Source organism: Beta vulgaris, chromosome 5 (genome assembly GCF_026745355.1).
Source record: "Beta vulgaris subsp. vulgaris cultivar EL10 chromosome 5, EL10.2, whole genome shotgun sequence".
In the NCBI taxonomy this organism is placed as follows: domain Eukaryota; kingdom Viridiplantae; phylum Streptophyta; class Magnoliopsida; order Caryophyllales; family Amaranthaceae; genus Beta; species Beta vulgaris.
The window spans coordinates 30,165,671-30,237,759 of NC_079206.1; the positions used below are offsets into that span (position 1 = coordinate 30,165,671).

At 36.2% G+C, this 72,089-nt stretch overlaps 1 long non-coding RNA gene across 1 annotated transcript; it reads left to right on the plus strand.

The window, feature by feature from the left end:
• The first annotated feature begins 26,667 nt into the window (after nt 1-26,667).
• On the plus strand, nt 26,668-57,156 carry LOC104908144 (uncharacterized). Its single transcript, XR_008969428.1, has 8 exons — nt 26,668-49,588; nt 49,842-50,514; nt 51,217-51,300; nt 51,388-51,445; nt 51,880-52,026; nt 52,908-53,054; nt 53,915-54,061; nt 57,009-57,156. It is a non-coding gene; the product is annotated as an uncharacterized LOC104908144 (long non-coding RNA).
• The last annotated feature ends 14,933 nt before the right edge of the window (nt 57,157-72,089 follow it).

Here is a 72,089-nt window from a genome sequence, read left to right on the forward strand (position 1 = left end):
GGTTCTTCAATAATTCAGAGAAAAAGAATTCTAATCTTTAATGAATTCATTATGGTAAAACACAAAATAGAAAATAAGCTAGGAAATACTAATATTCCCTTAAGTCTTTATACCTTTCTATTTCCTCAAACAACTAGAAAAATAGAGTGTAATTCGTTAAAAGATAAAGCCTTATTCGACTAGGAAACCCGGATTAACCCGCGGCCGCGGGTTTTCGTGCTGCAAAACAGCGTCAACTTGCAAAGACCATATCTCCCAAACTAGAAGTCGTATAGGGGCGTGTAATATACCGTTGGAAATCTCTTCAAGTCTAGTTTCCAACCCCACTGGAATCACTAAATTCAGATCTCTGGATAATAAGTTATGATCAAAAGAGTGCACATGACTCAATTTCCATACTTCTTTTAACATGTTTCCGCTATGTTCGAGTTGCAATCCGACTCGAAGATGCCCTTTGGACTCCTCATTTGACTTAGCTCCTTCCTAGATGCTCCTCATGCTTAAGCTTGTCCAATAATACTCCAATTGTGTTCTCAATAACTGAAAACTATCAAAACACGAAAACACACACAAGAGTAATATCTTCTCAACTTAAGTAACTATATGCAATTATGGACTAAGAATGCAACTAAATGATCCTAAAATGCAACCTAAATGCATCATGAAATGCCTATATTAATATGACTCATCAGGGTCCAATGTATGAACTGAGGGGGATCGGGTTCGTGCTGACCTCCTATGTTGTGGTGAAGGTTCCCCCTCGGACCTTTGAGGTTGAGTAGATTGCTTGTTACGGGCGTTTTTGGATGGGGCCATAGCTGAATAACACTGGGGTTAAGTCCTGCTGAATAGCAAGTGAACTTTGCTGAGTGGTGGCGAAGTAACTTTTTGTACTATCCCCACAGACGGCGCCAAACTATTTCTGTCTAGAAATTAAGGTTAATGGTCTGTGCTGAGCAAGTCTTTTAATCCGAGCAGAGCTGGTTATCTGTTCATTGGAATCCTGCAAAACACGTAAAACTACCCCGGGGGTTGTTCCGGGATCGCCCCTCCGACGCTCAAGTCAGTTGATGATTGAGGTAGAGAGAGAGTCTAGAGTGAGAAACTCAGGTTAGTTAGGTGAGAATTCAATACCTTTGCATTGATGTGACAAGAGGTATTTATAGTTGTTATGTTCCCTATTTTGAGTTTTAAATGATGACAAACCACATTGAACTATTATATTGCATGCATGTTTTTTTTTACATGTGTAGGTGCCAAAGTACAAGTTCAATGGATAGAAAGACGAAGCTAGTGAAGCCAAATCTTGAAGAATTGCATGAAGACCAAGATCAAGTTGTAGCTTTTAGGTCTTAGATGCAATGTAAGTGGTATAAAGGTTTTAATGCACTATAAAGGTTTGAAACTAGAGAGATGAGGTAGTTGTGGATGACAAGAAACATCGGATACTTGTCATACACAACTACAAGTAAAACTTGGTTGATTGGAACAATCTGGGAACAGATCTGAACCAGTCCTCTAAGATTTACTTCATGCATTCGTATTTTAGGAAAGTTTCTTTCCGCGTAAAATTGATTTTCAAAATACACGGATGCATGGTTTGTTATGTGAGCAAGATTTCTTAAGTATGGTAAGTGTGTTATATGATATTATACTGAGTATATTTTCCTTGGAATAATCTATACTTCCGAGGAAAGTATACTCATAATATCATGTAATATTCTTACCAAAGGCTTATTTAAGAGTTTGCTAGCATTCAAACCTTAAGCTTTTGCACGATAATTTTTGAGTATTCTCTCAGCAAAAGTATTCTCTCTCAAGATTCAAACCTAGCATAAACCCTAATACCACATAGATCTAAAACTACTCTCATTCTAAGCATATTAGGTGTTTTGTCGTGAGAAAAAACTTTTGATTTGAGCATCCTGTGAGTTCAGGTTGCTGGGGAAGTTGATCAGGATCAATTCATTTGAACCATCATAGTTGGTGGTTGAGTCGAACTTCCATAGGTGGAAGTTGGGGAATCATCTTGTGCATAGGTGCATAAGTGATTGAGTGTAATTCTTTTGTTATTCTGAGTTGATTAATAAAAGAGTGAGTGAGTGGAGGACGTAGACTTATTTGAAGTCGAACCTCGTTAAATCCTTGTGTTGTTTATTCATTGTTTGTATTTCCGCTGTCAGAGAACTGTTTCTTTACTGTTCTTACATAATCGAAAAAGTTCAACATTCGGACAAACACTCAATTCACCCCCCTCTTGAGTGTCTCTTGCACTTACAATTGGTATCAGAGCCTAACTTCTTGAAAGGGTAACACCTAGAGAAGGAGGACATAATGACTACTCAAGAAATGACCAGTGGACCCGGAGGATCAAGGCTACCAAAGTTCAATGGAACTAACTATCCTTGGTGGAAGAATTGCATGAGAAATCTGATCATTGGCACAGACTATGAGTGCTGGATGATCATCAGAATGGACCAAGAAGGTGGCTAAAATTCAGATGGAACAGAGAAGAAGGAGAGTGAGTACACTACTACAGATCTGAAGACCTTCGAGAAGAATGCAAAGGCCATGTCATTACTTCAACAAGGTATTGCTGATAATGAGGTAAGTCGTATATTAGCATGCTCTACTGCTAAGGAAATATGGGAAACCTTAGAATTAGCCTATGAAGGCACTAGTGAAGTCAGGAGATCTAAAGTTGATATGCTTATGTCTAAATATGAAACTTTTGATATGAACCGAGATGAAAATATAAGAGATATGTTTACTCGTTTCATGACAATTATCAATGAACTTAAATCTCTTGGAAAAGACTTTACTAATGAAGATTTGGTGAGAAAGATCTTGAGAAGTTTGACAGGTAAATGGCTGCCCAAGGTGACTGCTATTCAGGAGGCTAAGGATCTAACGACTGTCCATGAACAACTTATTGGGTCATTAATGACTCATGAGATGTTGGTGGTAAAAGAGGAAAGCACAACAAAAAGTCGTGGGTTAGCTTTGAAGGGTGAGGAAAATGATGAAGATCTGATGATATTGGTCTCATGGCTAAGAGGTTTGAGAGGAGTCTCAGAACGCAGTTCAAGGGGAAGTCTTGGAAGAACAAGGGCAACTTGAAGAAGACCAGTTCCAGCACTGGTTGCTTCAAATGTGGAGAAACTGGACACATGATCAAGGATTGTCCAGCATGGAAGAATGATAAAGGAGGACAGAGAGAGAAGAAAATGACTAAGAGGGCTATGCTAGCCGCCTGGGGTGATTCTGATTCAGGTGGTGAAAGCGAGGAAGATGAAGCCCTAATGTGTGTCACTCTGATTGGAGACATAGACCAGAAGCAGACCAGTTTAGGAAAGAAAGGACACATGTGCTCATGGCAGGAAGCAGCTCTTCTAATGAAGAACAAGTAACTATCTCTAATATGCAAGAACAAATGAGATATTGTGATAGAGATGAGTTACTAGTTTTTATTGATTCTGCTATTGAACAAAATGTTAAAGGAATGCTGCTTATAAAGCTAACAAAAAGAAGTTGAGAGAAGTAACTCGAAACTTAGACCTAAGTAAAACCGTTCTGCTGAACTTGAACTTATTTGTACAGAACTGAAAGAAAAAATTTCAGAGCTTGAAATAAGTTTGGATCAGAAGAACATTGAGCTTGAGATGCTAAGACCTCAATCAGATTTTTCAAAAACTGATTTTATCAAAATATGATAGAGGATTTAGTAAACTCAAGGAGGCTGAAGTTGAAGGTATAAATTTCGAGTTACTCAAACAGAAAAGCTCTACTTTAGAACATTCTGATTTAATTTGGCTCATAATATCTATTGATGATGTGGAAGAATTGTTCAATGAGTATGTGGATTTGAAAGCTTCTTTTGCTAGCACAAGTGGTCCTAGTGTTAATGTCGAAGACTTATGTTTGGAATATGAGGGTAAGATCTGTGATCTTCAATCCGAATTATATGAACTAAGAAAAGGCAAGAACATTGCGACCACTTCTGAACCAGATCCAGAACTGGTTTCAAAACTTAAGGATGAGCTTCATAAGGCAAAGTTGGATCTTGCCATTGCTGCAGAATTTAATGAAGCTCAACTTAAGAAACTTGAAACCAAGGAACAGGATTTGAGTGACTGCTTGAGACAAATGAACAGGTTGCTCGATGCTCAGAGTACTTTAAACATTCTGACTCACAACCTGGTAATCCTCAGAGGTTTGGATTAGGGTATTCTGGAACCAGTTCCCAACAGCCACCAAAGTTGGGAAGAGATGAGACTTGGATTTCTGAATTCAAGAGAGGTAAGTACGTGTTTGCAAAGGACATGCACGTAGTACCTACTGTGGTAAGAATGGTCATGTTATTAATACTTGTTGGACTAAGCAAAAACATGATAAAAGAAACAGTCTCATGTTCACAATGTCCTTACAAGAAGGGTCACACACAATTGGTCTAACAATGGAAAGCATGATAAAACTAAGAAGACCAATGTAAAACAAATATGGGTTAGAAAGGACAGAGTCAAACCATTTTCCAAAGACAAGGAACCCAAGAAAACATTGATTTGTTTGTGCAGGTTAGAGTGAGAGCAAAACCATACTGGTATTTGGACAGTGGTTGCTCAAGACACATGTCAGGAGATAAAAGTCAATTTCTCTCACTCGTAGCCTATGAAGGAGGAAGTGTCACCTTTGGAGACAATAGCAAAGGTTTGATTAAAGGTATAGGTAAAGTTGGTAAGACACTTTCTCAAGCGATTAATGATGTTTACTATGTAGAAGGTTTGAAACATAACCTCTTGAGCATTTCTCAACTATGTGACAAAGGAAACCATGTTGAATTTGAAACCAATCTTTGTCATATAGTCAACACTGAAACAAGGGAACTGGTCTGCAAGGGATTTCGACATAACAATGTTTACATAACATTTTTAAGTCAGATTCCAAAGACCAGTGCCACTTGTCTTAGTGTTATAAAGGATGATCATTGGCTGTGGCATAAGAGACTTGGACATGTGATTTTTCTTTACTAAATAAACTGAGATCTCAAGACTTGGTGACAGGTTTACCTAACATCAAGTTTGCTGCAGATCATATTTGTCATGAATGTGCTAAATGTAAACATGTCAAGTCCTCTTTTCAGCCAAAGAAGTTTGTAAGCACAACTAGACCTTTCGAACTTGTACACATGGACTTGTGTGGGCCCATGCGGTGCAAAGTCGAAATGGTCATAGTTATGTGTTTGTGTTAGTTGATGATTATTCTCGTTTCACTTGGACAATCTTTTTGAAGTTTAAAAATGAAACTTTTGAAGAATTTGAAATTCTGGTAAAACAAGTCCAAAACAAGATTAGTCATCCGGTCTGATCATGGTTCTGAATTTGACAATGTCAGCTTCGTAACCTACTGTAATGATCATGGTGTATCTCACAATTTTTCAGCTCCTAGAACTCCACAACAAAATGGAGTGGTTGAAAGGAAAAATCGCACTCTAGAAGAAATGGCAAGAACAATGCTTCTAGAGAGTGGTCTTCCTCGAAACTTCTGGGCTGAGGCTGTGAGTACTGCGTGTTATATTTTGAAGAAGAGTAATGTTTAGACCTTTACTGAATAAAACACCTTATGAGCTCCTTAGGGGAAGAAAACAATTTACGTATTTTTGGGTGCAAATGTTTTGTACACAACAATGGTAAATCAAGTTTGGACAAGTTTGACCCTAGGAGTGATGAGGCTGTTTTCGTTGGATACTCTTCACACAGCAAGGCATACAAAGTTTTCAATAAAAGAACCTTGTGTGTTGAAGAAAGTATCCATGTCTTGTTTGATGAGACTAACATGTTCAGCAAGCATGTGCATGGAAGATTGATGAGTTCGAAATTGGTATGCTGAACTTTACAGGGGCTAAGGATGAAGAGGTGTGAACCAGGCTCACCACACAACTCTCATAGAGAGGAAGAGTCTGGTCCAGCACAGAATCAGGTAGCTCAAGAGGTAAGGGAAGGAGATAGTGACTCAGATGCTCATCCACATGAAGATGATGCAAATGAGACCACTATGGAAACTGGTTCACCTGCTCAAAACAACAATGAGACAGGGGGAACCAGTACAGGAACAGGTTCAACATTAGAAGGCACAAATGAAACTTGATATGAACAAATCTTTTAAGTACAAGTCCTCTCACCCCACTGATCTAATCATTAGTGAATTAACAAGGGGGTGCAGACAAGGAATTCTTACTTTGCAAAACTTTTGTGCATTCTATTCCTTCTTATCAAGTGTTGAACCTACTGACTATAAGGTTGCTTTAACGGATCCAGATTGGGTTCTAGCCATGCAAGATGAACTCAATCAGTTTGAGAGAAATCAAGTATGGCATCTTGAACCCAGGACGGAGAACATGTCTGTTATTGGAACTAAATGGGTGTTCAGGAACAAATTGGACGATTCAGGAATTATAGTCAGAAACAAAGCTAGGCTAGTGGTTCAAGGGTTTAATCAACAAGGAGGAATTGATTATGATGAAACCTTTGCTCCAGTAGCCAGGCTTGAAGCTATCAGGATATTAATTGCTTTGCTGCTCAAATGAATTTAAACTCTTTCAAATGGACGTTAAGACAGCCTTTCTTAATGGCTTATTTGAAAGAAGATGTTTATGTAAAGCAGCCCCCTGGCTTTGAGGATAGTGATTTGCCAAATCATGTTTTTAAACTCGATAAAGCTCTCTATGGTCTCAAACAAGCTCCCAGAGCTTGGTATGAGAGACTTTCCAGTTTTCTTTTAGAAAATGGTTATAAGAGAGGATCAGTTGACAAGACACTATTCTTGAAAGAAAGGGGAACTGATCTGTTAGTGGTCCAAATATATGTTGATGATATTTTTTTGGAGCTACTAATCCTGATTTGTGTAAAGAGTTTGCAGATTTGATGAAGAGCGAATTTGAGATGAGTATGATGGGAGAGCTTGGATTCTTCCTTGGTCTTCAAATCAAGCAAACCAAAGATGGAATCATGATCCATCAACAGAAATACCTCAAGGAGCTGTAGAAGAGGTATGGTCTGTAAGATAGCAAGTCCTATGAAACACCTATTCCAACTTCTACAAAATTGAGCCTTGATGAGAAGGGAAAGGATGTTGAGGGCACGATATAGAGGTATGATTGGCTCATTGCTTTACTTAACAGCCAGTAGGCCAGATATAGTGTTTTCAGTAGGGTTGTGTGCGAGATTTCAAAGCAACCCTAAAGAATCTCACCTAAAGGCTGTTAAAAGGATTCTTAGATATCTCAATGGTACTGATGATTTGTGTTTGTGGTATCCAAAGGGCAGCAGCATGAGCCTCATTGGATACACAGATGCTGACTTTGCTGGTTTTATTGTGGACAGGAAAAGTACTTCTGGAATGGCCCACTTCTTAGGTTCTTGTCTCATTTCATGGGGATCTAAGAAACAAAATTCTGTAGCATTATCCACAGCTGAGTCTGAGTACATTGCTGTGCTTTGTGTGTGCTCAACTCTTGTGGATAAAGTCACAACTAAAGGATTTTGGGGTCTGTTTCGGAAGTGTTCCGATTTTATGTGATAACACAAGTGCAATCAATATTTCAAAAATCCTGTCCAGCATTCTAAAACCAAGCATATTGAGATAAGGCATCATTTTCTAAGGGACAATGTTGAAAAAGGTAATGTTGAGTTGGAGTTTTGCAGGTCAGAAGATCAATTAGCTGACATATTTACAAAACCTTTGAGCAGAGAAGTGTTCATCAAGCTTCGTACCTTGTTGGGTATGATTAAGATTAGACAATGAGCTCTTAGGTCTTGACTTGTCCCTTTGGCTGTCAAATGATGTCAATTTGTGTATATATATTTTTTTTGTACATTTTTCTTTGCTTTTTAGGGCTTACAAAGTTCTTATGCGATGCTGAACTGATCATCTTAGTACTTGGTACTTAAGCATAAGTCTTAAAAAGGTAAGTTGGCACAGACCAGTTGCAGACCACTTGGGAACCAGATTCTTGAGGCGGTTATTCTCTGAATACTTGGTTTATTTTTCAAATTTCAAATTAGGAAAATAAATGAAGTGACGGTTGTAATTAAGGCAACTGCAGTTTGCGAAGAACGGATATATCCGTTTGTTTTTTTTTTTTCTTTCGTACCATCTTATATATATTCTTGCATGTGATCATACTTTCCTTATTTCTCTCTCATTATCTTTGATCACATATTTTCCTGATTTTTTTTTCTTAGTTGCGTACTTTCTTTCGATCAAACCCTACTTTCTTCTACTCTTTCTTTCTCGAATTCTTGAAACACAAATTGTTCAAGTTTTCCTTTCTTGTTCTCAAGTGCTCGAAACATAGTGAATTCAGTCTCATCATGTCAAAAATAAGGAGTTCAAGGTTGGTCGAAAAGGAGGTTGAAGAATCTCCTGAAATTGAAACAAGCAAGCAAAGGAAGTGGTTGATCCGTTGTGAGGAAGAGGTTGAAGAAAGAAGAAGTCCTTCGATACGGAGGTCTTCAAAGAAGCCAGCCACTGCAAAATCCACCACTACAAAATCAACACACCAAATCACCACAAAATCCACCACCACAAAAGCGGTTACTTCAAAATCAACCGCCAAAAACACCAAAACCACCACTCCCAAAAATCCTATCACATCAAAATCAATGCCTCTCTCACCAAAACCGGTTGAGGAGTCTAAGCCAGAGGAGTCGGAAAAGTTGGAAGAGTCAGAATCTGACAAGGAGTCGGAGCCGGTGGATGTGTCTGAACCGGAGAATCAGGAGATGGAGGAAGAAGAAGTTGAGAAGGAGGAGGCTGTAATCGTTGAAAAGGCAAAGAAGGTTGTTGCCCAGAAACCGTCATCCAAAGCGGTTAAGTCTGTTGAGAAACCGGTTTCCAAACCCATTCCTACAAAACCATCAATCGAAACCACCAAGACCAAAACTTCTACCCCTACAATTGCACCCCAACCAGTGGAGAAATCAAAGAAGAAAGCAGATGCTGATGTTGAGGGGGAAGTTTCTAAAAAGGAGACTGTTAAGACTGGTGCTAGCAAGGGCCCTAGGATAAAGACGGTTGCTAGGAAAGGTGCTGAATCTTCCAAAGGCAAGGAGATCATGGAGCAGGAACCAGAATCAGACAGGTTCCCTGCTAACAAAAAGAGGAAGGTTTCTGCTACTGCTGCTGCCGAGGGTTCTAAACCCAAGAAAAGTAAGTCTATTACTCCTGCGCCTTTGTATGATTTGAGGGATAGGTCTATACTGGTTGGTTTTTCTGTTGCAAAGAGTTGGGTTAATCAGAAATTCTTGCATGAGGTTAAGGAAGCCCTAGATTTTCAGAAATGGTCTGTGTTGTTTGTCAAAGAACTTGATGTGTTTATGCCTTTGGTTGAGGAATTTTATGAACACCTGCATACTAAGGACGATGGGTCCTACTTTGCTTTTGTTAAGGGCACTCCCATTAATTTATCTGAGAAGAGTTTGGCTGAAATTCTCAAAGTCCCACACAAGGGACTGATGAGTACTCAAGGGAGAACTGGCCCACAGTTAAAGGCCTCACAGCAGAACAGATCCAGACCAGGTTGTTCACTGGTCCTCCTGACCCTAAGCAGGGGTACACCATTGGCCATCTAAGGGAGCCAATCATGAGGATCTTTCATACCATAGCCTCAAAGATTGTGTTTCCCAGAGCACAAGGGCGCATGAGTGTTCGGTTGATGGATAGTGTTCTTATTTACTGTCTCATGGAACATATTCCAGTCAATCTCCCTGCTATGATTTGGGTCACATGATCTGCTGTGTGGAAAAGGCCAAGCATGCACTGCCCTATGGAGGATGGCTGACCTTAGTGTTCACTCATTGGAAAATTCGTATGGTGGGAGACTATGGCACCATGTCTCACCTTACGAATCAGATTATAGGTCAGAAGGGCATGTCATATGCAGGTGGTGTTCTGAAAATGAAAAGTGCAGCAAAGGGTGCTGCTATTGGTGAAGGGACCAGTACGGAATCAGTTCAGGCTACTTATGCCTTGGTGAAGCAGTTGAGTGACCAGAATCAGATGATGCAGAATAGTGTTACTCAGCTTTGCACTGCTCTTCAGGAATCCTACAAGAGAGTTGAGGTTCGCCTTGACAAGGCTGGTATTCAGGGTAGAGAGGATTCTGAGGAAAAGGATGAGTCATCCCATGCTGCTGGTGATGAAGATGATGAAGAGGAGGAGGCAGAAGAGGAGGAGGAAGAGCAAGAAAAGAGGAGGAGGAAGAACATGAAGAAGATGCTTCAGAGAACCTTGAGGAGGAAGAAGATGATGGGACTGAAAATGACTCTGGAGCTGATTGATTTATTTTCTCTTTCTTCTTACTATCTTTTGCTGCTAACCCCTCTTTTCTTAACTTTCTATCTGGTTACCCCCCTTCCCAAATTACAAAAAAATTGATCTTCTGTAATTTGGTCTACTACTGGTCTGTAATAACTCTTAATTAGGACAAGTAGCTTTTGGTACTCTGCAGGAACTTTGGTAGCATCAGCATCCCTAGAATGCTGTTTGAGCTGCCTATTTGGCTTGAATTAGTAGTTATTATGTTATTTTATGTTCCTTTGATTGTACCCTTGATTTATTTTGATGATGCCAAAAGGGGGAAGCAGGTGTGAAGTTTGTGATCTTTTCCACCTAATCTTAGGGGGAAGTAGATCTGGTGCTATAACTTGTTGTGTTGCAGCAACTAGAACAAGGCTGAGTGCCTTGTTAGTGGTGACAGACCAGAAGTGGTTTGGATTTGAGTGTATTCAAAGCACTTTACTTCTTTTCACCCTAATGACTTAGAAATAAGTCTGAACACTACTGATGTTCTTCTTGCGGATGCATGTTTAAGTCTAAGAGCTCTGAGTCTAATCAGTATTTCCTATGGTACTTAGAAACTCTTTCTTAAACTGCTGTCAGTTAGTTGTGAACTGGTGTACTTGTAAATGATGCTTAATCTGCAGGAACAGTACGAGACCAGTGCTTTAGTTCTTATCTTAAGAATTCAATTTGTTTGAAAAAGTTCCCAAAACTAATGATATTATTTGCAGGGGTTGGTTTGTCATCATCAAAAAGGGCGAATTTGTTATGTTCCCTATTTTTGAGTTTTGAATGATGACAAACCACATTGAACTATTATATTGCATGCATGTTTTGTTTACATGTGTAGGTGCCAAAGTACGAGTTCAATGGATAGAAAGACGAAGCTAGTGAAGCCAAGTCTTGAAGAATTGCATGAAGACCAAGATCAAGTTGTAGCTTTTAGGTCTTAGATGCAATGTAAGTGGTATAAAGGTTTTAATGCACTATAAAGGTTTGAAACTAGAGAGATGAGTAGTTGTGGATGACAAGAAACATCATATACTTGTCATACAAACTAAGTAAAACTTGGTATTGGGAACAGATCTGAACATCCTATCTAAGATTTACTTCATGCATTCGTATTTTAGGAAAGTTTCTTTCCGAGTAAAATTGATTTTCAAAATACACGGATGCATGGTTTGTTATGTGAGCAAGATTTCTTAATATGGTAAGTGTGTTTATATGATATTATATGAGTATATTTTCCTTGGAATAATTTTATACTTCCAGGAAAGTATACTCACATAATATCATGTAATATTTACTTACCAAAGGCTTATTTAAGGTGTTTTGCGAATATACAAACATTAAGCTTTTGCACGATAATTTTTGAGTATTCTCTCAGCAAAAAGTATTCTCTCTCAAGTGTTCCAACCTAGCATAAACCGTAATACCACATAGATCTAAAACTACTCTCATTCTAAGCATATTAGGTTGTTTTGCTCGTTAGAGAAAAACTTGTTGTATTTGAGCATCCTGTGAGTTCAGGTTGCTGGGGAAGTTGATCAGGGATCAATTTCATTTGAACCATCATAGTTGGTGGTTGAGTCCAACTCCATAGGTGAAAGTTGGGGAATCATCTTGTGCATAGGTGCATAAGTGATTGAGTGTAATTCTTTTGTTATTCTGAGTTGATTAATAAAAGAGTGAGTGAGTGGAGGACGTAGACTTATTTGAAGTCGAACCTCGTTAAATCCTTGTGTTATTTATTAATTGTTTTTATTTCCGCTGCTAGAGAACTCTTTCTTTACTGTTCTTACAATAATCGAAAAAGTTGCAACATTCGGACAAACACTCAATTCACCCCCCCCCCCCCCCCTCTTGAGTGTCTCTTGCACTTACAATAGTGGTGAGGACCCCTAGGAAATGGTGTGCTGGATGGGACAGCTCACCTAGGGATTGGAGATACCTTTTCAAGAATGATTTCTGTGGGACCCTTAAATCCCCCAATGCTTGCTAGCCATGCTGTAGCGGGTGGAACCCACAGAGCTTAGGTGGCGGTGCCACATGGCATAGGACTCTTGAGGGGATTTAATGGACCCAAACAGACTTCTACCTCTCTTCTTGATCTCCCTTAATGGGAGAACAACGTCTCTCCCCACCCCCTATCCATTCAATATCCTAGTTGCTTGGGAGCACAACCCCTCTCCCCACCCCCCCATCCATTCACTATCCTAAATGCTTGGGAGCTACCTCTCACCAACTTCCTTAAACTTGATTTTAATGGTTTGTTCAAATATTTGTCAACAACAGCGGGTATTATCATTGATAATCACCTTGAGGACCTCATGCAACCCAAAGCATTCAAGCTTAGTTCTACCTCAACTTTTGTGCCAAAGCAACAACTCTTCACCAAGGTCTAGTCCTCGCGAAACAGCTTAAAAATCTCATCACGGAAGATGACAATCTTCTAGTCTCAAATAAAATAAAAAGGTATTATGTGAAGCTAACCGAGTGGTTGCCTGGATAGCCAGCGTTTGTGAATACATCAACTTCCATCTCCTGAGTTCGATAGCTGGCAGCTGAACTATATTTTCCGTCAAGGTAACCGAGCGGCCGAATAGATATCAAACGTTGGTCCCTTCGTCACTTCATCTTATAATCTAACTCCTTGTAATAATTCCTCACTTTGTTCTGTCCTTGTAACAGATGTATTAAGAATTCTTCTTGAGCGAACGATTTCCTAATGCTATTTTTCTTATTATTAAAAAAATGTAAGAAAAAGGTAGTACCTAGAAAAGGATGGAGGGAGTAGTTGTCAAATTGTAAGTTTGATTAAGATTTCATGATTGATACTTGTTAATACTATTAGATTAAAATTGATTAGTGTGTGCTCTCCTTTTCTTTTTTTTCTTTTTTTTTTTTTTTTTTTTTTTGCTTTTATTTGTGGCACTATAAGACTCTACAAAGTACTCTTTCTATCTCTTTCTTTTTTGTCAAATGCTTCAGTTAATGTATCAAACTCTTTCTACCTTATGAAGGATATAGTCAATTATTTCTTACCGTTATTAAGGCCCTCTTGGGACCAATTGTATAACTTTATATCTCGCACATGGATGATTAAGGTTCAAATCGAGGTGGAAGCAATTTCATTGATGATGGAGGGAGGGGGAGGGGGCGATTGAGACTTGTTGAGCGTGTGAATATGTGTTTGTATAACCTTGTGTGAGTGCAGCCCAAAAATTATACTTACTAAGGCGTTTCCAAATGGTGTACAAAAAAAGTTATTGCTTGCGAAATATATTTGAATTTTTTGTACCAAAATGCGGCCATTATAAGTTATTAGCCAACTACTGCCTAATACGGGCTGTAGACATATACTTCCTCTACAGAGTAGACTACAATTATTTTTAAGTAACAAATGGGGCAGTGATAATTATCAGTTTGGAAGTCCAGGCATGATTATAACGCATATTTTAATTACCGACAACTTTGATTCTCTCAGTGCCAACAATATGTACATAGAGGAGGCTGAAAGAGGACAAAGAGAAAAATACAAGGGAAATTATTAAACATTATATAGGTAAAGAATTAAGACTATAGCAACTTGTAATAATCATTCTCATCTACCAGTTAATAAAAGTGAACATATTCATGCATAGTTTAGTAAAATGATCTAATCAGCAGTTTCTGCCAGATTGCTTGCATTGACTTCTAGCCTTTTATCTAGTAGTAACTGAGAGCAAGTATATTTTTACATGATTAAGTTTTAAGACAGTGATAAAGTAAAGCTTAGGATAAACAATTCTTATACCGAGATTAAGAAAGGAACAAGTTCAATTATTTAGAAAGAGAAAATCTCATATGAATATTATTATAATGTATTATTGTATTACAATATTACGCTTCTTTCTATATATTTTACAAGGGTTTATAATTTGATGCTTTTTCTTAACAAATACAAATAAGTTCTACACAATGTTTCAATGTTTGCCTGTTTGTTTTTTATTTATTACAATTACTGTTAAAGAAAAAGAAAAAGGATTTACTAATTATGTTTGTGGAGGAATAATTAAGTTTTGTAATACGTGGATATTAATTAGTTTAATAACTTTTTTATAATAATTTATTGGAAAAATTGGCAAGAATAAGTTAACCTTTGCGTTGACCACTTTTAACAAGTCAACCTTCATTTATTCTAGTAGCAAGTAAAGCTTGTACATGAATTAGCTTTTAACAAGTTTTTTTAAATGGTAACCTGCAATAGTAGGTTCCAACAGGTAATTAAAGATCCGTTAGGTTTATTGCAACTAATCTTTAAATTTTTTTCCACCTATTATAAAACCCAACACCAACTGCTTCTTCTTCCCTCTTTGATACTCTGCTTCTTCTTCCCTTCTTCCTCCTTTTCGTCTTTTTTTCCTCCCTCTTAAACATGTCATCGCAAAGACAAAGCTCGTGTGGGTTTGGAAATTCTTCAAATTCAGCTAGGGTTTTGTACGCAAAAGTGAAGTGCAAGTGTGGAAATGATGTCGTGGTTAGAACCGTGAAGAAGGGATCCAACCCCGGTGCTAAATTTTATGGATGCCCACTTTTGCCCGTAAGTTAATTAGATTCTTAAAAAAATTTTACTTTGCTAAACAAGGAAAGTTAATTTTTATCAATTTTGATTTGTAGAACACTAAGTTGAGACATGTTTAAGTTGGTGGATGATGTTGAAGAGTTGCAATTTCGGTTGCTCGAGAAGGATACTACAATAGCAGAATTGGAGATGTTGCAAAAGTTCAGTGAAGATAAGATAAAGGAATTGAAGAAGAAGAGTGGGAAACTAGAATAAGCAGAGGTGAAGCAATTAAAGAAAGAGGGTTTAGAGTTAAAAATGTGTGCTATGAAGTATAGTTTGACAGTATTGAACATTTTCCTATTTTTTGCAATTTTCATTTTTTTGGTCTTTTTGATTCTTAAGTAAAAGTAGTATTTAGTTGAATGTATTTAGGTTATTAAGTTATGTATTAATTGGCTAGGTTATCAAAATGTATGGTTTAAACTTTGATGAGTGAAATCTGACATCATTTTGATCAGTTTGAACTTTGAGCCATAATATGTTCCACATAAATTGTATATAGCTAATAGTAGCTTCATTTTCCAAAAGTGGCTTCAAATGTACACCTAAAATGATAAGTACATCAAATTTTCACCAAAATATACTAGCTTCATTGATAATCATCGAAATATTCGTACTTTCCAAAAGCTAAGCAAAAATGTTTTAACATTCGAATATCCATACTTTGTAGTACACCAACTAAAATACTAGATTATCTATTACAAATTTTGTTGTTTTGTAAAGATAAATTTACTAGTACACCAACTAAAATAATTGTAGTAATGCAGCATCCTCCTACTATGCCGGGTTAAAAACAGTTGAAGCTTGGCTTGATTGAGTGTCTATGTAAACCCAACACCAACTGGTACCTACACAAACACTAACACAAATCAGTTTTCAGTTGAATAAGTTATGCAAGTGTAAAAACACAACAAAAACCAACTGTAAATTACATTTGTACCTTATTTCCTCTTCTACCCCTGCCTCTTGTATTCCCTCTGCCACCAGGTTCTCCAGGTCTCTCTCTGCCAGTGGCTTCTCCAGTCCTCCCTCTGCCACCAGATTGTCCAGTCCTCCCTCTGCCTCTTGCATTGGAGCCTCCTCTTGCACCTACTCCACCCAAAATCATTCTATATACCTCCCCTTCCAAGTTGGGTTGGCTGAGCAGTAGTAGAGTGATGATTGGCAGAAGGTTGTGGTTGTGGAGGTGGTTCAGTAGTTGCTTCTTGTTTCTTTGGCCCCCCTCTTGGCTTTTTGGTTGGAGGCTGTTGTTGCACAGCAGAATCATTCCTAGGACAGCCCCTCTTGTTATGACCCTTCTCATTACAGTTGGTGCAAGTCATTTGCATACCATGCCTTGTTAGAACACCAGGCATCTTTGGATCTTCATATGGATCTCTTATCCTGGTTTTTCTTGGCCTCCCTGGACCAACTTTTATTTTTGGAGGATCTAGATCACACTCCACTCTTGGCCAGAACCTTTCACCCTCACAAGGTGGTATAGAGCCCCCATAAGCTGTCAAATATGCTTCTCTCCTATAAGCTTCATCTACGTAATCCTCTGCATCCTTATTCAAAAAGAATATATATACATGCAACTGCATGACAACAAGGCACTCCAAGCAGATGCCATTTTCTACATGTACAAGTCCTAGAATCTAAGTTTACAATGAGCTGATCAAGATAATATTTGACATTAAAAATATGCTCTGTGGAGGGCATCACATCACAATTAGCAGCCTTATCCTTCTCTTTATCAAGCATAGCTTAGATCCTAGGACATATCTTGACACTTAACTTCTCCATTGACTGCCTCTTATTACATAATCTTTGCATAAGTGCCACCCTAATATCTTGCATCATTTAAATCAAATGCTTGGTTCTAGAATTGATTATAAAACCATTAAAGGTCTCAGCCATGTTATTAGTGATGGTACCAGATTTAATCCTAGGATTCATGAATGCTCTACAAAAAATAGGTGGCTTGTAAGCCCTAAAAGCAGCAGTAACATATGCATTTTCTTTTTCCAATTCACTCAAAGCATCTTTAAAATCAGTCATGTTGTATGCCTTAGAAATCTTCCAGAATATTAGTTTCATCTCATCTCCTTTATATGTTTTGTGCCAATTAGCATAGACATGTCTAGCACAATGTCTATGCTCTGCCTTAGGTAGTACCCTAGCAACAACACTCAAAATGCCCTTCAGAATAGTAGTAAATCCAACTAGAACTTTAGGTTTAGTGGATATGCAAACTAAGTTAACTGATTTACAATTGTTTATTCTTCTTCATATTTCTGTGACACCTATGCTCATTCACCACTTTTTTCAGAATGAAACTGGCTTTGTTTGGGTGCCAAGAGGAATACAGATAAGAGGGACGCCCTAACACACACTTCACTCCACACTCTTGCATTCTGTTTTTGCTACTTAAAACCACACTCACATTCCTACCTTGGAAAATGGCATACCTAGCCACTACCTGTTTAAAGCACTCCTTGTTTGCAAATCTCTGTCCTGCTTTCCACACAAAGGTGGAGAAGTCAGTACTTTTTCCTACCAACAAAGCTCTCCTCTTTCTTCTTTCCTGTTCACCCTCATCACCACTCACTGGTGGTGTATCAATGTCTTCCCCACTCTAATAATAATCAGATTCATTATCATTTTCTTGGGGGACATATTCTGTAGGTGGTTGTTGTTGTTGTTGTGCATTCAATTTCCCTTCAGCAGCCTCCCTCTATAATTGCTTAGCAATTACAAGTAACCTAGAAGAGCAACTTCTAACTCTCTCCCTAGCAACAACATATTCCTCAACACTATTATCTGATTCATCTTCAGCTTCAAGTTGCTCATCCCCACTCTCATTAAGCAAAACACCCTCCTCATCACTTATGAAGTCCAAATCATCTAACCCACTACCTTCAGCCTCTCCCCCAATGTTTTCAGGCTCATAAATTGGATCATCTTCATCATCACTAGACTCACCAATTAATTCTCTCAGTGTTAGTGGACTGTCTGGCCTATCATCTTCTAATGGATCTAGTGTTTTTGAATAGATGGCAGGAGATGGTTGTGTAGCTGCTTCAGTAGATTTGGGAGGAGAAACAGGTTTAGAAGCAGCTTTTTCTGTGGATAATGGATGAACTGGTGAAGTGTTTGAAGTTGGAGGTTGCTGTTGTTTTGTGAGAGAAAGTGGTTTTGAAGTAGGATGCATTCTGCTAAAAAGGTTGCATAGTCCAACAATATAACATCATCTATTCCCTTTAACCTAAATCTAGTTCTGGGGGGGAATATTTGTAACAGGTGGTGGGCCCCTTTTTGGTGTAAGCTTTTGGGGATTGGTTGGTTTTTGATTTTTTAATTGTGTTTCAGGTTGTTGAGAAGGAGTTATTGTCTTACTAGGAGATTTAGAGGGAGATTTATGTGGGAAAGTGGGGTAAGCCTGCTGATGCAACACATACAAGCCCACACTTTTCTCTTTCTTTGCTATATCACAAAGTGCAAGAACACCCTTGTCATCTTTTACCTTTATTAACTCATCTAACAACCCCATCCCAGGAAGTAAATAGAAAACTGCCTCAACTGTGCTATAATCCCCACACTTCTTAGCCAAATCCATAATTTTCCAAAAATATAACTCATCAGGACCAACACCAATTCTCTTCCCTTATCCCCCTGTATATATTAACTCCCTTGTACTAGCTTCTTTAAACCTCACACCATGCCAATACCTTAAGGTAACAGTATCCCAAACACTACTAGCCATTACCACCTAAAAAATCCAATATATTTCTCAATATAAGTTCCAACCCAGTTTAAATTCATTTAACAAACATACAAAACACATAACAAAAAAAGAGGATGGAAACCCTAAACTAAGTAACTAATTCATCATCAACAACCATAATTCAACCCAAAATTGCAACCCTAATTGTTTACAGTCAACATCAAACCATTTCAAAGCAACTAATTAACTATTACGAATAAATCAATCAAACACCACACACATGCATTCAGCCAAGAGTTTCGAATAATAAAATGGAAAAGTTCGAGAAAATTCTGGAGTGAAAAACGAAATAAAAGAAAATACGAACTAACCTTTGCTGCAAAGATTCGAACTTTGACTTGCTTGAGCTTCAATGCCTGACTTGGAGATGAAGAACAGGAAAGAGAGTGTGGGTGTTATACGAACAGTTAGGGGAAACGAAATGTGGAGGGAATTTTTTTTTGCCAGAGTCAATAAGTCAAAGGGAATGGTAAGTTTAAATTGAAAGTTTACAGGTTGTTCAGGTCATAAGTAAAAAAACTTGTTAAAACCTAATTCATGTACAAGCTTTACTTGCTACTGTAATAAATGAAGGTTGACTTGTTAAAAGCGGTTAACGCAAAGGTTGACTTATTGTTGACAATTTTTCCTAATATATCTCTATTATATAAGGGAAGGGGGGAGCAATGGTGTCCTCTTTTGAAACGCCTATTTTACCCCCCTTCCCTTTCTAAATTACAAAAGGAATATCAAAATCAAAATCGGCATTCAAAGAAAACTATCGAAAATTAATTTACAACACTCATTCACAAATCACTTAAAAGAAGAAACTTTACAAATCACTCATACAATTGAGAAAATCACGTTATAAAAATCATTCAAATCACTCAAGTAACCAGGAAACTTTATTAAAACTTAAAATTAACATATAAACTAAAACTAATAACCTAGAATGTCAATACATACACAAACATTTACAAATATTTACTTACAAATCACTTTTCTCAAGAACCATTCACAATTAATGGTGGGTCGTGATAAAAAATAGAGGTGTATTTGTAGTGAAATCAGAATTTAGAAGTTAGACAGAAAAAAAATTTATTTACTTTTTTATAGTGTTTCCTATATATAATGAAACTCTTACATAATATTTGGACCTATCTTTTTTTATTATATAATAGCGATTAATTATCAAGGTAAAAAGGTTTATGATTCAAGAATTAAAGTACAACATATCTCTATTATATAAGGGAAGGGGAGCTATGGTGTCCCCGAATGAAGAGACTATCCCCTTCCCATTCTCAATTACAAATTCACTTACAAATCAAAGGGGACTTCAAACAAAAATACCAAAAATATAATTATAACAATCACTCTCATAAGTCAGCTAAAATCATAAAATTGCATAATTTACATTATGCAAATCACTCAAATGAAGAATTTTACAAAAATTTGAAAATTCACTTACAAACTACAACGACCTGTGAAAAAATGGACTTGAAATCAAAGTGTCCACTTCCTTTACAATTTATGAAGTACTGTACTTAATTCAAAAATCAACTAAAAAATTATAATATTAGAAATCATAAATAAATTCAATAAAATTTCTATTTTGTTCATAGAATTTAACTTTGAAAAGTAAAAAAAAAAAAAAAACACAAAAAAGAATGGTGAGAGACTTAAGTGACAGAAACTAAACCAATCAAATTTTACAACTAAAAACAATTATACTTTGTATGTCTAATGTTCAAATTTTGACTCTTATGTCGAAGAAAATTGAGTTTCTGTTTTGAAAAAAATTCAAGCACGCATCGCGTGCAAAAAATTCTAGTTTAGTTTCTAAACACACAGGTGATGTGTTAAAGAGAGACACATTCATTAGGAAACCTATTGCATATGTGCAACACCTTTAAAATCACTTTCATAAAAGGGAAGCGGGAGGTACTACCACCGCTATGAAACAAAAATTGGTAGATTAGATGCTCATTGAATCTAAATAGACTTTATAAAGTTAATTGTACATTGAATAAAAGAAAGGGTACTAAATAGTCAAAATTAATTTATCTAGTTCTATTATAAATACGCAGTGGAAAACTTTAAAAGGTTAACTTAAATGTTAATACAAAGTCAAAGCATCATGCCCCCACAACAAGAATCTAAAATCCAAAGAGTTAAAATCCCTAACCAAATAATAAGAAGTTTTGCTGAAAGTATCCTGCTACGAATCAACCTCATGGATGAATGATGATTACCTGAAGGAATTGTTTAGTCACCATTCAACATAAGGTTGGAATGGATCGTTGTAGGGTTAAAGTACATTGACCAATGACAACAACAACATACACGTCAACAAAAGCACATTATGTATATAAGGGAAAATAGGAATTGTAAACGTAGACGTGACACTATATAAATGTGCAAGAAAGAAAATACTCAACTTTAACTCTATTCAAATTACTTTACAATAAGATTGATATTGAATTAGCATCCTCGTCTGATAGAATCATACGAGCTACAACCTATTACGTGAAGGTGGTTCGAACCTCCCTTGGAACGTCCTCTCAATTAATTGTGCTACGTCAGTATTATCATACCACGATATTGTATCACCAAGAAATTTTGCACCCACTTTTTCACGTTATCTTCCCTTAATTATTAGTTTATGTTAAAACTAGAATATTTTATTCTTTAAAATTTTCTATCACAGAAATATATATGTTTCGTCCACTTTATAATATATCATCTCTATATAATTTATTTTATTAGAATTATATATTTTCTAGCACTTATATTTCATGTTCAGTATGCGTATTTTAATTTAACGTTCAAATAACGCGTTTTGCACTGCTTTTGCAACACTACATGGCCTGGTTTTTTACATCTTTGCTGGCTTTTCACAGGGTTTTGTAACCTAAAATTAGCGCCTCATGATTCCCTTTGATTTACCCTTTAATGCCTTAATCAAAATCCCCAATTTTTTGCTATTGTAACCACTGTCTGTATGGTTTTTCTTAACCTGCTTTGGATATCATTTGGTGGCCACAAGAATGCTAGGAGAAGACGCTGAAGGTTTTCAATGTACTCAAGAGGCAAGGTGAACTGAGTAATTAGATGTACTTGCAAATTCAATTTTTTTCGATTTTAGGGGGAACTAGTTGAGGTGGTTCATAACAACGAAAATAATAGAACTTGAAAGCATTAAAGAACACACAAAATTTAACGAGGTTAAGCCAAACAAGGGCCTATGTCCTCCTCCATTGGTCTTCTTATTAATCAACTCTAGAAAACAAAAATATGTACTCTCGAATTCTCCTGTTTCCCTTACACCAACGAAACAACACATCTCACACTAACTCTAGTTTGCTACTTCGCACTTGAAGTCACAAGCACTCGTGAATGAACTTACAAACGTTACCCAATTTCTAACCCCGTTGTTAGATATTAAATACAATTTTTCTCTTAAAACACGCATTTTCACAAAGCAAACAAAGAGTATCGTAAAGCTCTATGAGATGTGTGCTTTATTTTAGGATATTTTCCAGTTGTTATCGTTGCAAAAGCTCTCAATATACTCAACTAGCCTTGTGCAAGAGTCGTTGTCAAATTTAATTAATTGCATAAATTTAAGGTTTGATGCATAATTTAGAATTTCTTTTTTACATAATATAAGGTTTTATGTCCTTCTTATGCAATTTATTATGATAACATATCTAATACTCTTACTTACGTCTAATACTTTATCATAGTTTTTTACAGTCCGTTTTTTGTGCAACAAGCCACACGAATTCCAAAGCGTGCGACACACATTATTGAGATGAGTTCTAGTGTACAGTTTCAATTCAACATCTTCCTTCACGAAATTCCTCTTCTCCTCTCTCTCAAACACCCCAATTTCCACTTCTTTTCTCTCTCCTTGGCTTCCATGGCTAACCTTCCACTTCTTTTCTTCATCATTGATTTCTCTCTCACTCGCTGGAGATTCGGTACTCTTCGGCTTCTTCTCCTTTACCGGCGCAACCTTAGCTTCTTCGCCGGAGATTTCGCGACCTTTACAACAACTTTCACAACGATCTTCAGCTTCTTCACAGTAAGGGTAAAATTTTAGAGGAAATAAGAGCATAGAGAAAATAGGAATAAAATGGGGGAAATAAGAGGAGAGAGAAGATGAAGAAATGGGAGGAGAGAGAAAATGAGGCCAAAATGGGGAAAATGAGAGGAGAGAGAAGATGAGGACAAATGAGGGAGAGAAAGGAAAAACTCTGCCATTTTCTCTCTCATTGTGTGGTTTATGTAAAAGTAACCCTAATTTCAGTAAAAGTAACTCCTTAACATTACAAAAGTAATCCCTGGTTTCACTAAAAGTAACTCCTTAGCATTCGAAAAAAGTAACTCTTAATTTCACTAAAAGTAACCCCTTAGCATTAGAAAAGTAATCCCTAATTTCAGTAAAATTAACCCCTTAACATTTGAAAAAGTAACCCCTAGTTTCGTTAAGACCTTAGCATTAGAAAAAAAATCTAAATTCAACAAAAGTAACCCTTATTGTGAAAAGTAACCCCTCTGAAAACGATTTAACAAAAGTAACATTATCTATTAGAAAAGTAATCCCTGTTGCAAAAACTAACCCCTCTGAAAACAGATTCACACTTGTGATTCATTATTATAAGGCCTAGCATGGACCTTTTTATTAGCTGGCCACACCATTTGTTCAAGGTGTGGCCTGTCTTATACAAAAGGTTTTGAATTTTTTATACATTTTATAAGGATAGAACTTGTTCAGTTAATTTGATACATTTTATGAGTAGAACTTGTTTAGTATCTCATTTCTTAGCTTTAAAACAACCTCTCACTCCTTTGAATCTCTACTTTTTCTAAACCCTTTTCCCTTTTCTCTCTTCCTTCCTCCACCACAACAACCACCTTCCACCATTGTCCAGCTTGTCGGCACTTTACTAACACCGCCCTATCCAACGCCACCATTGTACGCTCGCAACGCCACCACTCTGTCCAATGCCACAGCCACCGTTGACCACCATTTGTGGCATCGACGCTCCTCCTCACTCTTATCTGAAATCTCATCGCCCTCAAACTACCCCCACTTCACCGTTGAACCACCACTTAACCGGTTCGGTTTTTTTTAGTTTGCCACTTTGTTTGATATTTTTTTAATAAAGGAAAGAAAAAGAAAGGAAGAGAAAGGAATAGAAAGAAAAAGAAGAGAAAAGAAGGTAGTTGAAGTTTCTAATGTTTGGTATAATTAGTGGATTTGAGAGGAATCACATGATTGATTGTCATTAGCAAAGGAAATGAAATAAGGAAAGAAATATACAAAACATAGTTAAAAGTTTTTTAGCTTTCTTTCCAATCAAATTCCTCCGATTTTGGGAGGAAAGCAAAGCAATGATTTAAGAGTATTATTTTCCTTCCACTTCCTCTCCTTTCCAATCAAACCCCTATTATTTTCTTTACCAAACATGACAAAGTTTGTTTTTACCTTTCCTTTCCTTTCTTTTCCATCCAAATCCTTCCCAGCAAACAAAGCCTGCATGTGAAATATTTTCGGGGTATTTTTTCTTAATTTAATTCTGTTGGTTCTGCTTGATTTGTTGTGAAGAAGCAAGAGATAAGTGTCGGCTTAATTTGTTGGAAAAAGCGGGGGATAAAGTAGTGTTTTTTGTACAAAATGAATTTTGAAAATCATAACACATAAGTAGAGTGATTATCATAGTTGGAGTTTTTTATTTAGAGATTCATTATAGTTAGAGATTATTCATTTAGATATTCATACAGTAAGTAGCGATAAATACTTAGTTTAAAATTTCTACATTGAAGGTAAATTCTTTCATCTAGCAACTCAATTTTTTGAGGGACTCTTCACAATCTTACTTTTGAATTTTATTTAAATTTGCTTTGAGTGCTTGAATTTTCTGATTATCTCCTAACCCCCCCCCCCCCAATGAAAAAACGCTTTTCAAATGGGGGTAATTAGGAAATACCTCTTCACTAGTTTGTGGTTCACCGCAAGTGCCTTTTTTGATGTTATTTGTTTTTGACTAAATTTGGTCGTTTACTTTCTCTCTGATTTTGTCTTGTATAAAATACACACAAAAATCACTATTAATTCATATCATTTATTTGTTGTATAATAAAGATTTGTGTCTTAATGTGTTATTTGTTTCTTGTGAGAGAGAAATAAAAAATGCCTGTTATTCTGTTGTTGTGCTCATTCAACAATGTTTTGCTTGTATTGGCATGTGAAAAGTACCCTGTATAAAATGAATGATGTATTTATAAGATATAATTCTATAAGGATTAATTATGAACAAATCTCTATAATTACCTGATCTTGGTGAAAGTACGTCATAGTGATTTGTGTTTTGGTTATTTTATTGTGTTTTTTTTGTAGAGAATTGCAAGGTAGAAGTTAGAGAATAGGAAGGAGAAGTGGAAGAACTGAAGATGTAGAGAAATTGTCATGTTTAGTTGCAGTTATTTTCCCCCTTAATTAGGGATTTCATTGGGTCGTTACTTTTTTTTTGGGATCACTAATAGGGTGAATTTGTTTCTTTTTCTTAAAATAGAGGAGTTAGTTTTTTTTTTTATGTAATTTTGAATATTTTGAGGGTAAAATAGGGTGTTTTTATTATTTTGGTGTCCTCCCTTTCTTCCCATATAGAATAGAAATTTAACAATGGACTACATGGTAGAAAAAAACAACCGTGTGTACATAAAAAAGAAACAAATAATAAAAAGGAATTTGGGTACATTGAAAAGGATATGGAGGGGGTATAATTCAGATTGCCTTCAATTGTCCAAGTTGTTCTAATAATGTAGGGTTTTGAATTTACATTTATCTTGATAAAATTATTACATTGTCGATAAAATTATTTTGGAGCCCTACCCATCTTCACATATATAATAGAGATATATAATTACGCATTTAAAATAGTTTCGCATGCATAACATGCATATAAAGCTAGTATGAGTTTAAATGAACTTACCCAAAACTTGTTAGACCTTATTAGATCTCATCTAAAACTATTAGACTGTCGAGAAAATAAGCAAGATTATATTGTTTTATACTAGTGTAATTATATTATTGATACATTAGAACACCTTTTAAAATAAGTACGAATTTTGATCAATATGGTAAATAAATATAATTGCTTATGGCCCTGTTTGGTACTAAGCTTTTTCATCATCTTTTAGAGGTTTTGAACCCATTTTAGAGTTTTGAGCGGTCAAAACTCTATTATGGGTGTTTGGTAAGAAGAGGTTTGCAATAGTTTTGGGGTCAAAACTCTCAAAACAAAAACGCTGCAAAATGCAACGTTTTGTTTAGAGTTCTGCAAAACAAAAATTTTGAAGACAATTTTGCCCACCAATTAGCATTATTAACTCAATGCAAAATCACCAACAATTCCACCACAATGTCTAATTCCACCACCAACTATTCCATGAAAATCAACCACCGTAAACACCACTACCAAGATCCACTGAAAAAACCACCACAAGGCAAAAAAAATCACCACCGCTGATGAAGAATCGAAGATGGTGATGCTGTCTAATGGTGATGATGAATGGTGATGATGATTTAGGTTGCCTTATGTTCGTTGATGATGATCATTCTTCTTTTTTTCTTTTTACGGGGATTAGATATTCTTGATGATTCTTTATGATTATGATTCTTGATGATTTTTGATGACGATGATGATTCTTGATGAGCGATTGATGATGATGATGAGATGATGAGATGATTTTGCACAGATTAGTCTTAGGATTTTTTTTAACAGTTTGTTTGGTAGAAGGAATTTGGAAGGAAAAGAAAGGAAGTGGAAGGAAATTTATTACTTTCCAATGTTTGGTTCATTAAAACAAATTAAGTGAAAGGAAATGGAAGGAATTGGAAAGAAAGACTCTTTAATAAAATTTCACTTTCCTTTATACTTACTCAACCAACCTAAACTTAGTCAAACATATTTAGCATACATACCTTATATAACATACCAATAATACTAGGAAAGACTTACTAATGAAAAGGAGCAACCATAAACACAAAAGACATGACGCACCGATTCGCAAAAGAAAAAACTCGTCAGGGAAACTGACGGATGGGAGCTGGCGCTCCCTTGTGGAGCTGGCACTCTAGTGAGGAGTGAGCGCTCTAGACAGGAGCCGGCGCTCCTTGCTGGCAGCGAGTGCTCGTAATCTTCGAGCTAGGCTCGTACGTGATCCAATGACCAACTCAATCCACACCAAACATCATCAACCAACACCCTTAACATGAGACACATCACTCAACCATCAAATACTCCAATCTCCAATAAACAAACCAAGTTACACCAAATCATTTGAACAACAAAACATGAAATTTGACAAACTAACTAGCAAGAACCAACGAGATGATCATAAAAACATGTTCACTACATGAAAAGTAACATAAGAACAACCATACTTAACATGATAATACGTTAAACTACAATCATACAATCATCTAAGTTCCACCTAGCATGAGACTAAGTTCTCTAACGCAATTCTAACAACCTAAGTTCATCATCTATTCCCTATCGAACTAGAATAACGCTAGTTACCTTTTTCTTGAAGAGGTAAGTAGTAGAACACTTCGATCATAGTCTAATTGCCTTGTGAGTAATCACCACCTTCGTCTCTTACGAACACAATCACAACGAACTCAACACGTGCTTGAAAACCGGTGCAAAAATAGCTTGAAACCATGAAATGTGGACTGGTTTTTGTGTGAGAAAATGTGAAGGAAGAACAAAACTTTTCCTACTCTCCCTTTTTCTTGTATTAGGCGTGTAAAATGAAGGTGACAATGGAGGTATTTTTATGATTTTATTTTCAGAAAATGAAGGTGAAGAGTTTGTGTTTTAAGAGGTTAAGAAAGGTAAATGAAGATGGCTCTTCGTTAACTTAACGCTATAAGAGCTTAATAAGGCTGTCCAACAACCGTTCATACACCACCAATAAAATCAGAAATTTGGACTTCCTAAAACAAATAATACAATGTACAAAAGCACTAGTACAATGTACATTTTGGGCACCAAGTAAAACGTTGAAAATAATATGTATAAGTAAATATTTTTATAATTAAAAATTATAATTATTAACGTAATACAAATACATACTTACCACACTATCACATTTTAGACTTTGCACAGACACGAGCACTACATTTTCCGGTTCATATAACTAACGCAGATACAAGTATTATACGTCTATCAAACAATGCCACACATAAAACACATTATAAACACATTAAAACACTATTGATCAAAATAATGTAGGTGTAAAAGTATATAAATATATTTATACTTTTCGAAAATATATTAGTAAAATATAATTTAACACTCAAATAATAAAAATTAACGCGCGAAAATTTCAGAGAAATTTTGGGGTGTTACAATCTCCCCTCCTGAAAAGAAGTTTCGTCCTCGAAACTTAAAATAACAAGGAAATACCAGGGACAAAAAGCTCGGGATACTTAAGCCTCATTGACTCTTCCGTTCCCTAAGTGGCTTCCTCGTACTTTTGGCTTCTCCAAAGTACCTTAACGAAGGGTATCACCTTTCTTCTCAGGGCACGATTTTGACGGTTGAAGATCTGGACATGTCGTTCATCGAAAATCATATTCGGCTCAATAGAGACTGACTCTATAGGAATGACATGAGACGGATCACTACGATATCTTCGCAACCGCGACACATGGAACACATCGTGCACCCTCGATAACTCGGGTGGCATAGCCAATCTGTAAGCTACCTCCCCAATCCTCTCGAGAATCTCATAGGGACCAACATACTTCCGGCTTAACTTGCCTTTTTGAGCAAATCTCGCCACACCCTTCATCGGAGATACTTTCAGCAGCACCCTATCTCCAATGGCCTAAGAAATAAGCTTCTGACGCAAATCTGCATAAGACTTTTGCCTATCCTAAGCAGCCTTCATTCTAGCCTGAATAACCTTTACTTGCTCAACGGTATCTTGGATCAAATCTGGTCCCAACACCAAAAAGTCACTTATGTCGCTCCAACAAGTAGGACTACGACACTTTCGCCCATACAAGGCTTCATAAGGAGCCATCTGAATGCTAGCATGGTAACTGTTATTGTAAGAAAACTCGACCAAATTCAACGACTTCAACCAGGACTCTTGAAATTCCAAAGCACAAGCACGGAGCATACCCTCCAGAGTCTAAATAGTTTCTCAGTTTGCCCATCTGTAGCAGCATGTAAAGCGGTACTCAGCTTAAACTTAGTACCAAAAGCTTCTTGCAGAGCAACCCAAAATTGAGACAAAAACCTAGGGTCACGATCAGAGACTATATCCTTCGGAACACCATGCAATCGAATGATCTCATTAGCTTAAGCTTCCGCTAACTCTTCAATAGACCAAGTATTCTTCACCGGAATAAACCGGGCCACCTTAGTCAACCGGTCTACGATCACCCATACGGCATTCTTACCACCAGCAGCTCTCGGAAGACCCATAACAATGTCCATCGAGATAGAATCAAACTTCCATGCAGGAATAGGTAATGGTTGTAGCAATCCACCTGGTGTTTGATGCTCAATCTTGACCTTATGACACACCAGACACCTAGCCACAAATTCGACCACTTACCTCTTCATACAAGGCCACCAGAAATTAGCCTTGGGATCCTTGTAAAGCTTATCACCCCCAGGATGAACAGAGTAGGGAGTGCAATGAGCTTCTTCGAGAATCTTCTTCTTAAGCTCTAGGTCATTAGGTACACACCAACGACCCATAAATTTCAGTCCTCCCTCAGAATCTAGTTCAAAATTTTCAGCTCGACCGTGAACCTTAGCTTCACGGATTTTCTCCAACTTAGGATCACTCTTCTGCTTCTCTCGTAATTCCTGGAACAAGACAGGCTCGACACTCATAGCACAATAAGTTTCTACTGAACCCTGAGGTACAACCTCGATTTCAAGCTTCCAAAATTCATCACACAAGTCCCTCGGCGGGGTTCTAACCGCATTAAGAGAATGCTTCAACTTACGACTTAGGGCATCTGCAACCACATTAGCTTTACCCTCATGGTAATCGAGTTGCAAATCGTAATCCTTGATCAATTCCAACCATCTTCTCTACCTCAGATTCAAATCTCGCTGTGTGAAGATATATTAAGGCTCTTGTGGTTGGTAAAAACTCTACATGAAACTCCATACAAATAGTGTCGCCAAATTTTAAGGGCAAACGCCACAGCAACCAATTCTAGATCATGAGTAGGGTAGTTCCTTTCATGCACCTTCAATTGTCTAGAGGCATACGCCACCACCTTTCCTTGTTGCGTAAGGACACAACCCAAACCGTGCTTTGATGCGTCACTATAAACTTCAAACCCAACCCCTTCGGTAGGCAAGTTCAGAACAGGAGCAGTAGTGAGGCACTTCTTCAATTCTTGGAATGCCTTTTCACACTCTTCGGACCACAAAAATTTTCTCTCCTTTCTCATCAATTTGGTCAACGGCTGAGATATCTTTGAGAAATCCTTAACAAACCTCCGATAGTAACTAGCAAGACCTAGGAAACTTCGGATCTCAGAAATATTACTAGGACTCTCCCAATCCACCAACAGCTCTAATCTTGGGAGGGTCTACCATAACACCATCCTTGTTGATGACGTGGCCTAGAAACGACACTTCCTTAAGCCAAAATTCACACTTGGAGAACTTCTCAAACCACTTATGTTGCCTCAAAATACCCAAGATCAACCTCAGATGCTTCTCAAGCTCTTCTTCATTCTTAGAGTACACCAAGATATCGTCAATGGAACTCATGGAAAGAGCGGTTCACCTGGTCCATGAATACAACAAAGCATTTGTAAGACCAAAGGGCATAACCACGAACTCATAATGCCCATATCTTGTACGGAAGGCGGTCTTAGGAATATCCTCCTTCTTCACTGGAATCTGATGATATCCTGACCTCAAATCTATCTTAGAAAACACTCCAGCACCCTTTAGCTGGTCAAACAGATCCTCAATGCGGGGCAAAGGATACCTATTCTTGATAGTCACCTTGTTCAATTCATGATAGTCGATGCAAAGCCGCATACTCCATCCTTCTTCCTGACAAACAGGAGAGGAGCACCCGACGGTGAAACACTCGGCCTAATGAATCCCTTATCAATCAGTTCTTGCAACTGAGTCTTCAATTCTTGCAATTCAGCAGGCGCCATTCTATACGGGGCCTTAGATAGAGGGGTAGTACTAGGAGCGAGGTCAATGCTAAACTCGACCTCTCTTTCGGGAGGGATGCCCGGGAACTCGTCAGGGAAGACGTTCGAATACTCACGAACAACCGGGATGTCCTCTAACTTCACCTCTTGATTCAGATCTTTAACCATGTAGAGGAACACTTGCTTTTGCATTTTTAGAGAAGACACGATCTTTACTCCTTTCTTCAACACCACTCCACTATAGGAGATACGGTTGCCACACGGACTACGAAGAGTCACCTTTTGATCGCGGCAATGAGTCTGGGCACGATACTTAAACAACCAATCCATACCCAGGATAACATCAAACTCAATCATGGAGAATTCCTTGAGATCAACCGAAAGATTGGTACCCAACATGGAAATAGGCACATCACGATACTCGGCAAAACAAGGGTAGTTCTCATCAGAAGGCAAAGATATAAGAGTTCGAAGAGGAGAACTCGAATACAGGTTTGCTTTCTTGGCAAAAGATGTAGACACACATGACACGAAAGCACCTTAATCAAACAACACAAAAGCAGGGACTGAAGTAACAAGAAAGGTACCAGAGATGACGTCGGGATGAACATCGGCATCAGAATAAGTCATGTTGTAAACTCGATTCTTCGGCGGAGCAGAATGACTAGGAGTAGCAGGAGGTTTAGCTGTAGCCCTCGGATTCTTAGGACACTCATAACTCTTGTGATCCGCTTCCCTATAGTAGAATCAAACAATAGCAGATCCATCACAATCCTTCCCCAGATGATTAGGCTTCTCACACCTCCGACACTTGGATGGATCAAAACCCGGCCTAGATTGGAACCTTGATATCCACCGCGGAAATTCGGTTCAAACCCTGGCTTCTGAGCAGGACCATGAGCAAAAGATGGGACAGGCTTCCTCACAGACGCAACCTTAGCAGTTTCTTCTTCCTTTATTGGCGCATGGACACTCAGGGTCATCTCATAAGCAGCTTGAAAAGTAGTAACTCCCGAACACAACACAAGAGTCCTTACCCTAGGATCCATCTTCTTTATGTATCTCTTAACCCTCTCAGCTTCAGTGGGAATGAAAGTACCAGCAAACTTAGACAACTCGGTGAAGCGGTCGTTGTACTTTTGAATATCCATATTCCCCTGAGTTAGAGATAGAAACTCGTCCTGCTTTTGCCAGCGCAACTCATCAGGGTGAACCTCTCCTTCAGGTTGGCAGAGAACTGAGTCCACCCATATCCTGCAGTAGCCATACATGCAGCCCTCACCGTACTCCACCAATTATCAGCCTCTCTCTTCAAGTAGTACGTCCTAATAGGTACCATTTCAGCAACAGGGTAGTTTGTTGCCGTGAAGAGCTTCTCCATTTCCCTTAACCAATTCTCCAAAGCCACAAGGTCAGCAGCACCATCATAAGTAGGAGCCCTATGACGGTCAAATCGGTCGAAAGCAGACTGCCCCTCAGCAGGAGTAGTAGCTCTGTTAGCCAAGGATATGAAAGCATTTTCTAGGCTTACACGGCGACGACGAGCGGCTTCTTTTCTAGCAGGCAATTGTTATCGTGGAGGCATTCTACAAAATAAAAGCTTTCAATTTAGTCAACTAAATTCACATAACAAAGCATTAAATCGATAAATACGGTAAACGAAATTGATTCCCGAGGTTTACTTTCCTACCCAAGTAACTCTTAAAAAGCGCTAGACTTGAAACCTAAGACACTAGTAATCCTAGTACAAGTCTACTCATTCTCTGGAAATATATAGCAACTCAAAGAGAGCTTGTGGAACGTTTTACTCTGATACCAACTGTAACATCCCGTCCAATGCAAAGAATAGTAGAGGCTAAAATAAAAGAAATAGTGCAAATAGCGGCAGCGGAAATACCAGTAAGATGGAGATGCTACTCTAAGGAGTAGAATATGAATCTATAATAAGTAAAATCCTTCAAAGACAATATTCAATCTCCAAAGTCATATATATAAAAAGAGAAAATGAGGTCCCATACCATCACTCCAACAAGTCTCAAAACATCATATGATTTCCAAAAGAAACCTCAAAATAGAGAATATCCAAACCAAAAGACAACTAAAATTCGTAGTTCGAAACATGTGACAACACGAAAGGGATAGCTACTTAAGACCAACTAAGTAACTAGTCCTAATTCCTGCCTCAAAATGCTCGTCCACTATGACTAGCACCACTTTCTTGCTCACATGGTTATAACGCACAACCCCGGTCCAAACCGTGACGATCCTAAACAGCATCACCATCTGCATAATAAATCAACAACTTCCACAATCAGTGGGGAGTAACTAGCAGTTCTCCCAGCTCAAATAGAAACAGATAATGAACTTAAAAGTAATTAGAAGCAACATCAAAGAACACATTAACGAGTTACCAATCTCACCAAGAGGTACAAATAATCACAAGTAACCAATAAGGGAAATTCAACATCACACCAAGTCCCGATCAGCCATGCAACAAATGCGGTCAACAAGCTCAAACATAACAGACCATACCGTATGTGAGTAGACTCATTGGACCATGCCGCCCAAGGCTTAAGTTGCATATTCGAGGAACTATATTGCCCTTTTCGAATAGCTATAATCTACGGATCATACCACCTGTAAGTGAACCAATGGACCATACCGCCCAAGGTTAAGTCACCAAGTTCCTAGGACCATACCGCCCTTAGGATACTCAAACTCAGGTTCCTAGGACCATACCGCCCTTAGGATCATCAAACCCAAATTCCTAGAACCATACCGTTCATATGTTCAATCCAACTCTTCAAAAACAATGTATACACGACAAGGTATACACACAATCCGACTAAACCAACTTTCATAGGTATACACAACATGGTATACAAGCAAATCAAATCCAGCTAACCAATAAGGTTCAATCGTGAGAATACACAACCACAACACAAGCATTCAACACACTTCAAGGCAAACAACCGTAAGATACCCAACAAAATTGGGCACATACCCTTAATATACTTACTCAACAAACCCAAACTTACTCAAACATATTTAGCATACATACCTTATATAACATCCCTATAATACTAGGAAATACTTAATAATGAAAAGGAGCAACCATAAACACAAAAGACATGCACCAATTCGCAAAAGAAAAACCTCGTCAGGGAAACTGACGGATGGGAGCTGGCGCTCCCTTGTGGAGCTGGCGCTTTAGTGAGAAGCAAGCGCTCCAGACAGGAGCCAATGCTCCTTGCTGACAGCGAGTGCTCGTAATCTTCGAGCTAGGCTCGTACGTGATCCAATGACCAACTCAATCCACACCAAACATCATCAACCAATACACTTAACATGAGACACATCACTCAACAATCAAATACTCCATTCTCCAATAAACAAACCAAGTTACACCAAATCATTTGAAAAACAAAACATGAAATTTGACAAACTAACTAGCAAGAACCAACAAGATGATCATAACAACATGTTCATTACATGAAAAGTAACACAAGAACAACCATACTTAACATGATAATACGTTAAACTACAATCATACAATCATCTAAGTTCCACCTAGCATGATTCTAAGTTCTGTAACGCAATTCTAACAACCTAAGTTCGTCATCTATTCCCTATCGAGCTAGAATAACGCTAGTTACCTTTTTCTTGAAGAGGTAAGTAGTAGAACACTTCGATCGAAGTCTAATTTCCTTGTGAGTAATCACCACCTTCATCTCCTACGAACACAATCACAACCAACTCAACATGTACTTGAAAACCAGTGCAAAAATAGCTTGAAACCAAGAAGTGTGGACTGGTTTTTGTGTGATAAAATGTGAAGGAAGAACAAAACTTTTCCTCTCCCTTTTTCTTGTATTAGGCGTGTAAAATGAAGGTGACAAGGGAGGTATTTTTATGATTTTATTTTCAGAAAATGAAGGTGAAGAGTTTGTGTTTTAAGAGGTGTATTAAGAAAGGTAAATGAAGAGATGACTCTTGGTTAACTTAACGTTACAAGAGCTTAATAAGGTTGTCCAACAACCATTCATATACCACCAAAAAAATCAGAAATTTGGACTTCCTAAAACAAATAATACAATGTACAAAAGCACTAGTACAATGTACATATCAGGCACCAAGTAAAACGTTGAAAATAATATATATAAGTAAATATTTTTATAATTACAAATTATAATTATTAATGTAATACAAATACGTACTTACCACACTATCACATTTTACACTTTGCACAGACACGAGCACTACATTGTCCAGTTCATATAACTAACGCAGATACAAGTATTATACGTCTATCAAACAATGCCACACATAAAACACATTAAAACAATATTGATCAAAATAATGTAGGTGTAAAGTATATATATATATTTATACTTTCCGAAAATATATTAGTAAAAATATAATTTAACACTCAAATAATAATAATTAACGCGTGAAAATTTCAGAGAAATTTTGGGGTGTTACAGAAACAATTATCTATTTCAACTGTTTCTTATGAGTTTTTTTTTTTAAAAAAAAAATAAAACTATGTTCGTACGGACTAAATCTATATACTAGGCTTAGGCTCATCAACTTCAACTAATTTCCCCCTTTTGGCATCATTTAGAAGTACACAATCAAAAAAAATCATTGCATATAAGTTATCCCCCAATAGTTCAAAAATAGTAGCATCAACAACTATTCAGATCAGCATGCTGCGAAATCAAGTTAGGCATGCAACTCACAGTTCATAACCAAACACAAATTATTCAAATGCAAACAAGCATAGTCAAACAACATTAATTACATACAAAAAAATATTTTGTAATAAGGGAGGGAAAACGGTAATGCAAAAATAGTTATTAGAATGGGGTAGGGGAAACAGCTGGAAAAAGTAATCACTCATAATATTCTAATCAGAGACATCATCCTCATCATTTTTGGAAGAGGAGTGTAAGGATCCAGCACCAGCTTCATATTCCTCATCATCATCTTGATCCTTTTCCATAGAACAACAGGTTTGCAGGGATCAACAGGAAGAGGAGGATCTGAAGAACCAGTAGGACCCTGAGAGCTAGAAAGTGAAGCTTTAATCTCTAGTAGGGTTAGAACCAACAACTTAGTCGCGAACAACTTCCTCTCAAGCTTAGTGACCTTCGACTTCTCCTGGTTGTCCAACCTTTCAATCAGAGCACGATCAGATTAGGTTCCCTGTATCTTTATCTTCTTCTCCTACGGCTTTTCTTTCTCAGCCGGTATTCCTAACTCCTTGAACCTAAACATATGTGAGGAAACATCCAAACCTTTTGCCCCAATATCTACTTAGTAAACACTTGAATTTGAACTACTTTCCCATTAAGAGGCATCTTTTGCTTCTGGAACAGGAGGTTGATGATTGAACTATAGGCTAGGGTATGGTGAGAGGATGAGAAATAGTTTATTCTATGATCAATGATGAGGGCGGGGAGATTAATCTTGATCTTGTCATCGTTAAATAAACCAAGACCATCTTTATGATTCGAACTATTCACCTGGCATGAGCCATAGAATTAACACTTTATTGCAAATTGAGTGTCGGATCAACATAATGGGCTCACACAAATTGGCAGATTGAAAACTAGCAATTCTTATAATAGGGCTCAACAAATAAAAACTTTGAAATTTTCCGTATCGATTACCCTAACCATAGTAGGCCAACCATCCCTTGGTGTATTAAGTAGATAAGCCACAAAAGACACTAACATAGAGATTTCACTTCCAAACTTAGGAGAACTCAAATATATGTCGAGCAATTATATTTTTTCATAAAAATAAAATAATTTACAATTAAAACTACTTTTAACTTGTATAATTATTTAGTTGTGCTATGTCTTGTTGGGATCATTAATTTAAATTGTGTAGTGTTATTTAGTTATTTTTGTTATAAGTTATAATTATTTATGCGCGTTTAGTATTGCGAATTGTTTAATGCTACTTTATATATTTTGGACCGACAACATAACGGAATTTAAGTCCATCACTTAAGATAGAGGGTCGAATTTAGTGTGTTCTAGAGTCTTATAGTGCATTCTAGTTTATCTTACTAATGGTTTTGTAATGTTAAATCAACCCCAAGGTTACCTCTTCATTTACCACCATCAAACCACCTTAATGCACCCTTAAAATTTTGCGTAATGGGGTGAATAATCATATCAGCTGTTTCACTTTAACCCCCTCCATAATGATGAAAACAACTCAGGAAATTCCTGCATAACAACTCCTTCTTTTGCGAAGGACCCTCATCCCGACTTTGGTATCAGATCTTGGACGAAGACCACTCGCCGAAGGAAGCTGTCTAAGGATATCTTTCTTCTTCTATGGAGGATCTCCGTCCATAATCCAATATATTACGGACGACCAACATCTAAAACCAGGCATTTTTCTTCCACGAACAACCCTTGTCCGAGGTCATGACGACGTCTAAGCTACAAAAAAAATTTATAAATTTTACTAGAGTATCAACCCTTTTCTCGGCTCCAGTCCTGGAATACTCTTTACAAAGATTGTCGGTGAACTTAGACATACTGATGTTGCCCATCCAAGACTTTCATAATTATGCTCTAGTCACCTCTGTAAACATAACCAAAGGGTTAGTGAGATATATGTGTTAGCTAGCTTGGTTTACTAGAGAGTTTTTGAAGTATAACTCTTACCTCGGCAATCGCAAGCCCGTGACGACCAAATTATCATAAAACACCATCTTTTTAAACGGAATCCAGTTAGCTCGTCCTCTAAAGGTCGTATGGTTTGGCTGGGACTATTCCTTCAATTTGAAATATTCCCCATTATCCTCGTCATATTTGTCTTCTAACTCCAAAAATTACGGCCTCCGACCAATATTCGTCGATGTACGGCTACGGACGAGGTAATCCTCGACCATGTATTTATTAGTGGCTCGTAAGAAGATAAAATCAGCTTTACAGTCATGCATCTTCGAAGGCTTATCCCAAGGTGAGAAATCCAGTACGGTTACAAACACTAAACCAAGCGCCGTCGGAGTAAAGACCGGTAGAGAAAGGGCCAGGCCGCACCACTCGCAGACGACTATAAAGGATGTTTTGTCGGGCATTCGACACCAGTTAATTATGGCCGATGCTGTAAAACCTTAGGATTTGCTCTATGAAATCATGGCGGGGGAAATCTCAACCCTTATCCAGTGCTAGCTTATACACGGCATAGTGGTTCTTGGGAGGACTTAAAATAGTAGCCTCCCTGTAAGGAATGACAAAGAAGTAGCCTGACATGGGCATGACAGAAGATAAGAAAATGGGGTTAGAGCCAATTTTTTATAACCACCTACGGTTGCCAAAAAAACTCGGGTTAGATAGAGGACCTAGACGTCTTCTAATTTTAGACGAAGTAGAGGAGGGGTCATCCGATTCCTCAGCAATGATGGAATCGCCCTCATGATCGCTTTCGACGTTCTCCTCCATCTCGACCTCCCTACCAGACAGACTGGGATTGGGGCGTGCGTTGAAGTTTCCTTCTCTGATATGGAAAGGAGAAGAAGGCCCGGTAAAGGGCTGAGCACTATGAGTTTCTCTCGTCTCTTCTGGAACTCGTCCAATAGATTCCTCCATTTTATAGCTATAAGAAGGGAGAATTATTCTTCGTCTGAGATGGGTTGTTTGCTTGACACGTGCTAGATTACTCTACACAGGTAAAGACTGGGTCATCTGACTTTGTCGGCCAAAACCATAAAAATATACATAACCTGCAAGAATAGGCCCAACCCTAGAATATGCCGAAGAATATATGCTATCGATTCTAGTGTGAAGACAAGCTCTTGGACGACTGGAATTATTTGACGAAGAAGAGGAATCCATGTTGTATTATTATTTTTTAAGAAAAAAAAAAAGAATGCAGAGCAAAGAAGAAAGAAGGAATACATGACGAGCGCTTGGACGTTCGATGAAGAAAGTGAAACTTGGACGAACTCGGTATTTGTCTAGAAAACTAGGAAAAATGCATTATCTCGCTCTCTAAAAAAATTCACTCCATATGTAAATAGATTTCAGTAAGGACAAAAGAACATATATATAGGGGGTGAAAAACCTCCAAAACTAGTTAAGAAAGACTGGTGATTCCTAAGTTGGTTAAAGATAACCGTTAAAACCCCAAGAAATGGTGTGTCTTTGCCTCTTTTTAAAAATGAGGCAACTTCTTCAGTTATAAGGGTATTAACCATATAGGGGCTGATGGTAACTTCTTCAGATAAAAGGGGAAAATGTTGTAGCCTAAATAAATCAACGACTCTCCAGAAGACATGTGGAACCATAAGGAGCATCCATGTGTCCCCTCCAAAGGAGTAAAAAAGAGGTTTCAACTTTGAGTTTTACTAAGAAAAGAATTAAAGCCCACCTTTTCGTCTGAAAGAATATTAAGGCCCAAATCGCAAAAAAAACGACTGCATGTGATTGGCTGGTGTTCACCATCCAATTATTGCCTTCCCCGTGTAGATGTCTGATTTTCTGACCAATCAAGTGCCCCTTTTTTACTGTGACCTCAAATGCCAGCATTCAAGACCCCAACACTTAAAATTGCCCTAAAAATCAGGAGAAAGGTAACTTTTGGAAGAGTGTGCCCATACTCTACATAAATTCTCTCTCTACTTTTCCTTTACACTCCAGATAGCTGACTTAAGATTCGGAGGAGGAACCACCACCTGAATCTCCCAGGTGGGACCCTTCTTTTGTGGGTTTGGGAACAGAGCTCAGGTTTGGGTAGCAAGATTCGGACATCGTTGCACAAGTCTCCATTGAAGAACATTGTGAAGAAGGAGCTTACTTGTCGGACAAGTTGCCCAAAACAAAAAACATATTTTTATTCCGTAACATCCAATCTCCGAATTTTAAGGATAGGAAATTATCTTTAAAAACGCGCTTAATAAAAAAAGGCTGGCAATGAGCTGGACGTAGAGGTTGCGCCTAGCGTGCCACGTCCGTCCAGCACATTGGCCAAGCTGTGTTAAGCGCGCTACTGTGCCCCTGACACGTGGAATTTTGACTCTCACAGAGTCCTGTCTTTTTAAATACTCATATACATGTGTACAACTTTGATTGGGCAGCCTACATCAGGCGTGCCAATGTGCGCTTGACACGTAGATCTTCGCCTCACCCGTCAGCCTGTGCTTGGCGCAGGGGGAGCGTAAAGCGCAAATTCTTGTTGCATATAAATACGTGCGCACGTTTTCCTGAATCACATACGATTTTTCAAATATTATTTCGCGAGCACAAAAACTTCCAAATACTTTTGAAATATACTTCGAACATCTAAACACTCAAACACTTTCCATACTTCAAATCCTTTTCCAGTTCCTGATCATACTACATTATTGGTTCCACGATTGTTCCGCCTGAAGGTCGTTAAGCTCTTCGAACTAAGCCACATAGGAATAATTTCTGAGGATTGTTGAATAATTCAATTTTGTTTATTACATTGAAGTTACTAACAGTTTTTATATAATGTAGATATTAATTGATAATCGTGATTATTGTTTATTAATTATAATCCCTTTTACTATTATTTTGTATATAATATTCATATGGTTTATTTGTCCTATGCATGATTTTTATCACATACATGTTATAGTTGCTAAACAAGACCTAAAGAATTATTCTAACTAATTCAGATAATTTGGACAACCTGCTAGGTACCTTGTAATATTATTACTTAATAACTTGTCAATACAAATTAGTATTTTATGTGTTTTCGAAACCAGCTAAGACTAAATATTATTTGATCATTCTTTGCCATAAAATCTGTTATGAATCGATATTTAGTAGAGGCCGGTAATGACTAACATAGTTCTTGATTGTGTTATACCCTCACCCCCGAATGCAACTTCTGGTTTCGGACCATGTAGGAAGTACATATAGGTAAATCTACATTGGATAAGTCTCTAATATGTCCCTACATTTTTAATATCCAATTAGGTTTATGAGTATTCCTTTCGTTGGCGACTTCAAATCGAATTTCAAATAAAAATTAACAATGAGGAAGTCAAATAAACGCGCTCAACCAGTGGTAAGCGATAAGTAAAAATCCACGCCTACACAATTATATAATTATTATAATGCAAAAAAAAAAAAAAGACATGTTTGGTATTAAGTAGAGGCTAGCAATGGGCGACACGGTTCATGACCATGTTCATACCCTTACCCCCGAACACAATTTATGGTTTATTGATCATCTATGGAGTCTAGACGTGGAAATCTATATTGGATAAGTCCTTTATTAGTCCCTACTAATTTTCAATATCTAATTAGGTTTATGAGTCTTCCCTTAAAAACTTGTTGGCGAGATAAAAAGTATTCAATAAAACCTTAAGAATGGAGTAGTCAAATACACTCTCAGACCGTATAGGTGAAATAAAAACACGCCTACAATAACCTTGTCTAATGGTGTACCAAAAGGCAAGCTATTGTTTCTTAGTCCAGTGTTGAGGTCGAGTATCGTAGTGTTGCCAATGTTATAGCCAAAACAAGTTCGATACCGGACCTCCTCCTTGAGCTTCATCTTCATATCCGCATTGCCACTATGGTTATCTATGATAATATTTCAACTGTCTATCTCTTTGGCAACCCCGTACAACATCAACGAACTAAATATGTTGAAGTTGACATTCATTTTGTTTGCGAAAAAATTCAAGTTGGTCATATTCGTGTTTTGCATGTTCCTTCTAAGCATCAGTATGCTGACATATTCACCAAAGGACTGTCACGACATCTTTTCACTCGTTTTAGATCCATCATGATCGTATGTCATCCTCCTGCGCTAGTTGTGGGGTGTATTAGATTGTACTCATGTAGTTATGTTAGGATATTATTTGTTATATTATTGACTTGTGCAACGTAGGTTATTTCCTAGCTTGTATTCCTCTTTATTGCGAATGAGAACCTTAATCCTAATTAGTGGATTCACCATCTTTAATGTTGAATCAAAAATAGCTTCACAGTTTGACCAACCAAATCATTTATGATGCCTAAAATACCTTCTATGATTAGTATAAAGGGAGAAAACCATATGGCTGCAGAAAAGTTAGTAAAATGTTAGCAAAAAAATATAATAGATCGATATAGAGAAAGAGAGAGAGGGGAAAGAGAAACAAGATAAAGGGGCGAGGAAGCATGCTAGTTGAAAGATATAGGCACTCACACCAAGGAAAATGGAAAATAACATGGAGAAACCCATAAGATGATCGCAAATTAGATGGTAAACACGAGTCTACCATCCAAATGGTGATGAACAAAACAACATTCTTAATGAACAAAATAACATCCTCAATGAACAAACTAAGCAAAAGAACAACACATAAGACTCAATGAACATCTAAATCAGCAATGAACAACAAGAAAAAAAGATGAATTAAGAGAAAATATCTGATGAATAACCACTCAGCTTAATGAACAGACAAAGAAAACACGATGAACAAATAAACATCTGCAATAAACAAACTAAGATACATAAATATAAAGGTTAACAAAGGAGAATCGTCGAGATCGATGTTCATTAGAAAACAATTGACGTACATTAGTTTCACATGTTCATTGGAGAACCGCTGATGTACATTAGTTTCATGCGTTTTATGTTTTTTGAGCTGCATTTGGCCCATGTCTACCATTTTAATGGTAGACACTAATCCAACATCTACGAATTGATAAGATGATAGTCTGGAAGTAAAGCACTCAGTACTACATATTGGTTCTTAAACCTACGGAAGGAAAGAACCCATGTCATAAGAAAATATTAACAATTTCACGACAGCAATAACTACTTTATCAATAGATGGACGAATATCAAATAGAAAAAATACTAGCAAGATTGGTTTAAATGTAACCAATAGCTAAACAGATTAACCATCTCAGCATACAAAATCATAGAAAGGCTTTTAGAGAGTATGGTTATATTAAAAGCTTAAGTGTCATTGATTTATTTAATTTCTGTAACTTATACTATAATTTTCTTAGGATAAATGTATACTGCTCTCGCACAGTTGAAGGTATTTCAACCAATCATCGACTTAAGTAAGTGTCATACTTCATACAAACTTAGCGTGTTTGAACTAAATTGTCTTTGTCCTTTTAGACTTATGCAATTATTATCTAGACTATCTTACGGCTTATATTATATAAATCTTGTATATTACGACTAATGTTAAAATTTCAAATTATTTGCATCTCGTATGGCTTAAATATCGGTGATATGAAATGGTGTTGTAGTATTTCATTAATGTGGAACAAATCAATGAAATAATAAGAACAAAAAAAGCAATAAAAAAATAAAGAAGAGAACACAAGGATTTACGTGGTTCTGTCAAAATACACCTACGTCCACATGTGAGGAAATCAAGAGCTTCTTCACTATGATGAAGAAAATCAAATAGAATAATTACAAGGAAACCTCGAATACTAGAGGTTAAAAATGTGTGTGTGTATAACGAACACCAATTAGGTCCTTTTATTACATAAGGAACCGCGCACAAAACCCTAAAAGAGAATACAATTCGGAAATCACCAAGCCACGTCAAAATCCCAGCCGCCCGATCTGGTCCAGCGACATTTGCCCGATCGGGCGGTCAATTTCATCAAATCGGCAGATGTCTCAGGCACGATCAGGCGCTGTTCGCTCTATCGTGATTCGTGAAGGATACCCAACCTGATCGGGGGCCTTACCTTAAGAGCCTGCTGAAGACGAGTGACCCCATCCGTTCGGGCGAACCTGCCCGACATGACCAGGAGGGCCTGCGAAAAACTCTGTTTGACGAGATTCAAGGCATCAAACAAACAATTCTCAACCTTAACTTAAAATCGATCAAACAAAATAACTCCACCTTGAACCAAGAAGAGATGGTCATCCAAAAAACTGTAAAACCTCCACTACCTTAAACAAAATTGCATAAGCCTACTCAGTTTAGGCAATCCGAAAAACCTATATCTTCTATAATTGTGTACATATGCGTCTACGAACACAACTCCGTATACGAAACCATCACATGGTCTAGTTTGAGAGTACAATGTCACGAACGCCAAGCATGCTTATTTAAATTCACCAAACTCTCTTCAAACACTTCTTCACCTCAACAACAAACTCAAGCAATTCTAGAAAATTAAATGACAACAATAATGTCTAAATTGCAATTGTACTTAATAAAACACAAAAGTACCACATTGAGATAAGAAATAGCATGAGTAGATTAAAATCTAATGCATACTTATTACAAACTCGAAAGCAATCTATCATAGACTCCATAGTAAAATCCACACGGTTTCTCGTTTCACCAAGTGATCTCAAAGACCACCAATCATAAAGAGATCATAGAAACCACAACCCTAAATCATGTAACGCTAAGTGCAACACCATCATGAAAGACATTGTTGGCAATATTTGCGGATTGGTCCTCATTGGACTTTTCCTCATTCTTCTTCTTTAATTTCTAACAATCGGCTTTGACATGACCCTTCACGTGACAGTAGTTACAGATTTTATTTTTGCCAAAATTCTTTCCACCATTAGAAACCAAAACATTAGTTTGAGAAGCATTATTAGATTTATTAACCAACTTATTTTCGGGCTTCCTTAACACCCTAGAAACTCAAATCGTATCTACCATACAATAGAGTATCTCAAAAGTGCTTATACGAAGGCGGCAAAGAACACAACAACCTATTAAATATATCCTCATTGTCGATCTCAACATCGAAGTTTTCTAAATCCACGATAATAGAGAAGAATTCATCTAAATGAGACTCAAGCGGTTTACCTTCTTCTAGACTGAGATCATGATGTCTAGATTTGAGTAGTAGATGGTTGGTCACGCTCTTTGTCATATAAAGTGACTCTAACTTCAACCACAAACCCGCAGTTTTCGTCTCCTTGGTAACCTCTCTCAAAACTTCCTTATAGAGACATAAATGAATTGTTGTGAGAGCCTTCAAATCGATCTATTCCCACTTGTCCTCCGTCATACCTGAAGGCTTTTTGGACGCACCTTCAAGAGCCTTGTGATAGCCACTTTGAACCAAGATGACTTCATCTTCAATTGCCAAGGCCAAAATTTACTTGCCTAACAAATTTCTCAATATCGAATTTCATTGACATAATTTAATCAAACTCATTTTATAAACACCTAAGACCTAAAACCTTGCTCTTGATACCAATTTATTAGAAAAGGGTCTTGTAGTGTTTGATTAATGCGGAACAAATCAATGAATAAGAACGAGAAAAGTAATGAAAAGAGATAACCAAGAGAACACAAGGATTCACGTAGCTCGATCAAAATAGACCTATGTCCGCAGGTGGGGGAATTAGAGCTTTTTCACTATGACGGAACAAAACATAGAGAATAATTACAAGGAGTCTTATAATACTAGAGGCTAAAAGTGTGTGTGTATAATGAACACCAAGTCGGTCGCTTTATAACATAAGGAACCCCGCAAAAAACTCTAAAGAGAATTCAATTCGAAAATCACCAAGCTGCATCAAAATCCTAGCCGCCCGATCAGGTCGGGCTACATTTACCCGATCGGGCGATCAATTTCTTGAACCTTGTTGATGTATCGAGCACGATCGGGCATTGTTCGTCCGATCGTGAATCGCGAAAGATGATCGATTGCGTGTACCCGCCCCGGCTTGATCAAGTGTCTTGCCTCAAGAGGTTGCTGAAGATGAGCGAACCTGCCTGGTCAAGCGAACCTGCCCGACTTGACCGAGCGGGCCTGCGAAAAACTCCATATGAAGAGATTCAAGGCATCAAACTAACAAATCTCCACCTTGACTTGAAAGTGATCAAACAAGATAACTCAATACCTTGATCCAAGAAGTGATGATCACCCAAAAAACAATAAAACCTCCACTACCTTAAACAAAATTCCATAAAGACTACTCATTTTAGACAATCCAGAAAACGAACATCTTCTAAAATTGTGTACCGATGCATTTTCGAACACAAAACTCCGTATACGAAACTATCACATGGCCTAGATTGAGAGTACAATGTCACCACGCCAAGTATGCTTATTCAAATTCACCAAATCTTTTTAAACACTTATTCAACTCAACAACAAACTCAAGTAATTCTAGAAAATTAAATGATAACAATAATGTCTGGATTGTAATTGTACTTAACAAAGCACAAAAGTACCAAATTGAGATAAGAAATAGCATAACTTGAACAAAATACAATCATAAAGAGAGTTTGGTGCAACATCCACACGATTTCTTGTTTCACTAAAAGATTTCTGATTTATTAAAAACTCAAAAGCAATCTATCATAGACTTCATAGCAAAATCCACACGATTTCTCGTTTCACCAAGAGATCTCAAAGGGCACCAATCATAAAGAGATCGTAGAAACCGCGACCCTAAATCATGTAACCCTAAAGTGCAACACCATCAGCAAATACATCGTTGCCAATATTTGCGGATTGGTCCTCATTGGACTTTTCCCCATTTTGCTTCTTTAATTTCCAACAATCGGCTTTGACATGAACCTTCACGTGACAATACACTACTACATTTTTTAACAAAGGCAATTACTTGAAAAAATCTAATGCAACAATCTAATTTATGTCGTTGCAATACAAGTGTATAATGCAATGACTCATGTCAATATGGATTAATCTGATTTGCTATGGCAATGACTAAGTAAGATAGTTGAGCTAGATTGATCTATGGCTACAGTACTGGTTTCGTCGTTGCAACATGTCCATTACCTTATTGATATATTGAAACGGAATCTCAAATTTCATGAATTACATGCATATAATTATTTTAGTTTCCCTCCAATTCTATCTTTAAATTTCAAACTCTAACTTTCAAACCCTTATCGATCAGTTTCCATAGAGCTCTCTACCTCTCTTCGTGCCTCCCATCACCTTAGCTTTTCGTAGAGGTTGAATTGAAGCTTTTGTATGGGGAATTTTCAATTGAATAATAAGGGATTCAAATTTAACTTTAAGGGTTACATATATGTCATTTGAAGCTTTCTGCCACGGCAGTCAGTGGCATCAACCACCCTTTTCTATCTCTTTACACGGCGGCCAGTTGCATCAACCACTTCACCGATCTTTATGATGCTTTTAGGAGGACTCAAATCATGTAACTTTGACTTCAGAACCAACTTTTAATTTCAGTTCTGAAGAATTATTTTTCTTTACCAAGATTAAAGCTTTTGTTAGAGAATGATTTTCATCACGGTACCTTATCAATTATTTTCTTTATCTTTCTCTTGTATCTTTCTACAATTAACAGGCAAAATTCTGCTAATTTTGAGTTAATTTGAAAAATTGAGATTATTACGCCGACGGTTATCTTGTAATCTCTCTCCTCCTCTATCTCCTTTACTTATTCTCACTTTTATTTTCTTATTAATATTAATTGTTTTAAATTCTTTTTCGCTTTCATTTTCAAATTTGTATCAGCTTCTTTCTTCATAATTTCAGGAAACAATTTGATTTTTCATGAAATTGGTGTTGTATGATGTCATAATCAGAATAATTTATTTAATTGGATCCGTATTATTGGTCATCACATTTCTAAATCACTCATCAGGTTCATATGGTTGCTAATAGTTTTGCACTGGATTGGATGTGTGCTTCTGATATCGTTTTGGAGATAACTAGTATAGAATAATGGACCGAAAAGTAATCAAAAGTAGAAAGAATAGTTGGCAATTTATTTTCTCCAGAACATAGGCAATGAGGAAAACTAGGTCGTCACTAGTCTCCTAAATTCAAACAAAACCTAACTAGATCACTAAACTAAGTAAAGTGACAAGCAAGGGTACGGTCATTCTTCCACAAGGACTAAGGAGTACCAATATGTGTTAATTTAACAATAAGCTGGACAGAAGAAATCTCTAAGTTTTGGTTAAACTAAGAGTATAAACTATTGAAATCAAAATAGGAAAAGCACTAGGAATGGGAAAGTACCACAATCATAAGTTCACATCCAACAACCAAGAGAAAATAAGGGGGTTGACATGCATTGGGGATATGCAAACGGAATAAATAAACCTAAACACCTCTAAAATCGTTGTTAGGGATTTTAGAGTTCTAATTACGGCAACAAAACCTATATTTTGAGGTTTTATAACGTAACTACGCCAAGTTAGAAATTGAAATCAAACACAAGTTAATAACAACCATCAAGTGATGTATATCAACTAATCAATCAATCATGAAGGTCAACTACATAAAAGTAACCATTAAATGGACAACAAAAGGATCAAAAGGTGATAAAGCTCACATCAACTAAGTCGCCAATCAACATCAATGATTGAAATTGCATAAATCTTAAACATAACCAACCTAATAAACTCTACTCGTGAAATATGATAGAAACAATGATTGGGTTACTCCCAATCCTAGTTAATGAACTACTCACTACCCATTATACTACCAAACATCCTAAACATGGAAAAATTAGCAATAGATCACCAATCCAAAAATACCAAAAAAAAACCTAAATCAAGACTTTCAAGCAAAAACAAAACAAAATCTAGTGAACAAACAAGAAGAAAATAGAAAAAGATGAAAAACTTTAAGGAAAAATTATCATAAATAAGTCAACCTTTGGCCCATCCGCTAAAACTAAGTCAAGATTTTGATTATCCTGAAATAAGCTAAACTTTAATAGCTATCCGTTTTTAACAAGTCATAACTTATTTTAACCTTTTTAACAGGTTAAAAATCCACATGTTACTTTATCATTCATTGATTTATTATTGTTAAAATAATGATATTTTAACAGAAAAAACAAGTTCTCCTCCATTCCCCCCCCCCCTTCTTACCCACCATCACCACCCAACCTCTCTTTCTTCCTCTTCCCTAACACCAACCAACCTCCCAAAGCCACCCAACCACCACCACCATATTACTGTTAATCCCACAGGTTCCCACCACTGCCAAGACCAGCAATCTCTCTCTGATTCATCTCTGTTTGACAAAAATTCAATTTTGACAAAAAGTACTACGATATGTTTAAGATTATAAATACTTCATTAACGATGCTAACAAAATTGTACCCAAAAGGTCACACAATGACAGTAAACCAATAACTTGCACTAATTAACCAATTTGTACATGCCATTAAGGGGGTATGGAGTCCCAAATTAAGGACCTTTATAGAGGCCCCCCAAAATTCAGGATTCCACCAAGTGACGTTTATTACCCCTAAAGCATATTATTAATGCATGCATTGTTGGATTTCCTTAATTGGACTTCAATTCGAGTTTTTCCATCAATTACGGTTTCTTCCATTTCACCACCCCTCGTTTTAGTGCTCTTCTTGTCAGCCCCTTCTATTCTTCATGTATCTATTCCACAATTTTTCTGTGCAACTTTTGAAGCTCAGCTTATTTCCGATGAACCGACAGCTTTAGTGGCAACAACACATAAAACAACGAATATTGAGGGCCGACCTTGATTTCACGCGTGCCTTTAACAGGCCACGCAGGCGTAAGGTGAGGTTGAGGGTGTCTGTGTTGGTATCGAGTTTGTTGGTGTTGGTGGTGGTTCTGGGTGTTGGTTAGTTGTGGGCGGGGTTGTGGTGGTTGTCGGTGGTAGAGGACTTAGGGGGTGGTAGTAGACTAGCTAGTAGTGGTGGTGGTGGTCTTATAGAGGTGGGGAACAGAGGGGTCCGGATCCTCTAGAGTTTTATGAAAACTCTACAAAATAGAGTTGAATCCTCACCATATATTATAAAATCAAGGGCTCATGATTAGTGGAAAAGGAAAAGATATGGGCAGGATATTCCGGGGGAAAATAGGGGGGATTTTTAGGAAAAAAAAATACAAGCCTTTGATTTCTTAATCAACGACTGATATTTAACGAACTCTACCCTGTAGAGTTATTTTGAAACTCTAGAGGATCTCAACACGGAAGAGAGAGTAAAAGAATGTTTTTAAAAAAAATTATGAAATAACGATTTACCCATCAAACCATTTGCTGGTCACTTGACTTGTTTAAAACAAATGGGTATTGAAGTTAGACTCATTCAAAAATAATCAAAAGAATGACTTATTTATAGCAGATGGTCTAAAAGTTGACTTATTTTTAACAATTTTTCCAAACTTTAATCTAGATTAACTATTAAACATGAAAGTTAAACAATGCTAACAATTAAAATAACACAAACATTTATATGTGGCTGGCCACACCTATAACTAATGGTGTGGCCAACTAATATAAAAGCCCAATTCGCTTAGTGATATAACAGAGCCAGTCCGTTTGGTTTTCATTTGAGAAATTTGAAGGAGCCCAACGCAAGAAATGAGAAATTTGAGCCCATTTCTCTCTCTCCTTTTGTTCTCTTCCAGTTGAGCTCATTTCTCTATGTTTTCTTCTTCTTTTTTCTGGCATTTCGTATGTAACCTCCATTTCTAAACAATCATCATCAAGGGTTTGGTTTTCATTTTCGTTCTTGACTATTATGCTGTTCGAATTATTTGCGGAATTATGGCTAGAGAAAAGACTACATCTCGTCGTCGTCCAAGTCATGGTGGTCGCAGTGATGGTGGTCGCAGCGTTTGTGGTCCTAGTGATGGTGGTCGTGGTTCAAAAGGTAATTTTGCGTTTTTAAATTGTTTTTTTTCATTGTTTTCATTGCGGAATTATGGTTATTTTGTTGATTATGATTGTTTTTTCTTCTTTTTTTTTTCTATTTTTTAAGTTTTTGAGTTTCAATTTATAGTTGATTGTTGGTGGACTTGCAGTTTTAGTTGAATTTTAGTTGATTCTTTTGGTTTTGAGTTAAATTGATGATAGTTATTTTTTTTGTTTTGGGTAATTTATTTGTAACCTTTGTTTAATTTGTTAGTAACCCTAGGTTTGAAGTCTTGTAACCTTTCTCTCTCCTTCTCTTTCAAACCTCCAAAATTTCCCCTCTGATTTTTCATAAACTTGATCATCTTAATTTCCATGGCGGAAAATTGCTGAATTTCACACCGTGCGTGTTTATCTACTTCCATTGCTACCTTATCTCCAGTAAATTTTATATCCTCACTTTAAACCTACATTTTTATTTATTTATTTTTTATTTTTCCCGCGAAATTCTTTGATTTCTTCAATTCTAACTGCATTTTCGATCGCATTATGTGAAATTTCCATATTCGAATTTTGAAATTCTCTCGAGTTCGTTCAATTTGATTTTCTATTATGTTTATTTTAGGTATGATTTAGTTTCCAGCATATTCTGACAATTTACAGCGAGTAATTTTATGTATATAGATTTTGAAACGCGTTTAATTTGATCTAATTTGTTCAGATGAGTCTCTTGGGAAAGATATTCCTAACCATGAAGGTAATACAGGAGATGAGTCTGTTGGGAAAGATGTTCCTAATCGTGAAGGTAATACAGGAGATGAGTCTGTTGGTGATTATATAGCTGATTTTGTAATAAGGCGTCCAACTAGGAGTAAGAATAATACTCTTGCAGGAAGGGATAAATAAGGTCCATTGAGGACATGTAACAGTACTCCTTCGAAGCCAGCTGGGTATGTGTTTTTTTTTCTGTTCACTATGTTTTATTATAAATTACTTTTCTGTTAAAGGGGTTACTATTCTTACATGTTGTAGTTACTTTACTAATTTATGAGAGTTATGATTTTTTTGTGTTATTAGAGTCTTCTTGAAGAGGGGTTTAAAGTCTTTTACGTTGTTGTAGTTACTTTACTTATTTATGAGAGTTATGGTTTTTTTGTGTTGTTAGAGTCTTCTTGAAGAGGGGTTTAAAGCCTTTTACGCTATTAAGACTTTAAAGATTGCAAATAAAAACTGACCTATATCACAAATGAATGCAATGCCTTTCTAATTGTTATTTATTTTGAAATGCTAATATAAGTGTTAGTTTTGTTTTTTCTGATATGTATGTTTAGGAAGTGTTATTGTTTTTGTTAGTTATTCTAACTAAAATATTTATTGATTTTAGGAAAAAGAAGACTAATCGTGAAGGTAATACAGAACATGAGTTTGTTGGGAAAGATGTTCCTACGATCCTTGAGGAGGAAGCTGAAGAGGAGTATAATCCTCATAAAAGATGTCGGGTTTCTAAAAGTACTCCTTCGAAGCCAGCTGGGTATGTGTTTTTTCCATGTGCACTATTGTTTATTACAAATTAGTTTTCTGTTAAAGGGGTTACTATTTTTACATGTTGTAGTTACTTTACTAATTTATGAGAGTATGATTTTTGTGTGCTGTTAGAGTCTTCTTGAAGAGGGTTTTAAAGTGAAGCACATCATAACGGTCCTAATAGTATCTCTTTAAATTTAGGTTTCTGTATACCCTTTGGCTTGAGAAGTTGGCTTACTACTATGAGTCCCCTACATAAGTATAAAGTAATCCCTTGTATAAACTCTAAAGTAAGCCATCAATTAATATAAAGTAACTCCTGTAAAACTATAAAGTAACCAATGCATGAGTGTAAAGTGAGTCCTTACACAAAGCCTAAAGTAATCTCTAGATAGATATCAAGTAACCACATTATAAATTTAAATGTAACCCCTAGCACAAGATATGAAATAGGTAACCTTTTATATAAAATGTAAAGTAACCCCATCAAAACTATAGTGTAACCCCTATATAAGAGTAAAGTAACCCCTTCCTAAGTGTAAAGTAACCCCTTCCTAAGTGTAATAAATCAAGCCTTACATGATGTAGTTACTTTACTTATTTATGAGAGTTATGGTTTTTTTGTGTTGTTAGAGTCTTCTTGAAGAGGGGTTTAAAGTCTTTTACGCTGTTAAGACTTTAAAGATTGCAAATAAAAACTGACCTCTATCACAAATGAATGCAATGCCTTTCTACTTTATTAAATTTGGTGGTTACTTCATTGAATGTAGATTGTTATTTATTTTGAAATGCTAATATAAGTGTTAGTTTTGTTTTTTCTGATATGTATGTTTAGGAAGTGTTATTGTTTTTGTTAGTTATTCTAACTAAAATGTCTATTGATTTTAGGAAAAAAAAGACTAATCGTGAAGGTAATACAGAAGATGAGTTTGTTGAGAAAGATGTTCCTATGATCCTTGAGGAGGAAGCTGAAGAGGAGTAAAATCCTCATAAAAGATGTCGGGTTTCTAAAAGTACTCCTTCGAAGCCAGCTGGGTATGTGTTTTTTCCATGTGCACTATTGTTTATTAAAAATTACTTTTCTGTTAAAGGGGTTACCATTTGTACATGTTGTAGTTACTTTACTGATTTATGAGAGTTATGATTTTTGTGTGCTGTTAGAGTCTTCTTGAAGAGGGTTTTAAAGTGAAGCACATCATAACGGTCCTAATAATATCTCTTTAGAATTAGGTTTCTGTATACCCTTTGGCTTGGGAAGTTGGCTTACTACTATGAGTCCCCTACATAAGTATAAAGTAATCCCTTGTATAAACTCTAAATTAAGCCATCAATTAATATAAAGTAACTCCTGTATAACTATAAAGTAACCAATGCATGAGTGTAAAGTGAGTCCTTACACAAAGCCTAAAGTAATCTCTAGATAGATATCAAGTAACCACATTATAAATCTAAATGTAACCCCTAGCACAAGATATGAAATAGGTAACCTTTTATATAAAATGTAACGTAACCCCATCAAAACTATAGTGTAACCCCTACATAAGTGTAAAGTAACCCCTTCCTAAGTGTAATAAATCAAGCCTTACATGCTGTAGTTACTTTACTTATTTATGAGAGTTATGGTTTTTTTTGTGTTGTTAGAGTCTTCTTGAAGAGGGGTTTAAAGTCTTTTACGCTGTTAAGACTTTAAAGATTGCAAATAAAAACTGACCTCTATCACAAATGAATGCAATACCTTTCTACTTTATTAATTTGGTGGTTACTTCATTGAATGTAGATTGTTATTTATTTTGAAATGCTAATATAAGTGTTAGTTTTGTTTTTTCTGATATGTATGTTTAGGAAGTGTTATTGTTTTTGTTAGTTATTCTAACTAAAATGTCTATTGATTTTAGGAAAAAGAAGATTAATCGTGAAGGTAATACAGAAGATGAGTTTGTTGGGAAAGATGTTCCTATAATTCTTGAGGAGGAAGCTGAAGAGGAGTACAATCCTCATAAAAGATGTCGGGTTTCTAAAAGTACTCCTTCGAAGCCAGCTGGGTATGTTTTTTTTCCATGTGCACTATTGTTTATTAAAAATTACTTTTCTGTTAAAGGGGTTACTATTTTTACATGTTGTAGTTACTTTACTGATTTATGAGAGTTATGATTTTTGTGTGCTGTTAGAGTCTTCTTGAAGAGGGTTTTAAAGTGAAGCACATCATAACGGTCCTAATAATATCTCTTTAGATTTAGGTTTCTGTATACCCTTTGGCTTGGGAAGTTGGCTTACTACTATGAGTCCCCTACATAAGTATAAAGTAATCCCTTGTATAAACTCTAAAGTAAGCCATCAATTAATATAAAGTAACTCCTGTATAACTGTTAAGTAACCAATGCATGGCTGTAAAGTGAGTCCTTACACAAAGCCTAAAGTAATCTCTAGATAGATATCAAGTAACCACATTATAAATCTAAATGTAACCCCTAGCACAAGATATGAAATAGGTAACCTTTTACATAAAATATAAAGTAACCCCATCAAAACTATAGTGTAACCCCTACATAAGTGTAAAGTAACCCCTTCCTAAGTGTAAAGTAACCCCTTCCTAAGTGTAATAAATCAAGCCTTACATGTTGTAGTTACTTTACTTATTTATGAGAGTTATGGTTTTTTTGTGTTGTTAGAGTCTCTTTGAAGAGGGGTTTAAAGTCTTTTACGCTGTTAAGACTTTGAAGATTGCAAATAAAAACTGACTATATCACAAATGAATGCAATGCCTTTCTACTTTACTAGCAAGAGCTTGTAAAGTACCTGCGAGGAAAGGCATTCTTTATAGAGCTTGTACTAGGGACCAAATGGTGATTTAGTAGTTAAAGCACGGAGCAAAGGGCAAGGGGTCTCTCATATGACTTTGATTATAGGTGTATTATGATTCAACACCCTTTGAAATTGGTTTTTTGGGTTTGCAAATTTGTGCATAGAAAGTATTCTGCATATTCAAGAAATTAGAAGAAAATTAATTCCTCAGACAGTCATTAATCCTTATAGCTTGTCTATTAGGTATACAGTGGTTCGTCGAGTATGGGTTAGCTTTAGGCTTTAGCTCATAGTAGACAATCTAATTGTTTATAATTCTGTGACTTTGTCCTGCTTATATAATTTTCTTGTTGTGCCTATTTTAGCCAATAAATTGCATACAAATTGATTTTGTGTCACAAACATCATTCTACTTGAACTGAGCTCATTGGAAGCAAAATTTAGTGGCATAATAATCAGGTTTTCTCGAAGTGCTTTCCTTTTCGATTGATTACTTTATAAGCTTCGGTTCTTCTTGGGATTTGATAAAGTGGAAAGTAACTGAAAGCATCTAATATGATTACTTCTTCAATTGAGAAGTGCAGTAGATATCTTCCCAGTTGTAGGCTTGCTCTAGAAAAGCAAAGAAAGTACAATAGCTATTAACTACAAGCTAAATAGACTATCAAATGATCAGTATATGTTATACACCAAAAGTTATTTGCAGTCGTGCTACTTCTTTAGTTCAAAATACCATGCTTATTTGTATACACTCATGATGTAGTTGTATTTTAATGTATAACTTTCTTAGTATATTTACTCTGATTTGAAGATATCCGGTGTTCTTTTTGGTGTATATAAAGGTACAAAGGGAAATGATGTAGATATGATTTGGAACCTAGTTTTGAATACCACCCTGAAGATTTACCAACTAACTACTTAGCATCCACAAATCAATGTGTTTTATCATTAAATAGGTTAAGAAGTTTTTGAATTATTTGTTGTCGTAAAACCGGAGGAAGAACCTATCATTGAGCATGTAGCAGTTGGGGAATTGATTAATGATGAGAATAAGAATTGATTTTTTGTAGACTTATTGGTTCAAAGTTTAAGCTATAGTCTGATTTGCAATACTTCAAATTTCATCTAATATGTCATGCTCAATGTAGAAATTGCAAATTATGAATTTAGAACATAGAAAAGAGAAAATATATATGTGCATGACTAATTGGCTGATGTATCCGTTTATCTAATTTGCTTGATTTGTGATGTTGTAAGCTCAGTCGCACAAATGCAATATGATTCCTACATAGCTTAGCTATTCAAAAGAAAAGAACTAATATCTCATGATAAGTTTGTAACTCCTGTATAACTGTAAAGTAACCAATGCATGAGTGTAAAGTGAGTCCTTACACAAAGCCTAAAGTAATCTCTAGATAGATATCAAGTAACCACATTATAAATCTAAATGTAACCCCTAGCACAAGATATGAAATAGGTAACCTTTTATATAAAATGTAAAGTAACCCCATCAAAACTAAAGTAAGCCCTTGTACAAATTCGAAACTAAGCCTTTGATTTATATAAAGTTACCCCATCATAAGTGTAAATGTAACCCCTTGCATCAAATATATAAAGTAACTCCTAGCAAATAACAATAATAACCCTTGCATAAGTGCAAAGTAACCCCTTCCTAAGTGTAAAGTAACCCCTTCCTAAGTGTAATAAATCAAGCCTTACATGTTGTAGTTACTTTACTGATTTATGAGAGTTATGGTTTTTTTGTGTTGTTAGAGTCTCCTTGAAGAGGGGTTTATAGTCTTTTATGCTGTTAAGACTTTGAAGATTGCAAATAAAAACTGACTATATTACAAATGAATGCAATGCCTTTCTACTTTATTAAATTTTGGTGGTTACTTCATTGAATGTAGATTGTTATTTATTTTCAAATGCTAATATAAGTGTTAGTTTTGTTTTTCTGATATGTATGTTTAGGAAGTGTTATTGTTTTTGTTAGTTATTCAAACTAAAATGTTTATTGATTTTAGGAAATACTTTATTAAATTTTGGTGGTTACTTCATTGAATGTAGATTGTTATTTATTTTCAAATGCTAATATAAGTGTTAGTTTTGTTTTTCTGATATGTATGTTTAGGAAGTGTTATTATTTTTGTTAGTTATTCTAACTAAAATGTTTATTGATTTTAGGAAAAAGAAGACTAATCGTGAAGGTAATACAGAAGATGAGTTTGTTGGAAAAGATGTTCCTACGATCCTTGAGGAGGAAGCTGAAGAGGAGTACAATCCTCATAAAAGATGTCGGGTTTCTAAATGTACTCCTTCGAAGCCAGCTGGGTATGTATTTTTTCCATGTTCACTATTGTTTATTATAAATTACTTTTATGTTAAAGGGGTTACTATTCTTACATGCTGTAGTTACTTTAGTGATTTATGAGAGTTATGATTTTTTGTGTTGTTAGAGTATTTTTGAAGAGGGTTTTAAAGTGAAGCACATCATAACGGTCCTAATAATATCTCTTTACATTTAGGTTTCTGTATACCCTTTGGCTTGGGAAGTTGGCTTACTACTATGAGTCCCCTACATAAGTATAAAGTAATCCCTTGTATAAACTCTAAAGTAAGCCATCAATTAATATAAAGTAACTTCTGTATAACTGTAAAGTAACCAATGCATGAGCCACCATTTTTTCACCACTACTAGAAAAATCTTCGTAAATCATACTACTAGAAAAATCTACACTTCTATTACTGGATTAGAGTACTGAAGTAATTCCAACTCTTGGCCTTCAAGAGCCACCATTTTCTCACCACTCCTTTCCGACAGAGCCAGCTAAATGAAGATGCACCTAGGTATTGAGCAGATCCAACTAACGAGAAGATTATTCAATCCCTTGTTATTCCCTTCAAAAAAAAAAATTAGTCCCTTGTTATACAGTCCATGTAAGCAGAGCAGAACATGGCTGCTTGGTTGACAAGAATTGTAAAAATGAATGCAATTTATAGAAATGCCTTTCTAATTTTATTGAATTTTGGTGGTTACTCTATTGAATGTAAGTGTTATTTATTTTCAAATGCTAATATAGGTGTTAGTTTTGTGTTTCTGATATGTATGTTTAGGAAGTGTTGTTGTTCTTCTTAGTTATTCGAACTAAAAATTTTATTGATTTTAGGAAAAAGGAGACTATTGTGAGATGTCGGCCGGTAGCGCTTATTAATCTTTTTAAGAAACTTTCGACTAAACAAAAGGAGGCCGCATGCAGTATTGGTTTTGGTAGTTTGTTTGAACTGAAGCTAGAGGAATTTCCTAGGGATATGATACGTGTGTTGTGCCGTAATTTCTGTCCGAAGGATAAGGTTTTGATGATAGATAATCATCGAGTTCAGTTGAAACCTGCCGATGTTGCTGATGTCTTTGGAATTCCAATGGGGAAATTTAAAATTCCAATATCTAAAAGAGATGATGATACAAAATTGAAGAATTTTTGGGTTGAAAACTATGCTCATTCATCTGGGATTGTTACTCCAGCATCAATGAGGATGCTAATGGAAATGGATGATGATTTTCTTAGTGAAAATGATGATTTTAAGCGGTGTTTTGTAATGTTTGCAATTGTTACATTGCTAGCACCTTCATTAAACACTCAGGCACATTTTAAAATCGTGCGTGCATTAATTGATGTTGGTAGAATTAAGGAGTATGATTGGTGTTCATATGTGTTGGATGACTTAGCAACACGTATGCAGAAGTATGAAGACAGCAAGACATATATTGGTGGTTGTGTACTGTTGCTTCAGATTTGTTATGTACAAAGATTGAAATTTCAAGGTCTTCCTTCTCCTAAATCTTTACCTTTGATTCAACACTGGACTACTAAGAAACTGAAGGAGAGAATTACCCTCGAAGCGGGTATATATGGTATTGGGTTGTTGGAAAATGGTTATCCTATAAACCTTGACACAAGGATTGAAGTTCTCGAAGATGACGGAGAGGGTGAGCATGAGCATCAGCATGAGGATGGGGATGGGGATAAGGGTGAGGATGAGCATGAGCATGAGCATGAGAATGAAGATGGGGAAAATGACGAGAACGGGATCAAGAATATGGATGGTCAAGTGGATGATAATGCCATTCATGGTCGTCGGCGCTGTGAAACTTTTGATTTGCCTGATGGAGTTTTTTCTAATCAAGACATTAAAGCAATGGCAAGAAATGTAAGTTTATGATAGATTACTTTTGATTTTGGGTTACTTTTGATTGTTTTTTGAAAAAATATTGTTCAAGAGTTGCTTTTTGGTCTCAAAGGGGTTATTTGGGTTACATGATGGCTTACTACTACGAGTCCCGCAAAATAAGTATAAAGTAATCCTTTATATAAACTCGAAAGTAAGCCATCGTTTAATATAAAGTAAACCCGTCAAAAAAAAAAAAATATAAAGTAACCCCATCAAAAATCTAATGTAACCCCTACGTAACTGTAAAGTAATCTCATCATAAGTGTAAATGTAACCCCTCGCATAAAATATATATAAAGTAACTCCTAGCAGATAACAATAATAACCCCTGCCTAAGTGTAAAGTAACCCCTGCCTAAGTGTAAAGTAACCCCTTCCTAAGTGTAAAGTAACCCAGTCATAAGTGTAAAAATAACCCCCCCGTATATAACACAATGTGAGCACATAACACAATGTGAGCACTTGCAGAAAATATAAACTCCCAACACATAACAATAGTAACCACTGCATAAGTGTAAAGTAACCTCTTGTTTAAAGTAACTTCTTGCACAATGTCTAAAATAATCTCAGATCAATATCAAGTAGCCACATAATGTGAATTAATACTTTTGAAACGTGACTTTGTTTTTGTATGTAAGCTAGTGTGAATTAATATATGCATAATTATCACTTATTAGTGAATTTTATACAATGTCGTGGGTCGTGGAAGGAGATGATGGAGTAAGTTATGCATGTAATAATACTGTTTAGAAGGGTAGTTAGTACAGAGATGAGATTTTTATCAGAATCAAATGTGTATCTAATTAGGTGCGAGTAATATAATGTGATTATACTTTTGCTATAAAAATTGTGGCAAGAGATAAGTGTTTGCACAATGATTTTTTTTTTGGACTAAACTGTTTTATTTTTAATTTTTATTATTTTAGGATGATGAAAAGGATTTGTTGTTGCTGAAGAGAAACGCGAAGTCGTTTGCACATCTTTGTAAACAAAATATCAATCGTTTGAATCATTCAGGACGATCCTTTTCTCTGAATAGTTATCCAGGGTTGTCGGATTGTATACAACAAGTTAGGAATATAGTTGCAAATTTGCAATTACATCCTACGACTCATGGTGCTTGATCTTCTGAAGGTTGATGCTAAGTACTCTAAACATGTGTAATTATTTTTAGTTAGGGGTTAGTTTTTTGTAATAGTGGACGATTTTAATGAATGTAGGGTTTTTTTTGTGAATACTATGGGGTTACTTTTTGTAGTGATACGGGGTTACTTTTGTAATGATAATGGGTTACTTTTACTAAAACTAGGGATTACTTTTTTGTAATACTTATGGGTTACTTATTCTGAAACAATGGGCTACTTTTTGTGATGGTAAGGGTTTACTTTTATTGAAACTGTGAGTTTGTTTTCTAAACTAGGAGTTGTTTTTTATAATGATAAGGGGTCACTTTTTATGGTTATGAGCTGAATTTATGAACATGATTTTGAAACACGATATTTGTTAGGAATGATTAGTTTTGTTTAGCCAACTATTTTCTTTTGAACAATTTTGAAGCCTTTTAATCTTAAAGACTAACATTGGCCGTCGTGTGTAGCCTAGCTGATGAGTCATGACAAGTTCTAGATGCTACTTTAATTTTTGAAAGATGATACTATTACTATAATATCATAAATAATAATAATTAAAGTATTACATTTTAGGTGATAATGATACTATGACAAGTTGTAGATGCTACTTCTTAGGTGTTACTTATTGTAATTCAAAAAGCATTATATTTGTATAATTTAGGTGCTAGTTTTTGTTTAATAACTAGTTATTAGGCCCGGGCTATGCCCCGGGTAAGAAAATTTTCATTTATTAATATTGTACTTTAATATGATATCACCAAATACAATTTGGTCTAGTGGTTAAAACTTTAGTACATGAACTTGAGGTCACGGTATCAAAACCTATACTATGCAATTTCTAATTTTTTTCATTGTACATGGATTACATGAACTAAAAACTCCCTAGGGAGAGCGCCACGTGGCACCGTTCCTGGTTTACGCACGCCTTTTAATATATTAGTATAGATATTTGGAGGTTACTGATAATTAAAGGGGTTATTTTCTAATCATTGTCTGAATACAATGTTAAGGATTATTTTATAATAATATAGCAGTTACTTTGCTATAATATAGAGGGTAATTTTTTATACACCTATTGAAGAAAAAATACCTCCCATGCAGATTTTAAGGGTGCTTCCCTAATATAATTACAATTAAAATTCATTTTCATTACCGCAATTTATTAACGACTAGCAAATGGGTTGTTAATGTTTTCTAGGGGTTAGACTTAGTGGTTTCTTAAGTTGCATTTTGTTGTTTAATATAATAAGCCCAATGAATTCCTTCTTTGGCATCTTATTTTGATGAGCTTCATTTTTGTTTCTTCTTTACCACTTGCGTGAAGTTTACCCAAATTACCTCCATTTTTCTCTCTCCTAAAATGCTTCATTTTTTTTTTTTGCTCTAATTTTCTTCGTTTTTGCTTCATTTGCATGTTTCTTCTTCAAATTTCTTTTTAGATTGCTCTTCTCTTAATTACTTTTAGCTCAATAAGCATGCCTAAAATCAAAATTTTCACTGGTGGTGGTCCAAAATCAAATTACCTGCGTTTTTAGGCTTTGTTTTGCATTGAAATCCTTGTTTTGAACACACAAATTCTTTTCCTCTTACCTTTTTAATTTGACCTTGTGTGTATCTTGTTGATGACTTTCGTACTCCAAATCCCACTGCATTTGCATGTTTCTTGTATGCTTCATAAATTTCTTCCCATGTGTCTCCTGTAAATCCAAGTAAACTACCTCGAAACTCTTCTTCAATTGCATTATCTTTGTGTGCCTCTTCAATCTCAATGCTTATAACTTGTTATGCTGATAGGTCAGCATTATCAATTGGTAGAGGTTGTCGTTGTACGATTTCAACTAATATCATAAAAAACAAAAATGTTTGGTCTAATTATTTTTAAAAACATACAATAAACATACAAAAATGTTTACTCTAATTATTTTTAAAAGCATACAATAACTTTGGAGTTTATACAGAGCCTTAATTTACACTTATACAAGGGTTACTTTTACTGAAAGTAAGGTTACTTTCAGTAATGTTCAGGGGTTACTCTTTATAATGTTCAGGGGTTACTTTTACTGAAAGTAAGGTTACTTTTTGTAAATATAAGGGATTACTATGAGTTAGTTTTTAGGAGTTACCTTAGATATATGGAGGGGTTACTTTTATTGTCTTTTCCTTTTTACTTTCACTCTTCCATTATCAGACACTTTCTCTCTCCTCTTTTTTCTCTCTTTACGTGATAAATGAATTCCATATTTGCCATTTTTGTTGCCATATTTTCATGGTTGAAAGCTTGAATTACGATAAAGCTTTCAATTCAGTCCTAATATCATCTTCATCAAAGAAGACAACTACATGAAAGAAGACGAAGTTTCAAAAAAAATTATGATACGTGTTTGTAAGAATTTGTTGATAATATCATCTTCATGTTGATGATTTTCATGATTTTCCAGAACCAAAAGTTGCAATGAGTCTTTGATGTCTTCGATTTCCATGGATTGTATTGATTCTTGAGATTCATGAAATTCGAAGAAAATCTGGTTTAAATCATCCGATGATTCATCATATTCTGTTAAATTATCAGATGTTAAGATTGATTTTGAATTTATTGCTGGTTTTGACATTGATAATGGCAGAAATTCGTATCGAGGTTTAGGGTTTTGAGAGAGAAAGCAATAAGATGAAGGAAGCGTGAAGAAGAAGATGGGGAAAAAAAACAGACGCTGCATTCTCTTTTTTTTTTTTTGAGATGATGTCACGCGCTGCCCTAGTGTCTGTCTGTCACGCCGCCGCCACATCGCAGGTTTCTTTTCCGTGTGGCGTGTTGCACAAAAAACGTTTTGTTAAAATAAAGCAATAAAATAAGAGATAGAAATAGTAAGAAATGCTCATTGATAAATTGTTTAATCTTCAAATACAAGTTGCCACCCTTGAATTTCCAAATCTTTAATCTTTCTTTGAGTTTTCTCACTTTCCTTAAACTAAGTTGTGGAGGCTAATCCTCCCTAAAACCGTAAAAATATTCTAAACTAAAGAGTGGTGAATAAAATAAAACCTTCCATTTTAAAATGGACTAAGGGGGGTATTTATACTGCCCCAATTACAACTTTCTAACGCAAAAACGGGCCGACAAAAAAACACGCGGCAACAGCAGCCGAGCAGGCTGGGTCAAGGCCCGGACGGTGCAGGGTCTACGAGGCAGAAGCTCCGCTCCTCAACATCCCGGACGGACAGGGTAATCGCTCGAGTGGGCTGAGGAGCCCGGGCGGGCCGGTCACAGCTCGGGCAGGCCAGCAGACGTGCCTGATTTTAAAGAGTCATATCTCTTTCATGTTACATCGGAATTGGGAATGTGACCACTTGTTGGAAAAGTTATCGAGGTAAAGTTTCATCTCCAACTTGAATCACTGAAAATATTTTTTGTGATGAAAGTTATGATCGTTTTAATATGACCCTTAGGCATAAATCCTTCCAAAAGCTCTTATTTTGGCAAAATTGCTCCACCCTATGCTTGGTGTGTGGTATGGAGAGCTTTAAAGTTGATCCTACAACATCAAACTTAAATAAACATTACCAAAACCTATATAATTATCCAAAATATATAATAAGATACAACTAACTAAATTATTATAAATTATGCAAAAAAAGCTAGAAAATGATAACCGAAGAGGAAAAGTTCCTCTAAACATGAGGAGAATTAGGTATTTGTGTGATACAAATATCACTCATCAAAATTCCCCAAGATTTACCTTTGCCCGTCCTCGAGCGAATGAAATAATATAATAAAGAACAACCCTAAAAAAACTAGAAATCCTAACTCATTGTCGTAGGAATCACGGTTGCACTTAGCATGTGCAACAAGCCCTTTAAACCCCTAGATCGCTCTAGTGGACGAGTTTGCTCTCGTGAGGGTTTCCCAAGAGTCTGAACCTACAATTCTAGTCAAGCAAAAATATAGATAATATACCCAAAGTCATCTTTTCATCCCATGGTTCACAAAAAAATGGATAATTCAAGCAAACTTTCAAAGCATAACCATCATCTATATGTATCGATGACTTGGGAAGATACGGGATAGGTTAATCTAATAAGGTGCAAACTTAACACTATCAAAATATTCAAGCATCAATTAGAGTCTATTAAGGCATTCAGGAGTCACAAATCATTCTCAAATGGATGAAAAAGGTCCCAAGATCGAGCGTCATCATCTAAAGGGCACATAAACTCCCCCAAACTGTACTTTTGCTAAGAGCGAACCATGATTGTAGGATTAGAACGATTGAGAAATAGGTCTAGAGTATTAATGTTTAAGTCATAATGAGATTCATCATTACTAAAGAAAGTCTACTTATTAAATTTTCGAGCTCCCACTCAATCATTTCGACTAACCAACTTTCTTAAGGGTATGTGGATGTTACCACTTGTTGAATTTTCTTTCAATTTAGTTTTTTTTTTTGTTTTGTTTTCATGGACTTTAATTGGCGTACTATACCTTGTGGACTCATTGTCTCCACTTATTGGACTGAAGATAATAAAACACTTTTTTTTACAATCGAATTTAACTCTTAGCATAGCTTATTCGGAGGTAAAAACTTGTGCACCAAAAAAGATTTCAAGGTTCAACTAGGGTCACTACAACTTCCATAAGAGAGAAATAATTCAACTCTTTTTAACACAAAGTTTGACAACATTTACAACTATAGAATACTTTTTCAAGTAGAAAACAAGCAACAAAGATTAATCAATCCCTAATCGCACCAAATTACATATAAGCATCTGACGGGAATACCTATACTCATCTACCCAAATGACCAAAACAAAGGAATCCACATAAACTGGCATCAAGAATCTTCCCTTGGACACAAAGTGCTTTGTAATTTTTATATTCCTCATTTTTTTTTTGTTTGGATTTTGCCAGCATTGTTTTTTCTTTTTTTTTTTTAAAGAGAAGCTCAAATCTTGAAGGAAAAAGAAAGGAAAATATTTTTAGATTTTGAATTATTTTTTTTAAGAAAGAGAAAAATAAATAATAAAGTATGTACACTTCCCCCAAGCTAGCGAATAGCTACTCCCCCAAGCTAGAATGAAGCATTGTCCTCAATGCTTGAACAAGACGACCAAAGGGGGGGGGGGACATCCAAACCAACAAGCACATGTTCCGCAATCATTAAACATTAGAGAAAGTGAAAAGGAATAATGTTATCGGATAGTAGGTGGGTGTAAATACCCGCATTTGACCCATTTTCTCCATTTCTAATCAATTTCCTCAAAACCATGATTTGCTTTCCACGTGCTATTGAGAATGGGTCTTATTCCAATTTTAAACCTAAATCAAAATCAAGCATCAAAAACAAGATTAAGTGAATTGAAAGAAAGAAAAATGAAAACAATAAATCACGGGTTACTTCTCGACAAAGGCTTGTTTAAGGTCCTAAGCATGACCTTTCTAGTAAATATCCCGACAAAGATTGCAAGAGTTTGTCAAATGCATTGGCACACATTTCAAACAAGATACAATATGCAACAAGTAAAGAGTGAACATGCACAAGGTGTGGTGCAATTCTATGCAAAAATCGGGGAGGGGGATGCCTAAAACAAGGAACAAAAGGGGAATCAAGAAAGTAGGAAGAAGAAGAATCGAAAGCATACAAAAACGAAGGAAAAATCGACAAACTCTCCTCAACAAACTCTTTTTGCTTAGCAATCTCAATCTTTTCCTCAAAATTTATCAAATGAGGCACTTGAAGGGCAAAGGAGGAAGAAGACTCATCTATTAATAGAGGTAATTTGGGTGAGTAGGGGAAGAGAATGGGAAATGAAGGATGTAAGTCAAGGTTTCTTGAAAATGAGATATAAGGCGAAGGAATAGAAACTAAGGTTTCACAAATGACTTCTCCTATATCACAAGTCTTCAAATCAAAAACTTTTTCAACCAATGGCTCCTTACAAACATCTTTGTCATCCTCTAAAGCCTCAAAAGCATCACCAACCACCAAATGAGGCATCTGACTCTCAAATTGACCAAGATCTTCACTCAAGCAAGAAGGGGTAGGAAAGGGTGGGCACTCTAAAGCACAAGGAGAGAGAGTAAGGTCCAAACCATTAGAGGAAGACATAGTTAGACTCAAAAAGAGAATGTATGCACTCATAAACATCATCACTTTCAACAATATCCTCAATAATGTATCTTTTCTCCTCAAAAGCATACCCTTTATCATCACTACTCCAAAAACCATCATCAAGATCTAGGCTACTCTTTCCCAATTGATTTCCATTTTCAACATCCCTCGAATCAACATAATCAAACTTAAAGATGTCATCATTGCATCCCCATTTTTCCCTCAACAATTTCAAATTAATTTCCCATTGTAAAAGGAGATCATCAATAGGTTAGGGAGCATTTTGAGAATGAAATTGGGTTGGAGGTTCACGATTAATCATTTGAAAATCACTACCGGGAACATGAGGCACATAATTAGGATCCATTCACAAATTCAATGAACATTGAGAAATAGCATGAGTATCTTCAACATTAGAATGCACCTCATTATTACAACCATATGAGGGAGGGGGGGTTCATATCATGCATAATAGGCTCACTAGTTGGAAACATTTGGTTTATCAAAGGAATTCATGCCAACATTTCAGGAGTCATGACAATTTGCACAATCGAAATCATAAGTATCCCTAGCTAACAAAAAATAGAAATCCTAAGTTTCATCTAAAGATATAGCTTCAAATTCACCATTAAACATATTTTCAACCACTTCCCTAATATGCTCATTTAAAACCCAATAATTAATCTCGCAAACCTCCCAAAGACCATAACCGTAGTACTTTATAAGGCCCTTAAGTCTCTCAAAGTAAACCCAAAACGACCCATTTTCATATTGAGGAAAAGAGATACTTGGCACTTTTTTTAGTAAGAAAAATCAAATAGAAGAAAAATAAAGATTATTCACAAATACCGTAGACTCATCTAATCAACACAAATCAATGTAAGCCGATGTCCCGAGCAACGGCACCATTTTGACAATGTGGAAAACTAGGTCGTCACTAGTCTCCTAAAGTCAACCAAAACCTCACTAGACCACTAAACTAAGTAAAGTGACAAGCAAGGGTCATTCTTCCACATCGACTAAGGAGCACCAATATGTGTTAATTAACAATAAACTAGACCGAAGAAATCTTCAAGTTTTGGTTTAACTAAGGGTATAAACTATTGAAATCAAAATAGGAAAAGCAGTAGGAATGGGAAAGCACCACAATAATAAGTTCACATCCAACAACCAAGAAGAAATAAGGGGGTTGGCATGCATTGGGGATATGCAAACGGAATAAATAAACCTAAACACATCTAAAATCGTTTTAGGGAGTTTAGAGTTCTGATTATGGCAACAAAACCTATATTTCGAGGGGTTATCACCTAACTAGGCCAAGTTAGGAATTGAAATCAAACTGAAGTTAATAACAATCAACAAGTGATGCATATCTTTTAATCAATCAATCATAAAGGTCAAGCACATAAAAGTAAACCATTAAATGGACAATAAAAGGATCAAAAGGTGATGGAGCTCACAACAACTAAGTTGCCAATCAACATTAATGATTGAAATTGCATAAATCTCAAAAATACCAACCTAATAAACTCTACTCATGAAATATGATGAAAACAATGATTGGGTTAGTCCCAATCCTAGTTAATAAACTACTCACTACCCATTATACTACCAAACATGCTAAACATCGAAAAACTAGTAATAGATCACCAATCCAAAAATAGCAAAAAACCAAAAATCAAGACTTTAAAGCAAAAACAAAACAAAATCTAGTGAACAAACAAGAAGAAACTAGGAAAAGATGAAAAACTTTAATCTATATTAACTATTAAACATGAAAATTAAACAATGCTAACAATTAAAATAAAGCAATATAAGAAGAGAGAGAAAGAGTAAGAAATACTCATTGATAAATTGTCGAATCTTCAAATACAAGTTGTCACCCTTGAATTTCCAAATCTTCAATCTTTCTTTGAGTTTTCTCACTTTTCCGCTAAAGTAAGCTATGGAGGCTAATCCTCCCTAAAATCCTAAAAATATTCTAAACCTAAGAGTGGTGAATAGAATAAAACTCTCCGTCTTAAAATGGACCAAGGGGGGTATTGTAACTCCCCCAATTACAACATTCTAAAGCAAAAATGGGCTGATAAAAAAAACACGCGGCAACAACAGCCCAGGCGAGCAGGCACAGGGCCCCGATGGGCTGACCAAGGCACCCCGGGCGGGCTAGGTCAAGGCCCGGATGGTGCAGGCTCTACGAGGCAGAAGCTTCGCTTTTCAACAGCCCAGGCGGGCAGGGTAATCGCTCCGGTGGGCTGGTCACAGCTCGAACGGGCCAACAGACTCGCCTGACTTCAAAGAGCCATATATCTTTCATTTTTCTTCGAAATTGGGATTGTGACCACTCGTTGAAAATATATCGAGCTAAAATTTCATATCCAACTTGAATAACTGAAAAATATTGTTTGGCCACAAATCACCCTTGGACACAAATTCTTCTAAGAGCTCTTATTTTGGCAAAATTGTTCCACCCTATGCTTGGTGTGTGGTATGAAGACTTTTAAAGTCGATCCTACAACATCAAACACAAAGAGTAATCATTACCAAACTCTATATAAATAGCCAAAAAAAATAATATTCACAAATAAGATAAAGCTAACAAAATTATTATAAACTACGCAAAATAAGCTAGAAAATGATAATTGAAGAGGAAAAAATACTCTAAAAATGAGGAGAATTAGGTATTTGAGTGATACAAATATCACTCATCAAACAGTCACACACTAGAGGAAATTTCTAATTGACATTGATTGGAGTGCCAATAGTTTTAGGGTGGGAACTTGCGCAAAGAGTAACAGAATGAATCTTTTGCTTGCCTCCATATCAAAAAATATCTTGGCTGGTTTATCATAGTATGTATAAGATAGCTGGTATTTTTAATGTGCAATATGTAGTCTCAAAATTTATATACCAGCATTAGATGTTGTGTTATAGACAAATTAGCGTTTATATTAGCTCTTGTTCGAACCAACTTCTTATCGTTGCTAGGGATCAAGTTACTTATGCCGTACCTCTTTCTGAAGCTGGGGTTTTTACTGAAGGGGTTGTAATGACATTTCTTTCCCTTTTTGTGTTGTACAAGGATTTGTTTATGTGAGACAGTCATGTTGATACTCCTTCAGTTTCTATTTTTTGCCCCTGCCCCGTCCTCTTACTTTTTTCTAGAGTTGTATTCAGTGGGTACTGGCTAGGTATGGTTTTCCATTTTTATTTGAGGTAGGAAAAAGGTAGAGAGATATGTTTCAAGGACAAACAAAGATGGAAATTTGGACAATCTTTGAGGGAGAGGGAGTACGAAATGAAATTTAGCTGCCTATGTAATGGATAATCTAGTGAAGGGTAATGAGTGGCAAAATGTTAATGTTGTCTACAAAAAAAGTCATTAAAGCATAATGTAGCAAACTTTAATTTCATGGAGACTGATTTTTTTTTCAAGGTCAAGTTGAAATTTGCTATGTAACTTAGCAAGGTTCTCTTTCTAGACAGATGCTTCTTCGGAGTGGAGCTACTCAAGTCTGCTAGTAAGGGTAGCGATGTTGTCCTAAAGATTGTGGCGTCAGTCTGATGCAATCATGTGCTGCTCCTTGAAGGTGATCTACTTTGAGTCTGTTATTGTTTTTTCAAGACCCATTGTTTGTTTTTATTTCTTGTTTTAGGAAACCATAATCCAAAAAGTATCAGGTTTTCTTGTAATGCAAAATAGTTGCTTGTTGCCTTTATTTCTTAAAGCAAACTCCTTTGGAGCGATTGATTATCCCAACTGTTTTACATGTGTAAATAATACGCCTTTTCATATTCCAGATTTTTATATCTATAAAAAATGAATTTACTCATATAGTAATAGTTTTCCGTTTGCATTTTTTCATCATTTCACCGGGGATATTGAACTTTTGCAGGCGTTGCCAATTTTCACTTGTGCAAATCAGGCAAGTCTCGACATGCTCGAAACGACCTTATATATATAATTGTGTGGCATATATCCAATTTGGTTGAAACCATTACAATGTTTGAACTATTAGGTAAATAATGAGCCAACGAAGAAGATTAAACAAAACTGTCTCGCTTTATACACTATTGGTGACCAGATTTTAGCTAGCTATATATTGTAATATGGTGCTTAGAGACAGTATTTAGTTAGGCATGTATATGCTAATATTTTGTGGTACATTAAGATATTATTTAGTTTGGTTTTATTTTGTACATTTTTGTTTATATTAACAAGAATTTAGTCATGATTGTATATATTCTTATAAATTGATTAGTATGAGAAATTTCAATACACACAAATATGGAAACTATTTTGAGCGTCTCGGAAGGATTTAAAACTTATATGTATATATATATATATATATATTATAATATATATATATATATATATATATATATATATATAATATTTGAGAATGTTTTGTAAACCTCAAGAAACCAATTATCCATACCGTCGTTACCTAAATGATTGGTGTAAAGCAGCAATTCATCTAGCCGTTACAATAGTTCCCAATAGTCGTGGCACTAGGTCTATTGCAACGCCACCAAATGCGATGGTTCAAAACTGTTGCAATAGGTCTGCCGCAACGACTTTTGGGCCCATCGCAACGGTTTTTATGTGTTGCCTTTGCGCTTTAATGTAGTAGTGGCGTAGTTACAGATTTTATTTTTGCCAAAATTATTTCAACCATTAGCAACTAAACATTAGTTTCAGAAGGATTTTTAGATTTATTAACCAACAATCGGCCTGATCGGACGCCTTGCCTTAAGAGCCTGCGAAAGACGAGCTATCCCGCCGGGTTGGCCGAACCTGCCTGACCTGACCCGACGGGCGTGTGAAAAACTTCGTTTGACGAGATTCAATGCATCAAACTAACTCCCGACTTAAATGGGGCATCATGGCGATCTTTGTGTATTGATTGAAAACATGATATGAGGTTTTAACGCTTGTAGTAGCCACAACATCAACAACTGTGACAATAACTCCCACGTGAGCGGGGGGAGATGGTGCCAAACCAGAACCATAAACATTGGACTAACATTTTCCCAACGTGAAGGAACAAAGGATGAGAGTTGTTACTTACATAAACAATGGTGGTGCAGGATTTGGTGCTCTGAGTCAGTCGAGGCAAACCATGGTTGAAGGTTCGATTTCGCATTACATGAGCTAAGCAATTGATGACGTTCATATTGAAATATTTGATAGCTTTTGGTTTTCGTTGAGCTCTTATCCATACAAACAACATACAAGCGACCATTTTGTGTTTAGAAGTTCTCTTGCAGAGAATTGAAAAACCATGAATTTCTTTTAGTTTATTAGTTAATAGTTTTAATAATGTGTTTTTGTAAAGTTGCCCATGGGTGCATGAATATTGTATGCATAATTTTCATTTGGATATACAATGTCCAAATGAATTATAAATTATGAATATATTATTTTAATATATATTAATTTACTACTACTCGTAGACTATTATGGTATTGCAGTCGCGTTAGCTACATAGGTGTCGCAATAGGTGTTGAAATGCGGCATGATATTAGTAATAGAGGCATTGCAATAGCTATATATATGGAGGCATTGTAGTAAATGCCAAAATGGGACACGGTACAAGTAATATGCGTGTTGCAATAGCTAACAGATGGCATTGCAATAGCTATAAAGGGATTGCAATATGTCGTATAATTGATGGTTTTAGCCATTGCAATAGGCCTCAAACACTGTTGCTTAAGGTCTAATGCAATGGCAATAACAACAACAATTGTTGGACCATTATTACAATAGCTCATTTATGTAATAGTGTATGAAAGGTACTC